At 41.7% G+C, this 72,089-nt stretch overlaps 5 protein-coding genes across 6 annotated transcripts in view; 2 read left to right on the plus strand and 3 right to left on the minus strand.

The window, feature by feature from the left end:
• cdk18 (cyclin dependent kinase 18) overlaps positions 1-8,814 on the plus strand; it is a gene marked incomplete at both ends in the record, with an annotated part of 25,065 nt that extends 16,251 nt beyond the window's left edge. Inside the window, 10 exons of the mRNA XM_080728409.1 lie at positions 1-2; positions 111-173; positions 956-1,079; positions 1,789-1,909; positions 3,262-3,359; positions 4,468-4,573; positions 7,071-7,113; positions 7,207-7,297; positions 7,873-7,950; positions 8,780-8,814. The exon at positions 1-2 is cut by the window's left edge and continues 93 nt beyond it. Coding sequence (XP_080584535.1) covers positions 1-2; positions 111-173; positions 956-1,079; positions 1,789-1,909; positions 3,262-3,359; positions 4,468-4,573; positions 7,071-7,113; positions 7,207-7,297; positions 7,873-7,950; positions 8,780-8,814 — 761 coding nt within the window. The remainder of the gene's footprint in view (positions 3-110; positions 174-955; positions 1,080-1,788; positions 1,910-3,261; positions 3,360-4,467; positions 4,574-7,070; positions 7,114-7,206; positions 7,298-7,872; positions 7,951-8,779) is intronic.
• A 7,126-nt stretch (positions 8,815-15,940) lies between these two features.
• mfsd4aa (major facilitator superfamily domain containing 4Aa) lies at positions 15,941-27,405 on the plus strand (the record flags this gene model as incomplete). The annotated part of the gene is made up of 10 exons (XM_080728310.1): positions 15,941-16,176; positions 19,741-19,939; positions 20,352-20,603; positions 22,459-22,597; positions 24,567-24,682; positions 24,802-24,975; positions 25,911-26,058; positions 26,431-26,501; positions 26,691-26,811; positions 27,353-27,405. The coding sequence occupies 10 exons, from the start codon at positions 15,941-15,943 to the stop codon at positions 27,403-27,405; spliced, it is 1,509 nt and encodes a 502-aa protein (XP_080584436.1).
• Positions 27,406-29,161: 1,756 nt separating this feature from the next.
• elk4 (ETS transcription factor ELK4) lies at positions 29,162-48,552 on the minus strand. 2 transcript variants are annotated; one of them, XM_080727865.1, is made up of 6 exons: positions 48,387-48,552; positions 44,731-44,945; positions 41,117-41,878; positions 40,151-40,396; positions 34,987-35,106; positions 29,162-34,686 (listed from the first exon to the last, which is right to left on the minus strand). In XM_080727865.1, the coding sequence occupies exons 2-6, from the start codon at positions 44,935-44,937 to the stop codon at positions 34,582-34,584; spliced, it is 1,440 nt and encodes a 479-aa protein (XP_080583991.1). In that variant the 5' UTR covers positions 44,938-44,945; positions 48,387-48,552; the 3' UTR covers positions 29,162-34,581. The 2 variants fall into 2 exon arrangements, with proteins under 2 accessions (XP_080583991.1, XP_080583990.1); XM_080727864.1 differs by having other exon boundaries at positions 34,987-35,124.
• A 3,145-nt stretch (positions 48,553-51,697) lies between these two features.
• Positions 51,698-57,029, minus strand: LOC308286692 (uncharacterized protein). The gene is made up of 3 exons (XM_080727789.1): positions 56,899-57,029; positions 55,159-56,345; positions 51,698-55,054 (listed from the first exon to the last, which is right to left on the minus strand). The coding sequence occupies exons 2-3, from the start codon at positions 56,280-56,282 to the stop codon at positions 54,886-54,888; spliced, it is 1,293 nt and encodes a 430-aa protein (XP_080583915.1). The 5' UTR covers positions 56,283-56,345; positions 56,899-57,029; the 3' UTR covers positions 51,698-54,885.
• Positions 57,030-67,243: 10,214 nt separating this feature from the next.
• The window catches only part of nucks1a (nuclear casein kinase and cyclin-dependent kinase substrate 1a), a 13,752-nt gene continuing 8,906 nt past the window's right edge, over positions 67,244-72,089 (minus strand). Inside the window, exon 8 of the mRNA XM_080728542.1 lies at positions 67,244-69,096. Within this exon, the coding sequence (XP_080584668.1) occupies positions 68,795-69,096 (302 nt within the window). The 3' untranslated portion in view covers positions 67,244-68,794. The remainder of the gene's footprint in view (positions 69,097-72,089) is intronic.

A 72,089-nucleotide genomic window follows, 5' to 3' on the forward strand; every position in this document is an offset into this window, starting at 1 on the left:
TGGTGAGTAAGTCAAGTCCATATACACTGACAGGTAGAACATTGTTTTACTTCAGTGCATATGCAGTAGTAAATACCTGACAGCTAATCCTATTGCTATGTCTTTCCTAGGACAGTGACCTCAAACAGTACTTGGACAACTGTGGAAATCTCATGAGCATGAACAACGTCAAGGTGAGCATAACAAATAAAAAATGAATCTTCTTCTTAAAACACAGTGTACATTTTATTCATAAAATGAGCAACGCAAGTCCAGACAGGGGTAAAAGTTCCTTCTTGCCCATCACATATCTATCTATCTATATATCTATATTAGATATATAATCTCTCACTGTCCTTGCTTAAAGTCCCTATACTCCTCACAGACAGGTGAAAAGAAGCAGCTGGCGGTTACATTTGTTTTGTAGTATATACTTTAGTTGTCTACACCCAACAAGTATGGGTCACTTTAGTAGGCTACTTGAATAAATGTACTTGGATACTTTACACCAGTGGTTTTCAACTCTTTTCATATCAAGGTCCGTTATTTATTCGGCATTTGAGCCGCAGACCACTATTTGATGAGATTTAACGTCTCAGACCCAAGACTTAGAATAAGATTTTGGATAAGATTTTGTCAAAAATTCCATTCTGTATTGATGTTGGTGCCATAGGAGAGATAACAGGGCGACATTGATCAAGTAGCAATTATTCTACATTCTCTAATTGTGTAGACTTCTTATAAATTAAGTAATGCAGATGTTTAACAATAATTTAACTCTTGGGTAAAATGAAACCAAATGGACCCGTTCATTTTACTCTCTCAGGAGCTAAAGATATATAAGGGACCATCATTCCAGAGGGTCCAGCTCTCCAGAATTTAGCTGGGGACCCCCTGGAACCCCCTCAAGGACCACTGGTGGTCCCCGGACCAGTGGTTGAGAACCACTGCTTTACGCCACTGCTTCTCTCTGTAGATCTTTATGTTCCAGCTGCTGCGAGGTCTGTCCTACTGTCATAAGAGAAAGATTCTGCACAGAGACCTCAAGCCACAAAATCTCCTCATCAACGAGAAGGGAGAGCTCAAGCTGGCTGACTTTGGTAGGGAAGTATGCTCGCACGCACAACCGCATACATGCATGCACGCACGCAAGCACGCACACACACAAACGCACACAGGTAGGCAGGCTCACACTCTAAAGTTGGCTCTCCACCAAACAGACTACTTCAGAGTTCAGACTAGTGCAGACTGGCAGTCAGGTCCTATGTCGGAAGATGTTGAATTTTGTTGAAATTATAGGAATTAGCCAATCAAGATGGAATATGAAAAATCGGATGGATAAACTGTGCAAAATCGATTTTAATGCTCTAACCCAAGGGTCTTCAACAGGGGGGTCCTCCAAAACCTTTTTTATATTAACCACGTGAACCCTAGTGTCCTTATTCTGAGAACCTTAGCCAAAAATAGCAGATCTACAAGCTCACAACGCCTCGCGCTGCGAGGTGTTGTGAGCTTTTAGATCTGCTATTTTCGGCAAAGAGGTTTGGAAAAGAGCAGACTAAGTACAGAGTGAAAGGTCAAGTTTATTAAGTAGTGACGGTTCAAGTGTTTAAATATCTGAAAACACAAATTTACATGAATCCAAGATGATTGTGACGTCAAACGATAAAACTACAGTATATGGTATCTATGGGTTGTGGGGGTCCCTGCTTCATCTCTCTCTCGACTAAGGGCTGAAAAACGTTGAAGCATCACAGAGACAGATATCAGCCTATGTTCTTATAATAGTGACGTTGTTGTGTTGTCCAGGTCTGGCACGGGCCAAGTCAGTCCCCACTAAGACCTACTCCAACGAGGTGGTGACTCTGTGGTACCGCCCCCCCGATGTGCTGCTGGGCTCCACAGAATACTCCACACCCATCGACATGTGGTGAGTGTGCTGTAGTCCAGGGGTTCTCAACCTTTTCGGGCCGCGACCCCCAAAATAATCATAATTTGGACTGGGGACCCCCCACCCTACAATCATTTCATACAACACGGTTCTATTGTGAAAATAGCAGATCTACATGCTCACAACGCCTCACGTTGCGAGGCGTTGTGAGCATGTAGATCTGCTATTTTCACAATTTCTCTCTAATATTTGACAATGTTTAATTTGTCATTTTAGAAGTATTAAAAAATCCTTAAATTGTCACCTTAGAAATGTGATATACACTTAACTTAATGTTGCACATTAAGTTAATTATCTGGGGACCCACCAAAATATTTTTTAAGATTTGTTTTGGGGATTTTATGCCTTAATTGATAGGACAGTAGACTGACAGGAAATGGGGGGAGAGATGGGGAGTGACGCTTCAAAGATCGTCCGGATCGGGAATCAAACCAGCGACGCCGCCAGGCATCCCTGCCTATGTGGCAATGCCTAAGTGGTATGCGCCCAGACCAGTAGGCCAGCGGGCACCCCACAATTCCAAGTTTTTAAAAAGTATTTGGAAAAAAGAAAAGAAAAAAGAAAACTTGCGCAGTGTTGTGAGCTTGTAGATCTGTTTTCTCTTCTAAGGTTTGGGAACCACTGCTGTAGTCTATGACCTACGTATGGACTGTTCAAGAGTTGTAGGCCAAGGTGTACGGTTATAGCCTCACCTTCCCCTTCATCATAGTCGAACCGGAAACTTTCGATCTTAAATGCGCCCCTTTAACGACTTTAAGGCAGGATGAGCTGTAGTTTGGTTGCCTACAATGGACACCCAAGTTTGAACCTTGGGTGTTACAATTGCAAATACCTCACTCTGTCGGGGAATGATGAGGGTGACGAAGGTTTTCTATGAAAAACATGCACAGATACACAGGAACAGATCCATGTATAATGCATGAGTTTATTAACAGTGAGCGAGCTCGTTAATCATACAGCAGAAGGCTGTATGCACATAAGCATTTTGCTCATTAGCAATTGTGCCTTGGTGAGAAAACGTGTGACTCTCCAATTAGCACCATTAAATGTGCTAACTTTCTTTTAATCTGCTTAGTGACATGTCCTCACTTCATATGTACAGTAGGAGTTTATTGCGACCGTAGGTCGCAAGTTTACCATGAAAACCGGCACATCTTGTCCGCGTATCTCTGTCTGTCTGTCTTACTAGTAATATAGCACTGTGTGTGCAGTTTAATATAGTTATGCTTTTGATGAGCACTTTGAAGGTCGTGCGTGTGTGGTTGCGTTCGTGCAAATAGGATTTATGTAGGGAATTATGGTAGCATGAACCTTTCTCTTTCCTCTTCTAGGGGTGTGGGTTGTATACTGTTTGAAATGGCAACAGGACGTCCCATGTTTCCTGGCGCCACTGTGAAGGAGGAGCTCCACCTGGTCTTTAGACTGATGGGTAAGTGTCCACCATCCAGGACATACACTCTGTCTGTCACAATTATTTCATGATCGCCTAATCGCAATTATTTTTGCATAATCGTTGTTGAATAATGTTTCAAATATTTTTCAAAAATTGCAGTTATAGTAGATCTACACGCTCACAGCTTGTAACTTGTCGATCGTCTATTTCCAAATTTTTTAAAGATATTTTGAAAGTCTAAAATTATTAAATATGTCAGTCAATTTGTTTAATATTGTTAAATAAAGTTATTTGTCATAGCTGCCCTTTTTTGTTTACAAAGCATGAAAGGCAAACAGATGTTCGAAGTAACATTCCATAACCATGACACCCTAGGTAGGACAAGGTGGTACAGGGTAGTACTTGCACTGAAGTAGAGTACCGTGGTCCGTGGAGACAATTGTTTGATTCATCTGTGGTGGCTTTCTCCGCTACTGGTCGCTATTTTCGCCAATGGCTGAATGCACAAATCTCACCTGATCACTTGCAAATAACAGCGTGGACACCGTCAGTCCTACAGCCTGCGGTCTGAACAAAGCCCATGTGTATCAGAGGAGGCATTGTGGTTGTCTACATCACTGTTTCTCAAACTTACACATTTCAAGGTCTCTAACGAACCAAAATGAATCCTAACTAACAGGTTAATTTGGTTCCATTTGTACACTGTCAGAGTTAGAGTCTTGTATGGGTCAATTTAGATCCCCTCCTCAGTCTCACTTTAAGAACCACTGGTCTATCACTGTTTCTCAAACAGTGGGTTGGGAGTTGGGACCCATTTGCCGTTCGCGACACTACATTTTTGTGGGTTGCAAATATATATATATATATATATATACCGGTATATATATTTGAAAAGATTTTTTTTATCCCCAACAAAAACAATCACAACTTTTCATAGATTAAAAACAATTCCAAGATATGAATAAAATAGAAAAAAGCGGCATGTTGTGAGCTTGTAGATCTGTTATTTTCACTAGTTTCACTACTTTCAAATGAACTTCACTGCACAAGAACAACATTAATTGTATTGGCTCGGTGTCATAACAGAGTTAGTCATATTAGAACAGGCTACGTTACATTTCATTCTTCCTTCTCTGTGTTTCAGGGACTCCGACAGAGGACACTTGGTCAGGCATCAGCAGTAATGAAGAGTTCAGGTCTTATCTGTTCCCACTGTACAGATCTCAAGCACTCATCAATCATGTGCCAAGGTAACTATAACCCCTGATTTATACTTGGTTTGCGTGTAGTATCACACACAGAAAATAGCAGATCTACAAGCTCACAATGCGGTACAAGTGTTTTGCTGTGTGTACGCATGCTTTTTCGTTATCGGATTACACAGAGGAGAGCAGGGACGTGTAGAGAATGTTAGAGAGGCAGGGGCTGAACTTTCTAAAAAGGCATTTTGGTGAAAACATAGAAAATAGCAGACCTCCAAGCTCACAACGCGCTGCGACGCGTTGTGAGCTTGGAGGTCTGCTATTTTCGATACTTGATTTCTACACATTTCATGATTTCAACCAAGATGCTGCATTCAAGTTCAGGAGAGTTTGGACAAGGCAAGGCAATACCTTCAGGTATGGCATGGAAAGCGGGCATTTGCATTTCTTTCACTATAGTGAAAACTGCATTCATGGTCTGGAAAGGGCACTTTTTACAGACTGATAAAAGGGCAGGGGCTCAAGCCCCCTTTGAAGTCTATGTGTGCACTTGCCTGGAGGAGAGAGACAGGAATAAGAGGGCACACCAGACATTATTGGCCTTGCCCCCCTCCAGGGCATTCACCTGGTCACCTTGCAACCATAGCCACGGAAAAAGCGCTCTTATGAATCATAGCTTTGGCTTTTTAATAAGACAGGCCACAACAATACGTCATTCTCTCTCCTTCTCTCTGGTAGACCGCGACAAGCATGACACATTTAATTAAAATCGTAGCCTTTGATTAACTGACAGCAGGAATTAATAGGCTTCCAGCTATTTCAAATTATGTGCGGGATGGGCGTCTTATAGGGATGGAGGCATCATTTGTTGTCCTGTACACATGTACAGTATAATCACAAACATAACATAACCAATAACCATCAGAAATACTAATACGTGTATTAGTCACTGATGATGGACAGTGCTTTCACGATAATAACAAAAAAGCTGTAGTTTAGCTATATTTAGCCTATTTTCTTTCATTTCCATACCCCAGTCCCATTATTATGTATATGAAGGATAGGGAATATTTACTGGTGGTTATTTACAGTAAGAAGTCACTCGCCCTGGAGTGTCTGTCAGATCACAATATAATACCTCTATTGAATTATACCTCTATGGATCGCAACAAAGAAAGCGAGGTGTTGTTTCCAACCATTTACTGGCCAGCTCAATAACAGACAGCATATACGGGGTGTGTGCAGTTGGTTGTTCAAAGACACCCACAGGAATATGGAGAACAACGTACTCATAACAGTAAGAAAGGTATGCCCAGACCATTTGAAATGATTCAGCTATAATCACCTGCATCAAAATATAACATTCTATGTGTAAGTGGAAAAAAACCCCCAGAGATTATCCAGTCACTTAAGTTCGTAATGTACCTGCCTGTCTGTCTACCGTTTTTGTCTCTAACAACATTTCTTAAACTACTGGCTGGATTACCATATAATTCACTGTGTTCCCCAGATTATGGCTCCTACTGATTTTGGCCTTTCCCCTAGCCCTCCCTTAAAGGCCAGATTTACACTGCAGCCAAATCCAGCCCGAATCAGATCTGTGTCACATCCAGACTGGAATCTGATTTGTATAACTGGTCACATGGTCATATGAAACCAATCAGATTCCACTCTGGATGTGTCACAGATCTGATTCAGGCTGGATTTGGCTGCAGTGTAAATCAAGTAGTAACGGCTGCAGCCTGCGGGAAGGCGTCTGCGAGACCTGGGTCTGCAAACAGGTCTGCAGGAAGGCGTCTGCGAGACCTGGGTCTGCAAACAGGTCTGCAGACCCAGGTCAACCTCTCTACTGCTCCCAGTGGCAGCCTTAGCTCCAGGCGGAGCCGCTCGATTGTCCACGACATTGCAAGCGGCGCGAAGGCCAGCGGACGGCGCGAGTGCCCGCGCAGAGCGGGCCAGGGCCGCGCAGCCGGCGGAGCGCCGCGCGAGTTACGAAGCCGTGGTGAATGCAATCGTTATATTTATGCCCAGGCCGTAATGCCTGGGCAAGCCCACGATAAACGCCCTGTCCAAGTGACTACAATGTCTGCACAGTCACCGAATCACTAGGGGGCAGTAAAGTCAAGTAGTATGGGGTCTGCCGACCCGGTTCTTCAGACCCGCATCTGCAGACTTCCCGCAGGCTGCAGCCGTTAGCTTCTCGTGTAAATCAGGCCTTTTGACACATTTTTCACATTTCATTTGTGCACCCTGGATACTTTTAAATGGTATTTTCTTCTAGCACCAGACCAAACTGTAACTATAAAGTGCCAAAAGGTACCTTTTTATTGTTTTATTTCACTTTAAATCGTTTACTGTTGGTCATGAGATGCTAGCTCTATCAATGATTTTGATTAATTGTAGACCTTACACAGGGCACTAGAATGGCAGTGTCAAATTACTAACACATCTATGCTAGATTAAGCTACATTATTCAGCTGGTGAATGCCTCATGCAACCTCATAATACAATACAACCATAATTGACCCATTTTGTCTCCCAACAGGTTGGACACAGAGGGAATAGAACTACTGTCAGCTCTACTTCAGGTAATAGACCAGGAATCAGCACAGCAGCAGCTTGTGAATCACTGCTGTTTTGTCGAATGCTGTAATCAGAGAGCTGTTGTGTTGTGATTGCAGTATGACAGCAGGAGGAGAATCTCTTCTGAAACAGCTCTCCGACACTCCTACTTCCTGAGCCTGGGAGAGAGCATTCATAGTCTGGCAGACAGTGAGTGACCTTGATTATTTTTTACTTAAGCTATTGAAAAATAGCAGATATACAAGCTCACAGTGCTTGTAGACAGTAGATCTGTTATTTTTGAAAAGTCGTGAAAATGTGTGCAAATCTTTGAATATAGCCTATGTATTTTTTACGCGAACATTTGTTACTCAAACTTTGATTCTGGGGGTGTCCCTGGAACTAAATATTTTGAGATGGGGGCCCGTGGCCAAATACATTCATTTTGGGGGTCCTTCACATGAAAAGGTTTGAGCACCATTGACATAGAACATAGGTTTTTCAAAAAACCTTAAAAGGATTTGAAATATTCAAAGACTTGCACAGATTTCACGATTTTTCAAAAATAGCAGATCTACAAGCTCGCAGCGTGGCACTGTGAGCTTGTATATCTGCTATTTTTCAATAGTTAAAGCACAAGATAGTGAGTGAATCCTTGTACCCAGGGCCCAGAATTTGGTGCGACACCCTTGCACATACACACACACACACACAGCACATCTTGCCTCCTCCTCAGACAATACTGACTAAGCATATGAGTCATGATGATTTTTCTCCTTCTACAGCTGCCTCGGTGTTCTCTCTTCGAGAGATTCAACTCCAGAAAGACCCGGGACACCGCAGCTCTTTGTTCCATCCACCAGGTACAAACCTCATTCTCCAAACATAATGGAAAGAACGTCGATTTGAAGACAACATATAATTCAAGATTTACAGAACTGCCAAAAAATACGCTTTTTCCTATCGATTACTCACTCACCCCATGGAGACTTGAATTCATGGATACTTTTTCGTTTTCGTCACACACACACACACACACACACACACACACACACACACACACACACACACACACACACACACACACACACACACACACACACACACACACACACACACACACATACATAAGAGTAAGACACATACTGCCAAGCTAGTCACAGTCACAATAATTATCTTCCTGCCTCGGTTAAGTAATCGATAGAAAAAAGTAATTTTGGGGTGAACTTTTAAAGAGGGTAGCGAATAATAATTTCCTTAAGGCTCTTGCTCTGGGAGCATGACGAATAAACTATCTAAAATTATCTGGCATTTTTAGAGATTGAACTAATTTTACACTTGAAGAGGTTTTTCAATTATATAAAAATGCCTAATTAGATTAGGCATAATAGATAAGGCCTTGCGAGATAGGGCCCTAGATATATTGGACATTAGGGGCATTAAGGGCATTTATGCATTATAATAACTATATCTTAACTATAGTATAATTAATTCTAAATGTCTTCAATGTATTATATCGGTACATAGACATCTTTCATAATATAGAAAACATGTGTAATATAATAGATGACAGACATATAGTATTTATATAAATATACTGTATGACTTTATATACTGTATATATATATATTTATTTTTTTGTTATGATTTTAATTTTTTTAATGAAAGCATTCACCCTTCTCTCTGCCTCAGGTCGAGGAAAAAACAGAAGACAGAGCATCTTCTAGAGGAGCGGAGAAAGAGAGAGAGAGAGAGAGAGAAAGAGAGAGAGAGAGGTTGATGAAGAGAACTCCCTGTGAAGACCCTAGCGCCGTGGCCAATGAGACTCGCTCAACGGACAATATCCTCCTTGCACTCGCGCACTTGTGTGTCTGTGCACGCACAAACGTGCATGCACGCACCCACGTACTTGTACGCGCACGGTCGGCCGTTTCCATGGCAACAGCGCATGGTGACACGTAGGGTGCTTCTGAGGAAGAACTTGCACTGCACTTCAGACATTTCTCAGAGATCTCCAACTACACACACACACACACACACACACACACACACACACACACACACACACACACACACACACACACACACACACGAGTAAGCTACGGTACAATAAAAAGACATACTGCCAAGCTATAGTCACAGTCACAATAATTATCTTCCTGCCTCGGTTTAGAAAGTAAATTGGTACAACTAGGCTATAGTACTGTACCTCATTATGACAGGCCTAAAGGGATTACAGTGTATTGCTTTCCCACAACTACTGATGTTAGGAACTGTTCTGCTACTTTCACACTGTATACACAACGCTGTCTGCAATACACCTCTAATTATACCGAAATCACATCCTACCCATCTGAGCATTGAGTGAAACTTTCCTTGTCTGTAGCTGCGCTATACTGTTACACAAGTAATTCTACAATAAATAGTTGCAGCACTAGGCCTGGGCTATAGGCAATTTCGACCACATACAATATTGTATTGTGATGATAATATTGTATTGTGACAATATCAAAATACCAATTTTTCTTTTTAATAATACAAAAAACATCATTATAATATAGAAGTTTTACAAGCTTGAGCTTGTAGATCTGCTATTGTTTATATAATATTGATATATTGCCCAACCCTAAGGAGCAGACTCCCATACCTCTGCCACACCACCCCAATGAGAAACAATGACCTTACCAAAAAAATAAGAGAAAAGCAAATTCCAAATTGAATCAAAGTGTGTGCATCCATAAGATGAACCTACCTTGTTAGAGTGACCCAGTGTTTCAACTTGGCTTGGGGGTCTTCGTTCAACAACAGTGATCACTGAGTTTTTGAAGTTGCCTTAGTGAAATGCGTGCATGCTATGTCGGCTTGCTAAGAATCTTTGATATCTAGAGATCTATAGTGGTAGCCTGCGTGTTAGGGGTTCGTTCGCATAAGTGTTTTTTTTGCACAAACCAGAAGTGTCCTCTGAAGCCTGCTTCCTTTTCCTTCGCCTCCCTCCTTACCTTGGCCTGATTCTGAAACGTTCCTTAGTATCTTACCAAAGACCTTCTCCGCTCTAGTATTGCATGTTATCCTTGCTGTCGGTGCCAAAACTGTTTGTGTCCAAAACCATTACTTAAAAAAAAATAAAAATAAAATTAAAGTCATCATATCAGTATTGGCAATATTGGTATTGAACCGATATCAAAATAATATATATTCTTTTTAGCTGTTTGAATGTGAAGCTGAAAAAGCCTTTTGTGATGATGAAGGCTGTAGATTCAGTGTTTACTAGGAAGGTTTCAAAATGGTCTAAAACAGTGGTTCACAAAGTGGGGTCCTTGAGGGAGTACAATAAGAATTGGGGTCCCTCCCAGAGATAGACATGCCATTAAAGAGGGTCTGTAGCCTAATGGTTGAAAATCACTGCTAGAGCTGTAAAAATCTTCTCTTATGTGGGGGTCGCTGGCATATATTTTCAAATGGGGTTCCACAGGCTAATAAGTGTCAATTTGGGGGTCCTTGACCTTGACATGAAAAAGTTTGAGAACCACTGGTCTAAAAACACTAGAAGTTGTGTGAATGATCAGTAAGCCTAATGTAATCAGGTAATAAGAGTGCTGTTTTGAAGTCTGTATCTGATTCTGCTCTCAGAATCACAGTTACTGTAACCGGTCTTTAAGGTGTCTCCAAGTAAACCCGACTCGAAATGTTAATTGTGATATCGTTAGTGGTATTGGTATCAGCCGATTTGACCCAGCAATTAACCAGTAATCAGATATTAGTCAAAATTGCAATATTGTGCATCCCTAGTTAATTTGATAGAAAAGGAGAACCTGTGCGATCAGTTATTAACTTATTTAATCACCAGCTCTTACTTTCTTTTTTTCCCCTTTTTTCTACAGTTTTTATCCCACGATTTTTAAAACCCCCTTTTTTTTCACCCGGTGTTTATTGTCTATAATCCTGGGCTCTACACTCCCTCTGCCAGCCTGGGGACAAGCTCTTTTCAAAACCTTAATTTCATTAGTTATTAATTGTTTCTACTTTTGCACAACACTAAGTATACAATTCACCAATGAAGAAACATATAACGTTTAAATATGGAAATACAAGATTTCTGCACCACAGTGACGATAATAACATATGATAAAGATATGGAAATAATGTCAGATAATTACCTTCTTGTGCCAAATTCTATATTTAGTCATTTCACATAATATTCCCCAACACCTTCATCTTGCACTGCTAAACGTTCTTGCCAAACCAGTTCTTGGCAGGGAGTTGGGAGTGTGTTGAATTCTTATAAAATGTGTTTCAAGTACACACATTGGCCACTGTACATAAAGCTCTAAAAATGTCTATTCTTCCCATTGTAATTCACTCCTTTCAGATTTGAGCCCATTTTGAGCCCTCTAGACCTAGATGAAGAATCTAAGTTAAGGTTCATTCCCACTGGGCCAGATAAACAGATACAAAAATATCTTTCTCCATTCAAGAGGATGGTAAGATACAGATACAAAATATCTGTGACTATTTTTTTTCTATCTTTATCTTACCATCCACTTGAATGGAGAAAGATATTTTTTTTATCTGTTTATCTGGCCCAGTGGGAATGGGCCAGATACATTTTCGCAGACACATGATGGGTAGGGATGTGGTCAGAAGTACATACCCTGCTGAGACCAACAGAAGGAAATGTAAGATGTGAGGCTAAACAGTAAAAATCCAGAGTGTTGATTTTACACTGAAAGACAAAACATTTATTTTTACACTTTCAGAGTTAAATCAACATACCAGATGTTATCACTGTTTGGGGCTGCCGCTGTACAATGACTTGTGGCATAATGTAGGCTGACAGGTCCAATACAATTGCACAATGACAGAGACACTGCTTGTGTGTGTGTATGTGTGTGTGTGCGCGCACGCGTGCGTGCGTGTAATTCATGTTGGCTTCCTTATCTGATCCTACTTCCAAATGCTGATATTACATTAGTGATGTTGTCAGACCAACGGCGATGCAGACTAGAAACTGATTTGTGGGTTCAATAAGTTCTGAGTAATGTTGGATAGAACGCTGTTGCACCTGAGCCACTGATAAGCAGGTTGGCGCTGGCCTGGTAGATTGGTAGAATAGTAGAGTAATGGTGTCTGGTCATGTGTCATAAAGAGAGCCAAGACTGTTTCCATTAAACTAAATTCAACCTGTGTGGGAGCACCATTTGGTGAAGTAGCTAGTATTATTTGGTTGGAATGAAAATCTTCTTACTCTTGGCTTTGAGACACTTTGATAGATAAATCACCACCGATAACTCAAATGTTGGCGGCTCGCTCCTCGATGCTGGCTGGCTGTATTTCAGTGATTCCCTCAAGTGCCCACAATATCGACCTGCCTAACCTACAGCAACACAACACACGTCACGACGCCAAGTCTTAAGTAGAGTCGACCAGGGGTGTCACAAGGGGGAGGGGGGAGAAGTGGGACTGAATTACTAGGGCCCAAGGTGGAGGGGCCTGGAATTATTTTATACTTTAGCTATTGAAAAATAGCAGATATACAAGCTCACAGCGTGGCACCAAGTGCCGCGCTGCGAGCTTGTAGATCTTGTAGAGTCGTGAAATATGTATTTTTTAAGCGAACATTTGTAACTCAAATTTTGCTTCTGGGGGGGTCCCTGGAACTAAATATTTTGAGATGGGGGTCTGTAGCCAAATACATATCATGTTGGGGGTCCTTCACGTGAAGAAGTTTGATCACCACTGACATAGAGTGCCCCGCTGTGAGCTTGTATATCTGCTATTTTTCAATAGTTAAAGTACCCATAGCCCAGAATTTGGTGCGACAACCCTGGAGTCGACTATGAGTCTGCACACATTATGTACTGTTGTCAAAAGATGAATTCTTGGCCTTTCTTCTTATTTCAATTCACTTTCTCAATTGACTTAAATGGACCACCGAAGAAACCCTTTTCTTCCACTAAAAGCTGGATGAAATCTTTGACGTGAGCGTTGCCATGTGACCCTTTCTCTTGGATATAAAGACGAGGAGTGAGAGGGTGATCTGTTGGGACTTAGGAAAGATGTAGCGGTGTATTTTACACTTTCATCTCCACCCTACACCACCCCAACCCACCCCACCTCAGTGGTGTTACTGTTTGTGTATTTGTTGTGGTAAATGAAGCTATTTTAAATAATGTCACGAAAAATAAATAATATATATATATTGTATTTTAACAGATGTTTTCATCTTCCTCAGTGAATTTTATGCCGCGAGAAACAAGCCCATGTTAAGAGGAGGAATTTAATTAGATGATATCTAAATGTTTTATAAAAGATTAATGTTTAGATTTTGTATAAGATGTGATATTCAATATTTTGTGTGGTATACTGTATGAAAACTGAGAAACTGAATGTATTGTGACTGCCACAAAGCCAAAATTGATTCAATAATGAACTAATGAATAAAAGTAGAGATGTTCTGGAACCCATGTACCTCTTCAATGTGGTTTTTGTCCACATAGAATTCTGTCCCTAAAGGCATGGGGAAGAACCATGCTCTGCAAGACAAAGCCAAGGCAAGTACTGTAATGGGTGTGAGCTATTGCTAAATGGCAGCCAAATACCCAGTAGGTAATCATTTTGACATAACAGGCACACCATCCAATGGTCTCCCTGAGATGCTTCCTTGAGCAAGAATTCTAAATTCTAAAGTGATGTATTTATTGTAAGATATAGCCTTGAATGAAATGGTAGAGAACAGGAGTGATTAAAGAGTACCAATAAAAATGTACAGAAGATGGCGTCATTGGACAAAGCATAAAAGTAGGCTACAGCCATTCACCTATTGTGTATAGGCCTGGGAAAGCTAGGATTATGCATTTTTATGTATTGTCTGGTCAGTAACAACTCTATAAAAGATTGACTATTGATAACATAGTTGAAGGTCTCTCTGTGTTAAAATAAAAGCTCTCTTGAGCTGTTGGGGGCAGAGCTACTGAGTCAGCAAGTCTAAATACGAGTAAAAATGTCCACTGATACCACTACTTAGCCTATATTGTAAAATAAGTAACTCATTTGAAAGATAAATGTTTAAAACATTCATACAAACAATTGTATAAACTGTTCCTTCACATAGAACAAGATAAAGACTAAACTGATTAAATCATTTTCTAATCAAAATAAAATCATATTTACACTATAAGCATGATTAGGCCTAGAGATGTACATTTCTGATGCCTATAGGACTGTAAATTAAAAACAAGACAATTTTGTACAGTTGGGTTGTTGTTCAAAACTGCAGGCTGAGTAGAACAACTTCACATGAATAACAGGTCATACATCATCTACCACCTTAGCATTGATTGATTGATTGAAGACTTTATTAGAAGTTTGCATAGGAAAAGGTACAGTTTCATGACGGTACAGTTCACTGATACAAGGTCTACTAAAAAAGAGATCCATGAAAAGACTTATGGTTCCACAAGAAACCATTTAAGTATCTCATATAACATTGAATGACAGACAAATAGAACACAATACTATGCAGTAGATATGTAAAGAAAAGAAATAATAAGAGAACAAAAAAAGAGTCTAAAACAGTAAGTAAGTATATACAAAGAAGGGGCAGGGGAGGGTAGGGTTGGGCTAGGTTAGTTTTTTTACCAGTTGCGAACGGCTGCTGCCTGTAAGTGGTTTTTCAGGGCAATTTTAAAGGATGCTAGTGATCCACACTCCTTTATGACCTTCGGTAAGGCTTTCCACATTTTGGTGGTATAGCAGAAAAAAGAGTTTAGTGCATTAGTGCAACAGCAGCCTTTTATGGGGAGACCTCGAGGGGTTAGCCCAAAATGTGCTCTAATACTTGACAGTGAGTCCCCGGTGCAATTCCCGGATGGACAAACCATTTGCTGCATGTCACTCCCCTGCTCTTTCTCCGTGTCACCTTTCTCTCCACTGTAGGCCTACCTATCCAATAAAAGCTCAGTCCTTGAGGACCAACTCAGCGACCTGAGTGACCAGAAGTCGGAGCCCTTCTCACTCAGGAGGAGAGATGCTCACACTAACACCTGTGTGTTCTGTGTTTATAGGCTATTCAGTGGCTGAATAGCACAGAGAGCAGGTGGTTTTGTTATTGTTTTGATAGAGGTAGGCTAGCACTCCCAACCAGTGGTGTAAATTAAGTAACTAAATACATACTTGAGTAGGCTATTTCCTACTTCTAGGCCTACTCCCATGTCGGATCCAAATATTGTATAGGCCTACTTTACTCCACTACATTTATTTGAAAACTTTTAGTTACAAGTTACTTTGTAGATTTTGATTAGTATTACAAAACATACATTAACACCTTCAGCCCTACAGTATGCATTGGGGCCATTTGAAAATAGCCGATCTACAAGCTCACAATGCCTATTACAAAACATGCATTAACAACTTCAGCCCTGTATACATTTCAGCCATTTGAAAATAGCCGATCTACAAGATCACAATGCGTTGCGATGCGATATGTGAGCTTATAGATCTGCTCTGTTTAATTTGGAGGTTTCCGACTGAGGTAGCCTACTATCGTGCTTCCTCGAAAGGAGGCGTGGCAGCCTGTCTGCAACCTATCAGCGTGACGTCCGTCTAAAAGTTCAATTCAATTAGCTCACAAACTAAACTGCCAAGAGGAAGCAAGCCAAAGCCAACTTGGCAATGCGAGCCTCTCTCGAGTCTCGAGAGCCACTTGTACATGTTTGTTTAGTTTTATGCGTGCCAGATAGCACTCAGTGCCACTCACACACAGGCACTCAATGAAAACCAGTGGCTTCGGAAACAGCGACCCATCATCATCATCATCATCTATGTGGGTCTGTCCTGAGCGACCTGTCCGGGATGATGAAGCCTTGGTTTGACGAGCGCATATGGACGCTGTTCCAGCGCCACTGGCAGCACACGCTGACCTACTGGAGCGTGTTCTTCAGCTTCGGCCTGTGCATCGCGCTGCTCGGGCCCACCATCCTGGACCTGAGGTGTCAGACCCACTCCACGCTGCAGCAGATCACCTGGGTGTTCTTCGCCCAGCAGTCTCTTCTCCTGGTGGGCAGCACCTTTGGAGGACTTTTTAAGAAAACGTGAGTTCTGGCCAAAGCCTTAGAAAAGTAGCCTATGTACATGTACATGTCCATGTCTGTCATGTTGCAGAATTATAGGATATTATTATTATTATCATTATGATATTGTTGTTGTTATTAGCCTATTATTCCTACATCATTATTCAACACTAGTATTCAATACAACATGAAACTGGAAAACAAACCAGGAATAACCAAGAATTACAATACATTAACCAAGAAATCAATAAAATAAAATTAACTATAACTGGGGAAAAGGGGAGGGAGAAAAGAAGGGCCAGTGACAAAATTAGGAGAGAGATTAGGGGATAAAATAATACACATAGCATTGGCTATGAGCAACATGTGTGCCTGTATGTGCTATTTTATGAAATAAATAGCTCGTCAAAATGAGTCTGTGCAAACAAGAAAATCATTCTATGATATCCTTCACCCCAAAACACTGATAGACTATCCCTCCCTTGTCACAGGTCATCATTGACACCATTCACTGTTCTGTGAAATGCTTATTGATCAGCTAAACAGGCATCAGCATCTACACAGGAGAGAATAGGCATCAGCAAATAATAGGATTTTACGCTCCAGAAATGCTTATCATATCAACATGACAGAATACAGTCAAGATAGGGCCACGCACGCATCACTTAACCAAGGGATGGATGCATATTGACCCCTTTAAAGCTCATCTAAGAGAAAATATTATGTTAACACCCCCCCAAACACACACACACACACACGTCACACACACATGCAAAAACATAACATTTCCATTCAGTGGATTCAGTTTTAAAATGATGAACCATCATTGTGGATTGATGCTGCATCATGCTTAATTTGCTCTGTCATGCTCTGTTATACAATGTTGTATAAATCAGGCTTCATGCTTTTTGTCCGTTCTGCTTGCTTGCACTTATAGCCTCGTAAACCACTAACTTCCGGAAATCCAGAAGGATCCCAGATGAAACAAATTTCAATGCGTTTTCCGGAAGTTGGTGGTTTACAAGGCTAGCTTCACTCATATCATGTTCCATTTCCCTTTTTCTTTTACATGTATTACACACAATATATGACGGATAAACAGTGAGCATACCTTGCATTACAGTTGTGCACAATAATGAATATGTATGCTTAATGTTTACATCTTCTGTTGTGCAGTGCTTTAGCAGTCAAGAACAACCCTCTGTCCGTGTTCTTTAATCTCAAAGTAAACTTAATATGTTCCATAACTTCCTATATAATGTTTGATAGCAGTGATAGCTGAGTGGTTAGTGTCCATACCTAGGACTCCGGAGGTCACAGGTACGATTCCCCGCTCCAACTATCACTGCTCCCTTTCCCTCGTGCTCCTTGTGGGCAGCACTGGGTTCAGCTGGGTTAAGCTGAAAACTGAATTTCCCTCGTGGGATGATGTAGGTAAATTCTTTCTTTCTTTGTTTTTTACCCCTTACATTTTCAACTTATTATAAAGACGATGAGCATTATATGAAATGCCCCTTTCACCTTAGAGAGAATGGAGGTAGAGGAAATGGATATTCAACAGTGGGACATTATGGAAAGTTGGCAGGAAAGATGGAAAGCCCATGGTGAAGATAAGGAGTAGGTTATTTTGTGCTCGAGGGCCCTGATAAGCTAACTGGGTAAATAGCGGAATAGTGGACCTGAACCCCATCAAGGTGACTTTAATGTTATGGACAGAACCAACAAAACCCATTCATCATCATTAATGACATATACAGTAGTGGGCCTTGCCACTTATTAATAGGAACATGTAAGACTCTGGGGAATGTTGGTCCACCAGCATGCACACTCAAATGCCAACTGCTGATCCTAAATTCCGCTGCTTGCCTGGTCTTCAAATGTCCTATATTTGCACGTCTCCCCCTTCTTCCAGTTGCTGCCTGCATCCAATTCAAAACACTGATGACCTACAAGGCAATCAAAGGCAGTGGTTTCCCAAACCTTTCAGGTCGAGACTAGATGATTAGATTAGATTAGATTAGATTAGATTAGATTAGATTAGATGTTTAGCCGGGACCCAAACTAGTGAAAACAGCAGATTTTCACTACTTAGCTATATATAATTTTTCTTTACTCATGGAATTTCTTAGATTTGTTTGTTTTTAAAATGTATACAAGAGTTCGAATCCCGGTCGTTACACTAGTATGGAGAGAAGTTGGTTACTTATTTACATTTTGCTATTTACTGTATGCCACAGTGAACAGGGATGTTTACTGTAACCTTTGCTTAAATATCCGGGACGGCGCTCCACATGTCCCAGACTCTTCTCCCTTCTGGTTCCCAAACTGTGGAATTAACTCCCCATTGCAATTAGAACTGCTGATTCACTCCCAAACTTCCTCCGTAATCTAAAGACTCACCTCTTCAGACTCCACCTTAGCCATACCGTAGCACTTGCCCTAGGGGAAATCTTGCTCTTTCGATGTGTAATTTTTTCGACAACCAGCGTCGGCAGGTTAGCTACTCACCTGTGTCGACCAGCAAGATTAATAGTTTAACTCCTGCTTCTTAACTGTGCCATATTAAGAACCTCTGATTTTTCAGCGTGATCTTGCCCTTTAGGTCGAGGTCGTTTCTCTCCCTTAGGACATCTGACTGGTTGTAAATGGCTCTGGATTAAGAGTGTTTATAAATGCCTAAACTGTAAATTGTAAGGCATGATGTTTGCATGACCAATAACATAGATAGCATGTTCCTCCATCCTCATTACTTTGTAGCACTTAATAGTTTTTCTTTGCACTCTGTTTACTTGACCATTTACTGATAGTCATTTTATGACTATGTTTAATGCCATCTACTCTGAACAAGAGCATCTGCTAAATTGGAAATTGAATCAATAGCAAAGGTTTTACCACTGATACAATAGGTAATAAATATCCCTGTGCAAAAAAATGTATCCCAACTGCAGGCTTGTATAATTGAAGAATGTCATTAAGGCTTTTGCATGGCATTACACATCGCATTTTATCTTTATGTGTTGTGACATGTTTAATGCCATTTAATGCAATTGTGTAAGCTCCTCTGGATAAGAGCTTTTGCTAAATGTCTAAATTGGAAATGAAATCAATAGCAAAGGTTTTACTATTGGATGGTTTTCTAAAGGTAATACATATCCCTATGATTCCAAATGCAGACTTGTGTAATTGAGGAATTTCATTAAGGCTTTTGCATGGGTTACACCCCGCCTTTCCGAAACACCGCTATTCCGAACGTTGACTTCTAACCCTAACCCTACCCCTAACCCTAACCCTAACCCTAACCCTTACCCTAACCCTAACCCTAACCCTAACTAACCCTAACCCTACCCCTAACCCTAACCCTAACCCTAAACCTAACCCTAACCCTGCTTCGGAATAGCGGTGTTTCGGAATGGCGGACCGTTGCCCTTTTGAATATGTGATATGCACTATAACAGGGGGTCCCGTCATCTCGGGACCCCCCCAAAATAATCTGGGGACCCCCCTGGTTGAGACCCACAGGTTGAGAAGCACTGCACTATAATAAAAACATTTTCACTTTTTTTGATTCCTCCCCCTCCTTTCCAGACTGCAGTCCTCCCTGTGGACACTGTGCTCTGCCACGCTCCTCATCTCCCTGGTGTTTGCCATCATCCCACTGTGTCACCATGTCATTCTGTTGTCTGTTGCCATGGCAATTGCTGGCCTTGCAATGGGGGTGATTGACACCCTCGCAAACCTGCGGCTGGTGCAGCTGTACCAGAAAGACTCTGCTGTTTTCCTGCAGGTCAGATGAGTTGGAATTGTTCTCTAATTCAGTTTGAATTCAAGAACAACCTTGACCTTTGTATTTTTATAAAAAAAAGAAAAAAAAAACAAAAAACAACAACACTCTTAGTATAAATATGTGAGCCTGAATAATGTAATAAAAATAGATTATAGGCTTAGGCGATATGGTCTAAATCGAATATTATATTTTGGGACTAAATACCTTAATCGCTATTGTGACTATATCATATTGTGAAGATAATATACATTTTCTTTTTTAAATGTCTAAAATGTCTAAATAGCTAAAATAGGCGATCTACACGGCCATAAGATGCAACAAGATGATATTGCCCATGCAGATTATACTACTGATGACGATTGTAATGAGTAATCTGGGAAAGTAATCTCCAGAACCCTGTCCTCTGCCCCAGGCCCTGCATTTCTTCATAGGCCTGGGAGCTCTGGTCAGCCCCCTGGTAGCTGACCCTTTTCTGTCTGAGGACAACTGCATCCTGAGCTCCAACTGGACCAGCAACTCGTCCTCTTCAGACCTCCACCATCTGCGCAGCACCCTGGTAGGGCCGGGACTGGTGTTGCACAACGTCTCCCACTACCCTCTCCACACGGAGGGAGTCGTGACCACCGAGGTGGCCTACGCCTTCTGGATCATGGCTCTCATCAATGTGAGTGTGTGTGTGCGTGTGTGCGTGTGGGGGGAGTGGGTAAAGATGAAGGAAAGAAGCGATGGCAAGCAGGCAGTGCAGCGGAAAACCTGCGAAAGGGAAAGACAATCAGAGGAGGGTTAGTATACTGTAGGCTACGTTGGCTGCCTGGCAGTAGAATTGTCACGATTATTAGATTTTTGTTGACAATTAATTTTCATACAAATAACTGCAATTAACAATTCTGTTTGCTTTTCAGGCTTCGTAAACAAAATTGCTCAGGACAGATATGACAAATAACTTAAATATACAATGAAATGACTTACAATGACCAGCAGTAGGCCTAATCAAAATAAACTATCATTCAGCCAATTAGCCAATTTTCTGTAAGTTTCATTTGCGGTTTATACAAGGTAACCGTAGTTGATTAACTCATCTGGTGCCGATCCCGAACTAGTTCGGCTTTATTTCAATCCAATACAATCTTTTTTTTATTAATTCACTTACCCCGAGCTGCTTGTAGAGTCGTGGGTGGTCCTGGCTCGCTAGCCGCTAGCCAGTTAGCCATTCTACTCTGTCCGACGATATATTCCATTAAAAATGGTTTAAAATACATTTTTGAGCTCCCCAATGTTCACCCGATGTTCGGCGCCGCTTCCGATGAGTACACGAGTGTGCCGATCCCGAAGTAGTTCGGCTTTATTTAATTAAATGAATAAAATGATAAGAGGCCTTCTGAAGCCTGGCTTGATTTTTGTAGCTACTAGCCGAAAGCTAACAACGTCCCGGCCGGCCGTAATTTGCGAACGCAATCGCCAATCTCCGCCTAATCCAATGAAGGACCGCATCTTTAAAGGCTTATATCTCTTTTTTGTGTTTTTGGAAAGCGGCGCGAGGTTTATTTACGGCGAAATCGCCCAAAAATGATCTTTTAGATGACAAAATGGGAATAGCCATTCTGTTAGCATCTTCATCCGGGACATTTCCATGCAGTGCATCAACGTGAGCACGTCAGGTCCTGGAAGCTGAAGTCCTGGAAGCTAAAGCGCTCGCCTATGAGAGATGCGCTGGCATTCTTTGGCCCCTAGAGGGCGCTGGCACGCAAAGAGTTAAAAAACAAACACTGTAGGAAATAATTCAAACAGCAGTGGAACACATTCCAAGAAGAGTGTTTGACTTTACTGGGAGTCTGTGTGGTCCGCCCCCAAGTCTTGTGACTGGTGGTTTTGCTAGAAGGCTAGAAAACGTCAAGCTAGGTATTGATGTGTAGGGCTATTTGAATAGGAGTTAAGATAACCAACTGTACTTTATATCCCGACACACCTAACTGCTTTACATACAGTACTGTAAGTACTGTAGGACCAGTGCCACGACTACATGCTCAACATGTGTGGTTATTTGACTGCAGTGTGTGTGTGTGTGTGTGTGTGTGTGTGTGTGTGTGTGTGTGTGTGTGTGTGTGTGTGTGTGTGTGTGTGTGCGTGCCTGCGTGCGTGCGTGCGTGTATGTGTGTGTGTGCGTGCGTGTGTGAGAAAGAGAGGTCTACACACACACACACACACACACACACACACACACACACACACACACACACACACACACACACACACACACACACACACACACACACACACACACACACACACATATAGAGAGAGAGACAGACAGACACAGACATCCATTCTTACATAATATCTTTCTTCCTGGATCATTCTGTTCCAATCTTTTGATAACAAGGGGCTGGTAAACATACGACCACTTGTATATCAATATGATTCCTACCATTATCTCAATATGTGTGTGTGTGTGTGTGTGTGTGTGTGTGTGTGCGTGCGTGCGTGCGTGCGTGCGTGCATGCGTGTGTGTGTGCCGCCAGCTGCCTGTTCCAGTTGTAGTGTTTGTGTTGATGTACCATGAGAGACTGCTGCCCTGTTCCAATAACGCCAGTCCTCGTCTGCTAGACAGAGACTCTCTGTCCTCCAGAAGCTCTGCAGGGTCACCCAGCACGGACCAGGGTAAGAGGAGCTGAATGTGTGTATGAAGGGTCATGAGAACCATCAAGGATACATTACATGATCCATCAAACTGTACACAGTGTGTGTGTGTGTGTGTGTGTGTGTGTGTGTGTGTGTGTGTGTGTGTATGTGTGTGTGTGTGTGTGTGTGTGTGTGTGTGTGTGTGTGTGTGTGTGTGTGTGTGTGTGTGTGTGTGTGTACGTGTGCGTGTGTGTGCGCGTGCGTTCATGCTTGACTTATATAATCAGTTCATTAAAATGGAATTGAATAAATCCAAAACCCCTGTCGGTAGCACTTTATAATAATTTATAATAATATGTTTATAAAATGTGTATTAACACACTCTCTAAACATATCTAAATCGCTATGACGCACTTATTCATACTCAACCTCGTGATTTATTAAAGTAGTTACTAGCATAGTCCTGCAACAGGCCGGGTATCTGTTTGACGGGTGAATACGGGCGGAACATTATACCATTATAAAATCGTGGGTGCAGGGACAGCCGGTGGCCGACTAAACACGGGCGGGTGACATTTTATTGTGAAAATCAGACAAATGTTTCTGCCTAAACAACATCACAGGAGCACGCACAGTGAGCAGCAGGACAGAACCACGGCATGCATGCAAACAGCATTGCTTGCGCCTAAATGTCAAGTCACTCTCACACAGGAGCGTCTGGAGCGCACTCAGTCACAGTGAGCTGGCAGGATACACACAACACACAGATAGAACCACAGCACGCACTAGCACGTTAGACTAAAATAATTAAGAGTGGCAGCCGACCTGGCGTTTATTGCAAACGAAGGTCGCAGTTTAGTATGTGAAACGGTACATGCTGACTCCGTCCGTCTGGACGTGTACAATTTTTTGCGGTCTATGGGTTTGATGCTCTGACGTCACTGTGATGTCACTCAGGGGAACCACTCTAACAGAATAGGTTTGCTGCTCTGACATCACGCTCTGGCTTCACTGTGAGTGTCACACAACAGAAAACCTTTTATGCCCAAAAATGGAGTTCCCTGATGTCATCAATATTAAGCCCATATCTACAGTAACAGGACTTCATATGGGAATGCCCAATTGCCCATATATGGAGGCCACATCGGCCACATACCACACTAACAGAATCCATATATGGCCAAGACAGCCCATATCTGTGTGGCTGGTTCTACATACAGGGATCTCCATATATATGGGTATGATGTCAAATGTCATAGACATCATAGGACTTTCACATAACGAATAACTGTGAGTAAGTATGTTTGGGCTCTCACAGCATATCTCCATATACCGTACAGTACATGGATCTCCATTTATGGGTACCAGGGGTCTCCATATATGGGTAACTGGTCCGATATACATCACTGGCCAGATGGCCAAGACATGGTACGACCTCACCGAGGTCGCTTGTCGCCCTGAGGCGTCTTACTAGTGTAAATACTGTACATTGCGTCGCAAACACTGAGGACGACGTGCGGGGACGATCGAGTGTGATGCCAGGAAGCACGCATGCACGGCTGTAGGCTATTTACTTTAATGCATGTAATCACGGATAGACGGGCGGGCGTTTTTATATAATCACGGGTAGCGGGTCGGTCCACGGATCTGATTAATGACGGGCAGAGTAGGCGCAGGTTGTCAAAATCAGACCCGTGCAAGACTCTGGTTACTAGTCGTTAGTTAAGTATTTTGTGTGAGCCCATCTAAAGTCACGACTATCTATGCTTTATATATGGTGAGATATGAGATAGAAGCAGTGATTTAGAAACAATCATTGAGCACATTAAAGATAAGTTTGTTAATCGTGAATAAAATGTTTATAACAGTGTTTATTATTGCTTAATAATATATGAATAATGCTATACAAATGATGAATTAATGATTAATTAAGTATTTAATAATGCTTAACTAATGCATGCTTAATAGTGCAAAGGTGTTACTAAGTGCTACCCTACTCTCTTCTCAGGTTACAGCAGTGTGTTTAGATGCTGTCGCCTTCGCAACCTGAAGGGTCGTCCGCCCTCTTTCTTCCTCCTCCACATTTTGGGTGGAGCCATTCTCTTCATCACTGACGGCATTATAGTGAGACTTTCTATTACCACCCAGGCTCAGAAAACACACAACATGCAATATTATTAGGAAACTGTACTTTACAATAGAGTAGACTGTCCAAGCTAACATGCTACTGCCTTTCAACCCAGGGTTCCTATGCTGGCTTCGTCTACACCTACGCCATGTCCCCTCCACTGTTCATGGGCCACAAGACAGCCGGTTACCTGGACAGTGTGTTCTGGGCCTCCATCACAGCTGGCAGGCTGGCATTCATCTTCCTGTCCTGCAGATACACTGCTGCCAGGCTGCTCACCTTCAGTCTGGTATGTATGAACACACAGTCGCACCAACAATCCAAGTTTCACCCACGTTTTCATTCACCATTGACTTTTTAATTGCATGGGAGGTGAGTATGAACAAAATGCACATTCAAGGAAAGTTGACAATACTTAATTGGGGGAAACTTACCTGCTGGTTGAAGTCTAATTAATGCTGTGCAGGGATTAATAATAATATGTAACAGTATCTGAACACCAAGATCATATATAATTTTCACACATGCAATTCCATGAATGCTACTAAGTGCTACTGTTCACACCGATCACACAAAGCAGGCATAGCAACCTGTAGAGGGAGTGTTGCACGCAACAACTGTTTTGCATTTGTTTTGTTCTCAAATGTTAATAAAACACTCTCTCAAATGTAATTTGTGGGCAAGAAGAGCTCATGACCTGAATATCTTCATCTTAGTCATATAGAGTTATGATTCAATCATGAACATTACATTTTTCTTCATGACTTTGTGTTTCTCTTAGTACTTTTGGGGTGTCGAATAGAATGGGAGTTCAATAAGGAACTATGCTCAAATAGACACGGGCTATCGCTCTAGTGGAATCATCACAAGCAATAAGCATAATCAAATTTGAACTGGCTGTGAATTCAAATTAGATAATTAGAATGAGAGCGGCGTACTGTTCTTTTAGCCAACCTAATTAGATGCTACTTTGAATTTAACTTGTGCATAACTTTGACACAACAGAATCTGAATAGAAATTGGGTTTACTTTATACGGTTTGTACAATATTAAAACTGAAATAACGTTTTGCAAAAAACTAATTCAAAACTTAAGATCTTGGCCCTAACCCTAACCCCAACTAAACAAAACAAAAAAACAATGCCACCTTTTTCCTTATAACCCCCAAAAGAAAAATACATTAAATCATGCCCCTTTCGATCTCTCTTTTTGTTTCTTCCTCAGGTGGGGGTGATAATAGTGCAGTGTATGATGGTGTTTCTCTACTACAGCAGTATTTTTCTCTTCATTGGAACATGTGTGTTGGGACTCTGCATCAGTAGCGTATTTCCTTGTATGCTGGCCTTTACAGAAGACATACTAAACTATAAAGGTAACACACACTGTTGGGCAATCTTCGTTCCTACTCTCACCTCTTGTCATGAAGTGTGGATCATGACAGAAAGAATACGATCACAAATACAAGCAGCCGAAATGAGTTTTCTCAGACTGTGAGAAACACACACACACACACACACACACACACACACACACACACACACACACACACACACACACACACACACACACACACACACACACACACACACACACACACACACACACACACACATCCCTGTGTACATGTGTATTCATAGATATACGTACATGCCTTTATAGATGCATTAACATGTATGCATGCACATACTGTAGATGTGCAACTAATGTTGAGAAAACCCCATAAATGTTTTCTTTGTGTCTGAAGGTTGTGCCACAACTGTCCTAGTGACCAGCGCCAGCTTAGGAGAGATGGTGATGCAGATGATCATTGGATCGGTAAGATACTACTGTCCAAGGTGCGTGAACAAATATAAACGTATTCATGTTTGACTAAAGATGCATATGAAATGGGATTGTTTGCGTGTGCATGTGTGCTGTACGTATATGTGTGTGTGTGTGTGTGTGTGTGTGTGTGTGTGTGTGTGTGTGTATCTGTGCATGTGTGTGTTTTCTGTCTCCGTCCAGGTGATCCACAGTCGGGGTAGTTATGCCTTCTTGCTGAGTGGCATGATTGCATCCGTCATCTGTTTCAGCCTGTTCCTGCTCCTGCTCTATGTGCAGCGCATACACACACCCTGCCAGTCAGGTACACACAGTGAACACTTGAAGAGTTGACCTTCAAACATGGTTATTATAAAAAAAAAAGTAACTCATTCACGAAAATCAATTTGCAGGGAATTGAAACTTCCCTGATATCATGTATCAGTCTAGTCATAGGTGAGGAGGAGTAACAATGACAACATATGGATAGATGTAACAGTGTTTTATTGAAGGCACACCCTCGAGTGTAATATTGCGATTATACAACCGTTGCCCTTAAAAAAACATGTCAACTTCATTTCATTATAATTAAGTTACATTTAATTTGTACATTTTTATTGCCACATTTAGCTACTATGTCCCTGAACTTCACATGAAAACTGCTAGCCTAGCATAGTGTGAGGAGAGGGAGCACTTCAGCTTTTTCGCGACCAGCTGCTGATATCTTTGTTTGATGAGACCATGCAGTAGTGCTCATTATTTGCACGGGTAGAGATCTATTTCAACCAATCAGATTGCTTCATCGCAACTACCTGTTATATAATTCTGCATACACAATATGACTAGTATTTTTATTTCCCTCACAGATTCCTCTAAAGGCATTGCAATGACAGAGACTCCAAAGCCAGGACAGCCATGACACACAGACTGTAAAAGACTAAAAGGCAGGCCAGAGGAGAGAGAGGATTTCTGTGTATTTCCACAGAGGACAGTGCAAAGGGAAGATGGAAGGAGAACTCTCAGGACACCCTGCTATTGCTCTGTTGTCTCACCACGGTCACTAATCGACATCAGCGTGAGTTACTGTACTAATGGATCACAGCGGGGAATCATCCCAGCCTTCCACTGCGCAATGGAAATGAGGAATGTTCATCCTTTGATTAGTCTTCGTTAACCACTACACCAATCAAAGGCCAATTCAAAGGACATGCACCACTTTGATTTAACCATTAGCGCTGTCACGATTATGGCATTTTACTTGGTGATTGTCACTCAAATAATTGCTATTAACAATTTAATGATGTTTCCGTCATTGAACATTGGAATAGAAATTACATTTCTGTTTGGCTTTTAGGCTTCGTAAACCAAAGTTGCACAGGGCAGATAATGACTAATACATTACATTACATTATGCTTTATATGAATAGTGTAAATAGCCGATCTATTGGCGCGGTTTGAGCTTGTAGATCTGCTATTTCCACATTTTTTTTTAAATGTTAGAGAAAAAATCTATATGGAAATGATTATGACTATTATGCAAAATATAATTGTGATTATCTCAAATAATTGCGATTAGGTGATTAGGTAATAAGTGTGAAAGGCCTATTAAACATAACTCCATACTCACCTTGTGATGTTATATTTCCTATACCAGTTTAGAATCCTGAATATTGTATTGCCGTCATGGTAACAATGTTGAAAATCTGTGGTCCACACAACCTTGACATTCATAAAGAAATTGATGCTGGAACGTGGATGTCTACTCTGCTTCTGTTATACCTCTTTATCACAATTGTCATCCTTATTGGTTTGATTGATTGAAGACTATATTAGAAGGTTGCATAGGAAAAGGTACAGTTTCAATACGGTACAGTTTGCTCGGCACGGCTTATTTACAAAATGTTTGATCAGATTAGTAGCCTGATGTTAGACTGTGCACACAAAAGTGATGGAAAGTACCTGCGTACATTTACTTTATGCAAGTAGAATTTTGAGGTATGTTTTCTTTTCTTGAGCATTTCCAATTATCAATGCTTCCACTACATCTCAGAGGCACATTTTACTCCAGTACAGTTATTTGGAAACTTTAGCTACTAGTTACTTTGTAGATCTTGATCATTATTACAAAACACTACTGCACAAGTTAACATATGCGTTGTGAGCTTGTAGATCTGCCATTTTCAAACTTGGAAAATGGGACATTTGGCATAACAAATGAGTCATTTTACTTTTAGTAGCCTACTTAAAAGTATATTTTGATGCCAATACTTTTGTACTTTCACTCAACTTGAAACTTTGGACTAAGGGTGCCCTCACACCAAAATACCTATGAGAGTCGAATCCGCGTTCTGCCAATGCATTTCAATGAGAGTGAAGCGGTTTCATGCCAGCAGAGGATTTCTGCAAAAAACGCTCCCTTATCATTGAAATGCATTGGCGGAACGCGGATTCCACTCTCATAGGTATTTTGGTGGTTGGGAGTACTTTTCCCACCACTGACAGCATTAATGTAATGAGTCCATAGACAGTGGGTTAGAGAGATCAGGGTATTTTTCTTTATTTGGCCTTATCCAGCTCTTGAGATACAAATACGTTTTCTGTCTCTCTCACTCACACATCAATGCCACTCAGACAAGTAGCTTGTAAACAAAACAAAGATATATACAACTGGACAGAAAGCAAGGACATTGAAGCAAACAGTCAGTTTGTGTCATTTTAAAAAGCACAAAAACAGATTTTAAATTTCAAGCAAACTTCAAGGAAACACATTATAATGTATAAGGGATTAAGAAATGATGCACTTGAGTCCTTAATGGAGAGGAAACCTTTAGAGAAATATAACAATCATCTGGCTGCTTTTGAGTTTTATCAAAACTAGTACAACTGCAAAAATACAATATAGTTGACCAATCATATTGGGCTTTTATAAATTCTAATATTTAGATAAAATACACATCTGTTCTAGGGCCTGAATTAACAATATTGATTCTTAATCAATATATAAAAGTTTAGTTAGATCTCTTGCAGTATAAAGTAATTAGTGCATGAATGCATTCTCCCCTTGGAAAATATATAATATCCCTTAAAATGCTGTTGGCATCTTCAAAGAAGGACACAAGAAATCTGTCTTACAAAAGTGATAGAATCCAATACTACAGGAACCCCCAACATGTTTAAGTGCAAACATTCCACCACAACATCTGCATTTACAAAACGACACTATCAAAACACTATACATCATTTATAAACATGGATTTAGATTTCTTCCCGTAAGGCTAGAGTTCCACAAATAGCCAACACCGACATGGGACAACCACCTCCCAAACAGAGGAGAGGAGAATGACATAAGGAAATACAGGTGTTTACATCAAAACTCAATTTATGCTGGATACAGTACATACTGTAAAACAAAAAATACCGGCAGACATGTCCGTTTGCCCTTTTACAAAAATAGAAATAATTCTTAGACTTCTATTGAAAGTTACAGGAAAATAAATGTGGATTAAAGAAACCAACTAGATAAACAATATACATGTACAGTATGCTTTTTTTCAAACAGATTTGTTATCACACCAACATTTACATTTAAGCAGGTTCAAAGAGAATAGGATATAGAGGTGGTGGTCCATATCTCTGCTATGTACATGTACTGTTGATATATTTTGTGAGTCAATATGACCTGAAACTTACTATGTGCATAAGTATTTAAGTACTTTTGGTGTCTTTTGATTGGTACAGTAGGGCTGGCCCCAAATATGGCTTAATATTTTGTAACGCATTGATCAATTTAGTTGTACGATAAATGGCAAAAATTGTATAAGCTCGCAACATTGCTACTTGTTGCGAGCTTGTACATTTTAGAAAGTATTAAAATAAAAAATATAAACGTTTGAAAATGTTTCCCATAAAAGGGACGTCAAGAACAAGATTAAGGTGATTAATCTGCTGCCGGTTGCTTTATTTCAGCTCCTTGGTTTTACGCAGACAAGGTGCCAGTGCAGCTTCACGTTTAGAGATGGGTGACTGGCTGTTGAGATGTGACTCACCATAAAGTGCTAGCTCCTGCAGTGAAACCAATCATGCCACAAAGAGCCTTTTTTGATTTATCGGCCAATTCATATTGAACAAATATTCGGATGCTTGCTAGGTAAATGCATAGAATATCCAAAACTTGAAAAGGGTATTGGGGACAGCCCTACTAGATTCCCTCAATAAAACTAACGTGAAGGGAAAACCCTAACCCAGATAACCAGTAATATACATCTGATATGAACAGTACTGTACAAAAACAAGTGCGCACACAAAAAACTATCTTAACCCAGAATAGAACTCTGGTTTGGTCAAAGCAAAGATATGTCATAGAAAACACTCACTGAATTCACACCAACAGTGGCAGTGATTTCCCTTGCGCCGTTCTATCGCTTAACACATTTAAACCGGGTATGCATTATTGCGTATTATTATTTTATGCTTTAACTATTGAAAAATAGCTCACAGCGCGAGCTGCAAGCTTGAAGATCTGCTATTTTTGAAAAATCGTGAACATTTAGGGATGCCCCGATCGCGTTTCGGCAATGCATTAAGGAAAAAGAAAAGAAAAATGCTTTTATGTTGTCCTTTAAGGTTGTTTTTTAAATTTAAATAACAGTATCCATTCTATCCAAGCTTCTTTTTTCACTTAGTGCAGCATTGTATCAAAACAAATAAAAAATAAAGCTCATCAGCTTATATATTTTTTAATATATAAAGACAAGGTGTTTCCCGATATTTTTCTCCCGATTCCGATCTTTTGAAATCGGCCCCGATCTCCCGATATCCCAATCTCCCGATCCCAATCTGGGCATCCCTTTTGACCTGTGTCTTTTGAATCCTAAGGTTTTTTGAAAAACCTGTTTCTATGTCAGTGGTTCTCACGGACCACCATCTCAAAATATTTAGTTCCCGGGGCCACCCAGAAGCAAAATTTGAGTTACAAACGTTCGCTTTAAAAATACATATATTCAAAGATTTGCACACATTTTCACTACTTTTAAAAAAATAGCAGATCTACAAGCTTGCAGCGCGGCACTCAATGCCGAGCTGTGAGCTTGTATATCTGCAGTTTTTCAATAGTTAAAGCATTCAATAATTATAGGCCTAAATGGCTTGTGAGTTGTGGTCCAGCGAGAACTCTACATATATTATATATATAAAATGATACATTTTAGGTGAGAAAAAGACCATGCAGTTACTGTATCTTGATTAATTTCTACAACTGCTAGTTTAAACTTTTGTTATCAACATTAGGTACTTCCATACAGTAGTAGCCTATATTCTTGTCCATCTCAAGTGCTGTCGAGTGTGTACATTTAGTCCACACCCACTTCAGAGCACAGCACACTAGCTGTGTTCTATCTTGCCAGACAGGGGCAGCGGAAAGGTTTAGTTTAGCTTTTACCAAACTCTTCCGCTCCTCATCATAGACATTGCATTGCACCTCACCGGTTTGTCAGAATGCAGCAGAGAAATACTGCTGCTGGTGTGAATTCAGCATTAGGCGTTCACATAAACAGGAGCCCTAGACCAGCGGTTCCCAAACTTTTCAGGTCGAGACCCAAAAAGACGCTTCCCGCCGCGTTGTGCACTTGTAGATTGTCTAGTTTCACTCATTCTTAATTATTTCTATTATTTTTTATAGAATTTTAGATTTGTTTGTTGTTTTTTTAAATGTATATATATCGTAATTGCCGGAATAAGCCGTGGCTTTTTTTCCCCATGTTTTAAACCCTGCGGCTTATAAAAGGGTGCAGCTTATATATAGATTTTTACAGCTAACGGACAGTTAGTTTGTTTTACAATGGTCTTTAAGGTTAACAAGGATTTATGTATAGATTTTTACAGCTAACGGCCACAAGGGGCGCTCTAGCGGGAAGCAGGAAGGACACCTGCGGCTTATAGTCAGGTGCGGCTTATATATGTAAACATTTGTTTTTGTTCTAAATTTAGCTGGTGCGGCTTATATTCAGGTGCGGCTTATAGTCCAGCAATTACGGTATATAAAATGGGTCCCGACTCACTGTTTGGGAAACAGCGTCCTAGACTATACATTGTGGTTATTAAACTGTAATCATTTCAATTACTGAACTGGCAACTATCAACAACAGTCAGACTTGAACTTGGGCTAGGCTGAGGTAAGGCACCGCTTCAGCGTGACTTGATTGTAGGATTAACAAGACAGATTCATACTTGGTTGTGCACCGGTGTCGTGCACTGAAAATAGCTTATCTACATGCTCACAACGCATTGTGAGCATGCAGATTGTGAACTGGCGCAATGGAGTATAAATTAAGCATAGATTGTAGGGGGTTGGATCTATTAGTCAGTACAAATTAGTCCCTCCCCGCGCAAGATTCACTGGTTGTCCATCCCTGGGTTAGAGAGCAACGCTTGGGTAAATGAACACTGTGACACTGTAATCATTCAATTCCCCAAGTGTCACGTGTAAACATTATAAAAACAGTATTAAATCCTATGTCGAAGCTCTCAAGAGCAACAGAGAGCGTCTACCTATGGCTTCAAGTTCATTATAAGTGTGGGTGGGTGTCAACTCTTTCATATTCTATACCTTCACAAGGTTTGTATGGCGAAGGAAGGTGCTAAACTGCTCCATGACAGTTCAACACAGTCCTCAATTAGGGTTCAAGGTCCAAGGTTTCAACAAATGGCTGAGGCCAGGCTAGGTATAATTGGGTTTAAGGTAGGAGTTATGGCTTTGCCGACTGTGGTTTGTGCCCTGAGCGGCTCAGGTGGCCCACCTTGGCTTTCAGGGCAAATGTACTGTACATACATAATTGAGCTGGGGTACATTTACAAAGAGGCAGCCTAAAGAAGGAGGTAATTGTGGATAGGTTCAGTTGCTATATGGCCAATGCTGCAGTAGGACAGTTAAGGTTCTGGTGGTTATGGCTATAGTCAACTCGTTAGCTTAAAGAAAACAATAGTGCAATGCACTCAGGTAGGCGAGATTGGACATCTATCTTTAGGTAGGGAGCAGCATTAGGGTAATAAAGCATCATGTGGACATCAAATTTGCAATATAATAATAGTATTATATGACTATTTCCAGGGTTGTCTGGGTGTTGTTGAAGTAATACACTCACCGCAGAAGCCCGGGTTTGTTTTGTGGTAGAGGTGCCTTCAGCTTGACAAATAATTGTCAGTGTTCGTGGTTGGGAAGCTGCACTTGCGACTCCAACTGGCTCAAACTCCTCACTGTCAGTGAAAATACACAGCTAGTGACTCCATGTGTAATGGAGGAGGCATGTGCTTGTCTACTCTCTCCCCAGGCCAACAGTGGGGGTTGGCAGCAACAGGGACCACATGAAACATGGGGTGACTTGGCAATGACTGAGTACCAGGTTAATGCACTGCCCTTCAAAGGGAGCAAAAGTTAAGGATGGGTGGCTGTTTAAAATATTTAAAAGCACACAAAGCGAACGCAAACAACATAAATTAACAACAAATTGGTCATAACCAATGGGGGGAAAATATACAGATTCAGACATCTGCAATATTGTTGGTCTACCCTACCCTTAATTTATGCATACTTCTGGCTACTCTGTGTCCAATCGTTCTGCATGCAGCCAGCTAGTTGCCATGGAAATCCCTTTTTTCCTAATAGACATGGGCAAGGATCCCATAAGTCCAGAGAAAAAGTATACAACGATATGTAAGGAATTATGTGTGCATTCATTTGTAAATGTTCAGAATGTGCGTCCTCAATGCACAAACGTTTGTCCCTCAGAATGGCATGAATGCTGATCACTGAGAATATAACCCCAGTCCATCAGCCTGGGTTGCTTACATCTTTGCTCCAGACCTCTGCATACCACGTGTGACTGTAGTGTGAATTCTATGGCAGTAAATCATTTGGAACATACAATGACAAGCTCCAGGGTGAGGGCCTGTCGTGGGGGGTGGGGTTGGCGTGGCAGTGACACCCCAGGCCCAATGACAGGTCGGTGCCCTGATATCTGGGAGATGAGGAGCTGATGATGGAGGTCTGGCTGACTGGTTCCTGGGGCCATGTCAGATGCGAAGCACAGGGCTGTTAGTCCTATGTCTTCTGGCAGTGGGGATCTGGTGAGATGGGGCCAGGCGTATTGATCCCTTCTAGACTGTGCACTGGGATATGGAAATGAGGCGTGAGCACCGACGGGAACTGGAATGTAGCAGAACAAAGTGTGTTATGACAGGTTAAGAAAGGTTCAAGCCTAGGCTGAATGAAAAGAGTACAGTTAAATAAATAGGGATGGACCATATGAACATTTCATATTACGGTTATTGTGACAAAAGAAATCGCAATTTACGATATTATCGCGTTAATCAAAATCCATTATCCTGGGGCGGAACATTTGCTTGTTTTTTATCATGATAAACGATAATATCGCGTATCGTCCCATCCCTACAAAGAAAAGAAGACCCATGAGTCTCATGGAGATACGCTACCATGTTTGCTCACCTGGAAAAGGTGCGCTCCCTGGCGACGTGTCGCCGGGCTGAGTGGAGCCACCGGACTGAGCGTGCTCCAGAAGTGGATGTTGGACAGCAGAGGACTGGGAGTCAGCAACAGGGTGGGAGTCTGAGGAAAAGACATGAACTGAGAGAAGAACAGACAGATCTGAACAGGCAGAAAGCTAGGCTGTCCTAGCGGTTCAGACCAATGAGGCTGTAGATGTATGAGACCCACAATGATATGTACTCAGTGTGGGGTTTTGAAACCGCCCCATGATGCGAACCATGTTGCACATGACCCTTTTGCTCTCTGATCGTTTCTGCAATCATCTACTGTATTGTAATTAAACTGAGGATGCCCCAGGTGTATTAAGGGTCACTGTGCTGTCTGGGTATAATATAAAAATCACACCCGTGTGAAGTGGAGCTGTGTGTGTGTGTGTGTGTGTGTGTGTGTGTGTGTGTGTGTGTGTGTGTGTGTGTAGATCATGTGTACCGATTTTTGTGACATTTGAAGAAAATATGTAGGAAAAGGAGCAAAAAGTGTGTTTTGGAGTAAATTCAAGATGGCGGAAAATCTATCCTGGCGCAAATGGGCGTGGCCTATATGGGGAGATGCGTCTTGACCCAAGGAATCCAGGGAAAAAAGAATTTTAATTTTCCGATCCACGGTTCAAGAGTTACGGGGCAAAACGTAAAGTGGGCCGTTATAGCGCCACCATGAGGCCGAGTGATGTAATTATTTTTCGATTCATTCTTAAAATCATTATGAATCTCCTCTCCGAGGTTTGAAACTGTAGCTCCTATGGTTTACGAGAGAAAAATACTTGAAAGTGATTTCTTGCATTGTCCCATTATAAGTCAATGGGGACAATTAAGCGTCGTTTTTTGCCGATTACGTCGGCATGGTAAGGCGGATCGGAACGAAAGGTAATAGAACACCATTCCCGGCCGAGCCGCACATTTTGATGTATATATTGCACGAGTGGCGTAAATGGTGCGGCACTAGTTACGCGCCGAAGTCAGGCTACATACAGAGTACAGACACACAGACAGACACACACACAGACCCACACAGCCACGTATAGGGAGCCTGTGTTTCACACAGCTCCAAAAAGACTGGAGAATGGATGAGCGTGGACACGACGCGTCCCCTCAGTGCCGTTGCTAGGTATAAGCGGTAGGCCTATAAGCGACCCACAATCTCATGGGGGGCGCCGACGACAGTTAAATAAGCCACCCAAACCGACCCAAAACCGACTAAAAACACCCCAAAACCGGGAGTGGAGAGAGGCGCATTCGAGAGAGCTGGAAGAGAGCGCTGATTAGGCTGGCAACGCGGGTCTGCATCCTGGCCTGTTTACTGTTCAGCTTGTTGGTTACTTACTTTGTGATTTCTTTTTTTTACTTCCTCCTACGAAATGGATACCAGAGAAAAAGTCGAAACATTTCTCCCTCTACTGCCCCCACGGTTGACAAAAGTTCGCCACGGGTAGTTCATGTGTACGTAAGTTTTTATCAATTTAACAATTACGTACGGACCTACTTAGCAACCGGATTAAATCACTCTCCCCCTCCGTTTCTTGTGTATTCCTGCGGTCCTTATGTACTACTATGCATGGTACTCAACATAATGGCCTATTTAGACACAAGGTGGCAATGGTCTTGAATGCAGAGCAAAAATGTATTGAGGGGGAGGGGGGTTAAAATCTGAACATGGGTGCTGAGTTGAATTTGGGATATATTTGCAGGCACTTTGGCTTTTCGCACTCCACCTAATAAAGCAATGCGCCAAACCACACCTAATTTTAAGACCAACACATCCATGGGGGCACAGATGAGCAAACGCATAAATCAAAAACAAGGAGCTTGTTTTGGCTATAGCCAAAACAAGCAATGACATTGCTTGGAAACAAGCAATGACATTGTACTGCATTCTGTGCTGGGTGCAAGATAGGGTCACTCTACATAGTCTACATAGTTTAGTAACTGCAATTAGCTTTACAACTGACTGTTGGAGTTGGGATGTTTGCCAGTCAGGCCTGGAGTGACTTTACATTTTTAATTTACAGTAATGTATTGCATGCCAAACTGTTTTGCTGTTAATGTTTGCTGTTAACAGTTTTGTATTTGAGAAAATGCTGAACAGATGGAAGAATTGCTGAATCCATATTTTACGCTTAATTTTATGCATATAAAAAAACATTTAAAATAATTATTTTATGCATTGTCATGCTCTATCCAGACAGCTACAGTGAGAGAAACAAGGAGAGAGAGATGGGGAAGGACCAGCCTCGGGTTGGATCTGGGCAGCTGCGCAAGGAACATTAAGTCTTAATGGTATGCACTTTAACAGGTGATCCACTGGGACATTGAGCTTTAAGCTCTAGCCTGGACTGGTTTTACCGATTGACTGATTAGATTGACTGGCAAATATTCAAGATGAAATTACTTAAATAATTGATCAGATCAGGAATCCAGCCACAGGATAGAGAACGTGTTCCTTGGTTAAAACAAGCCAAGACCAGCAGCAGTCTGAGGCTTGGTCTCATGACCACGGAGACAGCAAGACACAGAGCTGACCTCCTGGTGATGCATAATAAAGGCATTGTCTGCACCAGCTGATCTAATATAGCCTTTCCAGCCATAACGGAGTGCACAGTCATGTGGTCTACAAACAACAATTAAAACAACCCAGAGAGGCCCAGAGGCCAGAGATTACTGCTTCATCACTGCCCCCTGGTGTATGGACTGAAAATGTGTGCTGCCCTTTTACATCAAAATGTTTACCTTTTCCAATAGCATTAGCCAAGCAACATTTTAAAAATCACACCCAATGTGAAGTGAGCGGTGGTCGTGCTTGCATAACGTCTTCAACTGGTAATTGGTGATGTAATACAGGCTACACACACACATTGCTATGGCAAAATGCTGAAGAAAAAGACTAGGATATAGGTCTAGGATGTAATTGGTGATGTAATATGGCTACACACACACATATTGCTATGGCAAAACGCTGAGGAAAACACAATGCTATGGCAAAACACTGAGGAAAAGTGGCTACAGACACACGCATAGCCACTCTATGGAGCGGTTTACCGCCGCTAAAAAAATACTAGAGGTATAAGCCGCTACGTGGCTCTCACATCTTGAGTTTGCAGTCCTCACAACCACGTCACACATTTTAACTTTCATTTATTGCCTGCAAATTGTGCATGTCAAATAATACGTCACAATATGTAAATCATGCATCAAAAAACATTGAGAATCACATTATTATTGTATGGTTTTTGCTATATAACATAACAAACACTGTTCTTCACACAAACACTGAATATATCTCACCCTCACTCCAAACACCTCCTCTTCCATCCTACACTGTACCACACTTAACTTTCATAAACCCTGACTTAGACAGTGTTCAAGTTGCTTGATTTAATAGTTTTGTAAAATGTAGGGCATGCTGATATGCCCATATATGGAGATCTTGAGAGAGTAAACAAAAAGGACCTGTTTATCTGTTAGTCCTTGTCTCTTTTACAGTATGTCCCATTATATTGAGATCCTGGATGTCATCAGTATACCGTTTGCCCATTTATGGGCATGCCCCCTTTTGTGCCTATGGGTGCGTTCAGAAATGCACACCGGGTGTGTGGTCAGTGTAGTGAGTGCAGTGGGCGGTGACGTTGTAGAGTGCACTCAGTGTGGCTTATTTATGAAGGACCCGTTAAGGGGCAGCTGTGCACTCTTTCTGAAAAGCAGCAGTTGCCAACGTTGCTATTGAAAGGTAATTTATTTCATAACATTGGGCTACCTGCTGTTAGTTAACACGTTGATGCGTGTGTAACAATAAAGCCCAAAGGACCAATCAAACTGCAAATGGTGCACTTTTCTATAATTTCCTCATTGTTCACCGCAGGGAAGCGCTCGAGACACCACCATGAACATAAACCAATCAAAACTCAGCATTGACGCACCACACTGTCAAACACCAACTTCTGAGTAGGCTCGGTCAGTGCACTCAATTATCACACCGGGGGCGCACTGGATTTTCGAACGACAACGCACAAAGTGCACCAAATAAACAACCGACAAGAGGGCACACCAGTGCGCTGAGTGTGCATTTTCGAACGCACCCTTTATATGGAGCAGAGTGATTTCTTTACGCCGGATGCCATGATAACAAATTATCTCATATATGAGATTGGAGATATGGAGATCGCTGTGATGCAACGGGAACCATTTGGTGCCACTTTTATGCCCATATATGGAGATCCCTGATGTCAATGTCAATCAATATAAAGCCCATATTTGTGAATGCCAATATATCATCACTGTGATGTCAGGGGAACCAAATCCCTTTTATTGCCATATATAGTAGGGTCTCAAACCAAGGTTCTGTGACCATCCTCTGGCAAGGATGTTTTGATGATTGATTTGACCTCTATGGACCCTTTATAAAAGATTTAGCTCCCAGGTCCCTCGCAAAAATCCCAGGCTTTTTTGCTAGAAGCCGCTAGAGCTGGTGTCCCATTAACTTTACATTACAGGGAAAAAAAGCAAAAAATGTATCTGCTTTAAGTAACATATGAGAGGTCAAACTAGGGGTTTCTCATGATTCTGAAACCATTAGAAGCATCTGTTTTGCACAAAAAACATTCCTTGGGCTAAAAAACGTCCCACAAGACTATGATTTAGTGATGAAAAGTGATGAGTCATCACTTTTCACACTTCTGTGGGGGCCGTTTTAGCCCAATGAATGTTTTTTATGCAAAACAAATGTTTGCAATGGATTTAGAATCATGAAAACCCCCTAGTTTTACCCCTCATATGTTACTTAAAGCAGATACATTTTTTGCTTTTTTTCCCTGTAATGTAAAGTTAATGGGACACCAACTCTAGCGGCTTCTAGCAAAAAAGCCTGGGATTTTTGCGAGGGACCTGGGAGCTAAATCTTTTATAAAGGGTCCATAGAGGTCAAATCAATCATCAAAACATCCTTGCCAGAGGATGGTCACAGAACCTTGGTTTGAGACCCTACTAATATGGAGATCCCTGTGATGCCAGGGGAACCAAATCCCTTTGGCCAGATGGCCAAGACATGGCACGACCGAGGCCCGATTGTCGCCCTGAGGCGGCTTACTGGTAATATAGGATATAACAACTCTAACCTGTAGCATTGCTGGTGTGAGGGAGGCCGTTGGCAACGAGGGACTGCAGATGTTCATGGGTGAGAAGTCAGAGGTGACCAGCAGGGTTGGAGTGCTCAGCTCCAACACTTTGGGTGGCCTACGGGTCTTGCTTGAGCTTTGAGTGCTGATTGTGGTGATGGTGCTGACTGGAGACATACTGGTCTCAGATTCCATAACCCCAGCTGCATTACCTCTTGCAGACATAGAGCTGATAGATTCTTCCACCTAAGACAGACACAACAGGTGAAATATAGAGGTGCACTTCTATTGACCATTACATCGAACATACTAAACGCATCAAGCTTTCTAGCATGGCTGGGAAAGTAAATGAGTAAACGTGTTAATTAAGCATAACTTCGTAAACACAGGTTCAACTCGACTGCACTCTGTCGAGCCGTCTGTGCGTATGTATGTGGGTATCAGGTCACACTTGTTGGTTGGTGATGACGTCACCCAGAACGCACCTAGAATCGTGTGGTTGCCTACTGTATAGCAACCACAAGATATGGCCACATACATACCCACCCACAGACAGCTATCGAGTCAGCCGTTGGAATGGGCAACTAGCGTCTGTTTTCAAAGTCACACAATGAATCCACAAGGAGGTTGGTAAACAAACATAAGTGATATTATGACAGATCCACCATCAGTAAACTTCTGAGATCTCGACTTCTCAGTGGAGTGATAGTAAAGTATAGTATAATGGCCTAGGCTTTTTTGTTTTCCATTAGGCAGGAAATAAAGACATGATAGTGTTTTGGTGATCTTTTCATAGAAATATTTAAATTTTCAATTTAATTTAATACACCAGGGTACAGATTCAAGGGACTAATGAGAGAAATAGCTCAAGAGGTGAAAAAGGTGTCTTTGAGTTGGTTTGACTACATTAAACAAACAGTGAGCTGTAATAATTTGGCCATGCTTTAAAGAGTTGCATTGACTAGCCTTTGTTTCCAGTGACTGGGAGTCCGCGGGCTGAGACGTGATGGACTCAATGTCGCTGTCAATCACCAGCTCCTGGGACGAGTCAGGCACTCTGCTCGGGGAGGGGCTGGGTGAGGTTAGCTCTGATAGGCTGAATCGTGGCTCTGAAGGACGGACGTTCTCGAAAGGGTAGAAGGGATGCGGCGAGAGTGAGTGTCCAGTCATGTCGTCAGCCCGCGAGGGCAGAGCGAGAGAATACAGATGCGGATTAGACGTCAGGGTCATGTTGTCTATGGTGACCTGAGGAGGGACGTGTGGCGTTGCCTTGGGCGGAGTCGTGCCGAACCTAATGACGGACGGCGACGTGGTGGGCTGCTGCGGTTGCAGAGGCGGTGGCTGTGGTTGTGGCTCCTGGGAGATGCTTCTCCCCACCCTCCGGTCTGCCATCTTCTCCGCCGGGTTCTCCATCTTGATGGACTTGAAGAGCTGCCGTCCATTTTGCAGTGAAGTGAGGGTAAAGGAGGTGTACAGCCCAGAGTGGATGTAGTCGTTCCTGTTGGACGGTTTGAAGCCCTGCCCCAAAGTGCTGCCCCCTGCTTGATTGCCCCTGTCCCCAGACTCCACTTCTGCTGTGGCACTGTCTGCCCTCTCCGAGAGCAGCGGGGTGCCTCCCCCGACCACATCTCCTCCCTCTGTCCGAGTAGCAGCGTCCCCTTTAATGATATCCGGGTAGGAAACAAAGCGATACACGAACTTCTGACCGTTCACTTTCTTGATGATATTCTAATGGAAGAAAGGAGAAGGATTACAATTAAAATACTGGCATGTGAAGATGTACTTCCAATTGGGCCAAAGATATCCATCATCATAACTATCTTTATGTAATTCGGTCACTCACACACTTGTTACTATTTGCGATGAATTGAATGTCAAGGACTTCCAACGTAAACAAAGCCGTAAAAGGTCTTATTTGAGATGTTCCTTTTTGGGCAGGATGTTTAACCGGCCTGTGCTGCACTGCATGTTCGTGTTGTCTGTAATTGTCATGCTACTCATGTTTGTCTAAGTAAATGATTCAATCAATCACATAAAACACAAGAGTTAACATACATTACATCCTTATTAAACTGCGACTCACTTGTTGGGCCTCTAGCAAAAAGTTAGCAGAGGCAAAAGCCTATGTATGTCTATGTGTGCGTGTGAGTATATGTGTGAGAGACAGGGAGAGAGAGAGAGAGAGAGTAAAAATAGAAGACCACAGAAAATCATTCTTGCATGGAACAGCTCCATCCTTCCTGCCTGTACCAAACTAACAGCCAATCATGTTGCAAAGCTGCCCAGCCCAGAACACCCACAGGGTCAGGCTGTATTTAAGCCAAACCACAAGCAACAGGGGAGACAAACACAGACAGGGCACAAAGGACCTCAGAGGCACAGCCCTGTCATGTCTCTGCTTGCCTCACTACAGTCCAGACAGCAACAGACACTCAACAGGTCCCACTTATGTTTTAGATGGTGTAAGATTTCGTATATCACAATAAAGGGCAGTTTTCAAAAATGATTATCCCAGAATTTTGAGATATCTGAAGGTTTTATTTGATCTAGAACAGGGGTGGGCAACTTTGATGATGGAGAGGGCCACTATATTTCCACATTCACTCCAGAGGGCCACAATGCATATACAGTAAAAATTGCAAAAATAGCTTATCTACAAGCTCAAAACGCATCACAGTGCGACACGTTTTGAGCTTGTAGATCGGCTATTAAAAATGCTGAATTATTTTTAGCTACTGTATTTATTTAATTTAATTTCAAATGCATGTGTACGTTTTATGTTAACTTTCTGGATTTAAATAGAAATACATTGGACCAAAAAATATAGTGCTGCCAGGTCATTAAGCTACGAATACAGACAAGAGTCATGTTTACATGTTTGGAATTATAACAGCTGAAATCAATACTATATTAGTATTCCGATATTAACCTGTGGGCTGCATTAAGTGAAGGTGGGGGCTGCCTGTTGACCATGTATGATCTATTCTAGAACAACCCTATGTAGTGTAAAAAGCCCTATTTGAGATCGGTGCTGAGGCCAATCACAGCATCTGTTCAGGAACATGGAGTGTGCAGGGTAACAAATAAGTGCGGATTTTGTGCTCCAAATCTTTTCAAATAATAATTGTCTTTTTCCTTTATATGGAATTGAAAAGGTGGTCATATGATTCATTAATGTATTTGTTGACATTATGCAAAGTATGCCTATGTTTATTATGTGAGGCAGTTGTTCTATTTATTTATTTATTAGACAGGGACAGTGTACATCAAACCGTAATGAAAGATGTAAAACATGCCAGAGTTAGCTTTTTATCTCCAGTCCCTGGTCAAAAGAATGTTAAAATAAACTATCTAATCTACCAGCTACATTTATGCTTGGGAGTGATGACAAGTTTTGTGGTCAGCCAAAATAGAATGGTGCTTTGGGAATCAAAGCTAGGGATCGAGCGATTATCGAAACGGGCGATAATCGAAGTCGATATTCATAACATTTATTAATATCGCAAAATATCGATATCGGAAAGAAAAGTAGATTTTTTTTCCAATATATATTCTTTTTATTATTTCTTTATTTTTTGCATCTTGGTTACTGATTTTTGCAGCGGAATACGTTTTTAACGCCATTCTAGTATGTGGCGACTAGATGTGAGCCTCTAGACATTTAGGATGGGAAAAATATATAAATTAATTAACCACTATTTCAAATTGGGGGATACATTTTTTTCTTTATTTATTTTTTTTACTTAAAATGCATATCGGTTCATAATATCGGTTGTCGGCCTCTTTGATCACGACTTATCGAAATCGAACATGAAAATCCCACATCGGTCGACCCCTAAATCAAACACCATTAGCTTGAATTTGTTTGAATTTAATGAAAGATGTTCTCCGACATGAAACTTGCAACAATTTGTGGTGGGAGATTCTGCAAAGCGCTAGTAATTCCTGCAGTTCACTCCAATGTACAACATGGTGATTTGCAAGGTGGGATATTTAAGATATAGGTTATTCAAATGTATCATGCAGCCCTAGTAAACAGCAGAAGTAGGCCTAGTTGGGGGATTTAACAGCACCAGGTTATTCCTCCAAACCTTGGTCCTTGTGACATTCTGACAGCTGTTACTGTTCCAGATATGGTGAAGGTACAGAACCTTTCAACCGTTTTTTTTTTTAATGATTAGCCTACTGCCGCACAACAAGCAGGAGAATTGAGTGTTAGTGGTCATATATGTTATGTTTACATATTAGGTACTGTAGACAGCCACCGAAAGACAGAATATATCAAATAAATTTTTCTAGGCAGGGACTGGTGAAGATGATTCTAAAATGTTGTCCTAAATTTGTGAACAACTGTGCGTTGTTCTCAGCGATTTTTCACCTCAGTGAGGAGAAAATGCCAATGGTCAATGCACTGACCACTGGCATATGCAGGGATTAACAAAGCAGATGCCCCCCACATACAATGTGTCGGCCACCTGGAGCACCTTGCCCCCTTAGAAAAGAAAATAGGATTTGTAAAAATGGCAGTAGTCATTATTTCAATTTGGTAATGTAATGTCCCAGTGCTGAGTGATAATGACCTTGTCATAGTAGTATCTGAGAGCCCTGCTGAGCTTGTCATAGTTCATGTTGGGCTTGTTCTTCCTGGCACCCCACAGCCTGGCCACCTCCTCTGCCTGGAGCAGCTTGAACTCCCCTTCCTCATTGGTCCAACAGATCAGTTGCTCATTAGTGGAATCCAATAGGAGCTGGAGAAGGAACTGCCACAAGGTGACAGAGCTGTCCATGTCTTTCACTGTGGAAAGGAGACAGAGATTGGACTTCATCAAGCTAAAGGGAGTATACAGTTGAGGTATTATTAATCTACAGCTGCAATTCAATAATGACAAAATGCCAATATATTTGCTTTGACTATGGATCAGGATATTAATTGCAATGCCAGACTAGCCTATGCTCATTTGCGTATTTTGAAACACAAGACAACACCAGAAAGCCATATTCACACAAACATCGATAACACTTTTAACTGCTTATTGTGACCAACTTCTCATTCATAACACTAGAAAATGACATAGGAGATTAGAAATGACGTGATTGGGTGCTGCAGACAACAAGTAGGGCTGAACTACTCAATGAGCAAACAGCAAGGTCAGGCATTCACAGAACATGCTCCTCGAGTACCAACAGGGCTGTGACTGTGACAGCAGACAAAGAACAACAATATAACATTAGTTATATGACGTTCTTTGAGGGTAAAGAACGTTCCACGTTCACGTGGATTTTACAGCATCAGATTATGTTTTATCCTACTGAGTGTGGTCCAGGGACCCTCATGGTTCCAATTGACCACTTAGGCTTAGAAGGTGTGTAACTCTGAGAGTGTACAAATGGAACGTTCCATTTGTACACTAAAGGGTTATGGGGTCCTTGAAACAAAAGGTTTGAAAACCACTGTGCTACATGAAATGGAACAGAGCATTCTTCATTAGTATCATTGGTAACATCTTTGAAGGAAGTAAGGAACTAACTAAGGAAGTGAGAAGAGACCCAACTTCTCTCCAATATGGCTGCTGTGCATATATTAGTAGCTGCTTCCCTTCCCGTCTTACTTGGCTGTTTTATGTTTCAGAGGTTGTATTTATATGTTATCCTGTGTTATCCAGGTTTGGCTTTGAAAAAAAGGAAAGGCTTGCTGTGGACAGCTTCATCTAGCCGTACACAGAGAACACAATAGAAGGGACTCAAGGGAGGGATCCTGCATTACAATAACGAAGGTCATGTAAGTAAGGGGATGTACTGTATACTCAGAATTCATCCAAAGCACTTTACACAGTCAGCGAAACTAGCTAACATTTTAGACTTTGGTCTTCTCCAAGCTAGAAGAGCTGTGGCATTATGCTGGAAAAGTGTTGAAGCCCCAACATTGAGGATGTGGCATCGGGAACTCCATGTTCCTCGGGCTGGAGAGGTTGACATAAGGTTTGGGGTAGACAGGGTGATTTTGAACAGCTGTGGGAGATGTATGTATATGAATGCCATGGAAATAACTACCTAATGTAATAACAATATATGGTTAAAGAAAATCTTTGTAAACAATGTATGGGAACTATGTATTATTATCAATATTACTACTTTAAATATGCATGTGCAGGTGGTATGTGTGTGAATGTGAGTGAATGTCTTTATGTCTCTATGTATTGTATGTTAAAAAAATGTAAGTAAGGGGGAGGAGGTGGGTCAAATGTATAACCACAAACTGAGCACAGATTCACATTAAATAGGACAACAGCATAACTTTGTTACAAGTGCAGAATCTAAAATATTAAGTCAGCTTACTGGAACATTTTAAAGCAACAGAATACCTAGGGGAAAAACTTCCAGTGAAATTCTCCCAGCGGAAGTAGCACCGTTCTATGCCGTATCAGCCTATGGTCGTAAGTTCGTAACCAGGCTTTTCTCTATCGCAGATGAGTAAGCCTGGATATGCGAGGCTACACACACGGTGGTCTGCAGTTGCCAGGTATATAATGAATTAATTCGGTAGCTTGTGCCATTTTAATTTTTCAGTGTTTTTACCAGATTTGTTAGGCTGGACTCACACATATGCGTGAAACATCTTCTCCGTATCGTCTGAGAATGGCCACTGGGGGCGCCGTACTAATGCATTGTCAATGGAAGGTTGTTTGGTTTTTTGTCGTTGCCGTGTCTCTAGCTCAACCACAGCCTGTCTTTTGGCCAAGAGACACGGCAACGACAAAACACCAAACAACCTTCCATTGACAATGCATTAGTACGGCGTTCCCAGTGGCCATTCTCAGACGATACGGAGAAGATGTTTCACGCAAATGTCTGTACGGCGCCTTAGACTCTCCTCCGCGTCATCAGTGCCCACACCGGCACACCCTAGGAGGGGTTGGCGAAAGGGCCTTTCTGTGTGGAGTTTGCATGTTCTCCCTGTGTCCCCTAGGGTAGGTAACCTCACAAAAAACATGCAGCAATCCTGCCTACCAGCCAGGGTGTGTGTGTGCGCGCTATGGTAGAGTGAGTGAGGCTGTAAGCTGCTTATGGGGAGAGTAAATCTGTCCTGACTCATCCAGTCCAGCTGGGTTGTTGACACACCCCCCACACAGACAATCTGCCTGTTCTGACAGTTCAAAATGGGGTGATATTTGGGTAAAAATGGAACAGTCCTGCTGTAAATGCATGCGATGAAGGTTGAGAATGAGATATCCGATTATGAAACGTCAACCATTAACTCATTACAGTTTGGCAATGTGATGGACAGCGTTTGCCCAATAATAAGCAGCATCACATTTAAAAGACATTTCAACAAGCATTTTGCTAGTTCAGATTTAAGGCCCATTCCCACTGGGCCAGATAAACAGATAAAAAAAATATCTTTCTCCATTCAAGTGGATGGTAATATACAGATACAAAATATCGGTCACAGATATATATTTTTTATCAGTATCTTACCATCCACTTGAATGTAAAAATATCTGTCACATATACATATATATATATATATATATATATATATATATATATATATATATATATCAGTATCTTACCATCCACTTGAATGGAATAAGATAGATATTTTTGTATCTGTTTATCTGGCCCAGTGGGAATGGGCCTTTAGTCTGGCTTGAAGCTTCCACTTATAAACCATACATTACAATGTTACGCTCAGTGCCGCCCATTATCGTTATCGCGGTATGACCATGAGCAATATCAGTACCACAACAGGCAAAGATATATGCTGCCATTTATTGTTTAATAATGCTTTAATAGTTTTCATTTTGCTATACTTGTAAATAATATCAAATAACAAGTGACTGATATTGACTTGTTTTTATGCTGTTTTTTAACAATGCTTAGTTCTCACTGTTGCAATATATAAAATGAAATGTAAATGTGTGCGGGCGGCAATATCGAATATCGTGTCGAATGTCGATACGAAATATTTGGCATAAATGCCGAGCTATGAGAATGTTGTCCATATAGTGCAGTCCTAACGCCGACAGCAACCACTTGTTGGATAAGCAAAAGCCATGCACAGTTTTAGACAGTACACACACACTGACACTTACACACTGCAGGTTTCGTTACTTTCACTTCACTTTCGCTACTGACATCAATCACAACGTGCGCAATAAATAAGTCAAGCTGCTGACGAGTGAAAGTGACAAGAGGTAGAAGTTAGCAATATGTTAGCTTTGCCTGCTAACGTTACCTTGCTGCTAGTAGAGCCCGCTGGCGTTCGAAGTCGTCCTGCCGCGTCGGAACAAAACCCAAACATGGTTTAATGCCGTCCACTGGAAGCCCCGCAGCTCGGTACACAACGAGCAGACAAGCGGGCCGCCAACGCCGTGCACATTCCTCTATGGAAGAGACATTAAAGTGGCTTGCAGCTCTCTGACGGTAGCTCTGACAGGAAATTTAGTCGGCACTGAGACTGAGATCACTTCCTCTCTTGTTTACTGTTCTGCCTCTGTGCCGTGGTGGTGATGGTTGTTGTTATTGTTGGCATGTTGCTGTGTGAATTGTATTCACAATCACATTCACCATAAACCTCCGATGATGTTATCCTATATGCATACTATCGTGTTCTATCCGTCTGTCTTTCAATGTTATATGAGATACTTTAAGTGATTCCTGTGTAAAATAAGCCGAAACGCTTACTAGGATCTCCTTTTAGTTGACCTTATACCAGTGATTTTTATGTCATGAAACTGTAGCGGTGCAAACTTCTAATCAATCAATCAATCAATCAATCAATCAGTGTTATTATTATTATTATTGTAATGCTGTTATTGTAATGTTGTTATTATTATCATTACCGGTATGCATAAATTGTAGATTTGTTGTTGTAGTGTTAAAACAATGCTTAATTGACCATTCACAAACTTTAAGTAAATAGGCCTACAATCATAATAATCATTCATAACTAGTCAAACAGTTTTGGTCTACTGTAGTGTAAACTCAGCATCATAAAGCCGATGACATGAAAAAATGGAAAACAGGCCTATATTACTGTTATGCAAATTGGATACGTTTTGCCTTCATGTTTTTTTTCCTCATTCGTGAAATACCCACAGTGACCACCAAGTGGCAGTCAAATACCTTACAGGTGAATAAACAAAACGAAAATAAAAAACAATAATGCAGAAATAAATGTTTTGTCAATAATATTGTTTTGCAAGAAAATGGGTTAATGGTGTGCCTCATAGAGAGCAATATTGCCATTAATATAGCCTTGTGTAAATTATTACACAAGTACAAGTACAAAGACATGTCCATGTCTGACCATGTGCTTCTCCTGAAATGATAATTTGCTTATATGCACTCTACAAAGACTACACACTCTTTTATTATTAGAGTAGGTTTACTGTTATTTTTAGATTCGCTGTGGCTGGCCATGTATCCACTAAGATTTATCCAAATAGAATTGGGAATATTTAGCACTTAATATACTGTAGTTACAGAAGATAGGGCATCTATTTATAGATAGTTGTTGGCTATCTGACTCACTGCAGTGGAAGGTGCCTCCAATATGGATTTTCAGTCTCAATATCAGTTTCAGCTTTACTGTTTAATAGCAATACAATACTCATCCATGTACAGGAAAGACTGCAATCTTATATGGAGATATACTTAGGCCTATTTAAAGCTTGTCTACACATTGCATGTCTCCTGATAACTTGAAGAAAACGTGTTGTTTGTATTGTTTCTTCTTTTGTCTACTCAGCAAGTTAAAACACATTTCAAACTGTATGGACAGTTTTAACTATTAAAAGTAATCCATAATTGTATTAAACATATAGGCTCACCTTTATATGTGGTTCCTTACTTCAAGTATGAAACTAGTCGTAAGGGTACAGTAGAGTCACACCTAACTTTAATTAAATGTGCATGGCCGTCTTTTGGCATTGGTATTCACTTTTTGTTTTGGCTTTGCATGACCTTCCACAACCAAAAGCTCTGTTCCCATTGAAAACCATTGCCAAAAGACGGCCACATGCAGAGGCAGATTCTAAGTTAGGTGTGACCATACAACAGTTGAATCCCCAAAGATGCAATGGGCCTTCATTTGGACCTCTTTGCCCTTAGATTTTATCTGACTATTGACTAGATGGTAGACCTAGACCTGACCTTGGTTTGGACTATACACATTACCGCTTGTTAACTGTTTTCATCTTGGGAGCTGGATTTTTCATTGACAATATCAATAGGTTTGTTTGAATATAATATTCAACAAATAAATAAAAAGGTCTTGGGTTGCGACCCAGTTTTAGATCTTGACCCAATGTTGAGAAAGAAAATGGACTACTACACTAAAAACCACTTAAAGATCTTTGGATTACACATACAACATTATTCATTATTGGTCTCTTGTGTAAAAAGTGATTGCTCTCCACCTTCTAATGTGCAATATTATACAAATATTATATAAAACTATATCGCAACACTATTGTAATACAAAGAGCATTCACATGTCTAACACTCAATGGATCCTTAAAATCCATCTCATTCATTATCTAGTGGCCCAAACATTCAACTGACACTCACATCAGGAAATTAATCACTTTATATGTTACAGCATAACATGACTGATAGGCCTATTCGTTTTTAAAGCCACCATAACTCTTTGACCTATAGTAACCTCTTGGGTCACAATTGTTGTGAGCTACTCTTATTACGTTACAGTGTATGGCCAATTGGCCATAGTTTGTTCCAAAGAGGATACCACTTGCTTTCTTCCCTCACATGTGGACCTCCCTGTCCCAGAAAGTTTTCACCAGTATGGAACAAGAAACGTCACAATACAAGCCGTCCAGGCTGCTTGAACCAAGCGTGTCATCTCAGACTGCTGAAAACGAGCGAGCACAAAAGGAGCATGAAAGGCAGGAACTCAACTTTCAGTTTGAAACATGCCCCAGCTTCCTCTCTAGACACACCCACCCTGCCAAACAGGACTGCAAAGCACCAGCAGCCAGACATTCCAGACTAAAGAGTGGGAAGCTTCTACATAGAAGACTGTATTTCCCTCTGTTTCCTCTCTCGCTTTCTCTTTCCCTTTCCAAGAATTGCCCACTGACATCACTGAAATCAGTGTTAAAAACATGCTGGCACTTGATGCCTGATGCTCAAGGAAAACCTATAGGAAATGTTCTTAGTTATCCAGCCAGCCACACACACTACTCTGTAATCCCTGCCATTGTTTCGGTGCTGCAGAAAATATGTTTTTTATTATCTCAATGGTGAAACAATGTTCCGGTTAGTGATTTACTACCAGTTACATTAAAATACATTTTCTTTATTAGTTTCCACTACGGCTATAGTAGACAATACATGTGTATTTTGGTTCTTCTGCACACAAAATGACTTTGAAATTATTATCATTAGAGGCTTAATTTGTACTCTGTCACACACAAGTGACCGTACACTCCTAAAAGACTGAATTCAAGAGATACAACAAAATATCAAAAATCCTTTTGAATTCTTGCATTTTATTTTGTAAATAAGAAAATAGCATTTCTGGTATTCAAAAAATACAACCTGTATTCCAGCAGATATACAGATAGAGATGGAAAGGTAGAGAGAGAGAGACAGAGGGAGACAGACAGAGAGAAATGGATGATTAGGGAATACAGGTCAGGATGTAGGTCAGTAGAAGCAGCCTGGGGAGACTCAGACAGAAACACCACTGGTTCAGACAGATAAACAAGTCTGACTGCCTAAATGTGTTTCTGCATTACTAGGCATGTTTAAAACAAATGAAACCTCATGTATTATCTATAAATGGTATGCGATGAGGATATGAGAATGATTACTATGTATATGAATGTGCATTGTTACATGCAGAAGTGCTGTACTTCGTATTCGTCTGAAACCACTGATTTTGCTCACCCGAGGGTGAGTTCGCCAGTGGAATATCGTCTCTAGCAGTGAGTACATGCACCTGCTGGTTCAAGGGATAGAATCCTGTCATTTAAGCTTTTTGTTTGTTACATAGTCTTAGTCTATTTGAATACAAGAACGCTCGCCCCCTACTCGCCCCGGGTCAAATCCTGCAACCTCGGAAACAGTCACGTATTTCTGGCCACCAGAATCTAACCGGGGTGAGTGTTTCGTGCCATGCGGGGCGTGTGTTCTGCTGCTGGGGGCGAGTAGGTTTTGGGGCGAGCGTTCTGGTTACAGTCTATTTAACCACACGAACCCTAACATCTATTCTGGCCATGTAGGCAAACATTCAGCGAAAATAGCTGATCTACAATGTGTCGCAACACATTGTGAGTTTGAAGATTTTTGCTATTCGACGTATAACAAATATATAGGGTCAACTCTAAGTGGTTAAACCATGCCCACAAAGCACCAGTTTACGAGCACCACGTTTTAAGATAAAATGTTTCAGATCAAACATGAATAAAGTGGTAACTAGCATGATTTAACGTTATTTGTAGAATGCAATCTGCCTTTCAAGGATCCAAGACATTTAGCAGAAATGTCATACAGTACATCATCATACATCTTCCACTTTCCCTCTGCATGCTTAACACAAGTGCACTTGAGACCAGCAGCCTCAGCTTAATGGTGGGTGAACGTTTGAGTGGGGGACACGGTCTGGCATCAAACCAGATTGTAATCACTCAGCGACATTCCATGGATTGATCACGCTACAATCAAACTCACGATGAACCAAAAACCTCACTGATAAAATCACTAAATAGCTTAATGCACTGATTGAGAAGGGAAAAAAACATATTTAAAGGCTACAAGCTCTGTAAATGTAATATTGTCCATTAGGTTCCGTACATACAGTATATTGAGTAGGCTAATACATGTGTTTGAGTAGAGTTTAGCTGCCCTTTCAGGTTTAAATTATTACTTGCTGCCCTAACCCGCAGAAAAAAAGGGGTTACAGTAATTCCATTACTGTAAATCAGAATAAGCAACATTTCACATCACTTTGCACTGTAAAGCTAAAGTATAAAATCATATACAGAGTAGTCGCTAGGCCACATAAGTCGGCTGCACATGGTTTCAAAGACAGAACAAAGAGCTTATAATTTGTAGGTCGCGATACAAGAGTGTCATTTTCGCACTCTCAGAGGACCAGAACAAGGATTTCTGGTTTGGCAAACCCAGACGAAATCACAGTTCAATAAGAGCAGTCACATGATAACAATACTAAAGTAGGACCAAGTGAGGTTTTGTAGCTTATGCAAAGGCATCAATCAAGATCACAGGGGTGCTGGAATAGAGAGAAGGCATACAGGGTAGATTAAGATTGGACAACACATATGGCAAGGGTTAGACTAAGGCTTGGGTTTTATGCATAAAGCATCTGGAAGTTTGAAATATATTCTCAACTGACCAAATTATAAACTATCTATTAAAGTATACGTTTAGTCTCATCGAGAGAAATCGTAGCATTGTACTTCCAATTTCAGTTTTCCCCAAGCCCCTGCATTCCATCCAAGGGCACAAATAGTAATAGTAACAATGATAAGTTCTAGTGCTTTAAAACTATCCTCATTCTATGGATAGCCATCAAACTCAGCCATGTCGAACTCAATCCACAGCAGTCCTTGTGTGATTAGGATACATTGGATGAATATGACTTACTGAAGTTTTAACAAACACAAATTTACTTTGTGCAACAATCATGCAAAAAAAGATATTGCTGTATTATATTTGCTACTTTATCAATATACTACAAGGTGTATCTAAGTTGGTTTCAAATCAAATGTGTTGATTCAAATCAATGTAGGAAATGGTTGTTCTGTATCAACAACCTTCAATGTAAATTGTTGTATTTATCAATACCGTTATCTGCTGCATTAATTAATTGTGCTATTAAACTAGCTTAAGCACCTGCCTGGCATGGCTGTTAGAGTAAAATGGAGTGGGAGAGAGCCAGCCACAAGGCTATCTCAAGAGAGACCAACTAGGTAGGCTATCGCTACCTGTTACATCTGCTACTTGATACTTCTGCACTTAGTTGGTCAGAGCACCATGATTATTATATATCTTTAAATGAAATGTCCAGAAAATTCTTAATTAGCAGCAATTATTTCTTTTTCTGAGACATTTTATGCACCCAGTGCCTTAAGTTTGGCTTTGAGAAAGATGGGAAAGGGAATAGGCAAGCTTGTATAGTTCTCGCCACTGGTTTCACTTCCTGTTTACAACAGCACTTTTGTTATTTTGTTAGGAAAACTGGAATACAAATACAACGTTTTGAGCAACTCAATCACAAGTGGAAGCATAGTGTAAAAAAAAAAAAAAAAAAGACTGGTCTCTCTGCTTATAAGACTGGTGCCTCTCAATGTGTTTGTCATTTGCTCAGGTTAGCCACTGTGTGTGCATGTGTGGGCTGGGGCAGATATACCTTCCTGCCTGTTAAAAAGCCAGGAACCTGATTTCACTTAAGCAACCTTTTTTTCTTATTTTTTTCCTGAGGTGGCTGTTAGCTAGACTGTAGCACTAAGACAAGTACACATCTGCTCTGAAAGAACAGTGAGAAGAGAGGAGGTCGGAGAGGAGAGAAATAGGGCTGAATGAAGGGAGAATACAGACAGGAAAAACTGCACGAAGGGGAACAGCCACTTGTTCAGCCAACAGTTGGCCTCATGGAGGCCCAGAGTCCTGGGGGAGACACAGACTCCCCTGGCTCGGCTGACACGGGTCCTGGACGCTGAGCCGGGGCTTAGGGCAGCTCCGGGGGGTCAGACAGTGGCTCGGATGATCCTGTTAGGCCTGGAGCTACGGTGCACTTTGGTGTGCTTGGACAAATGGTCGCTGCGGGCAAACTTCTTCTCGCACAGCGAGCATTCGTACGGCTTGATGCCAGAGTGTGAGCGCCGATGACGAGACAGCTCGTCGGATCGGGAGAACCTGTCGACAGAAGAACATACATCTTGACATTTCAATCCAGCTCAAAAATGTAATACAACTTTTTTATAGCTATGTATTTTTTGCTATCGATTAGCAGCACATACCTCCAACCGCAGTCAGGCCAGCTGCATGTGTAGGGCTTTTCTCCTGTATGTCGGCGGAAGTGGGCCTTCAAGTGGCTGCTCTTGGTGTACATCTTCTCGCAGCCCGGATGGGAACATTTATGCACCCTGAGAGTCTCTGTCGGGGCCGCTCTGGACACACGGGGGGCCACTGCTTTCAGCAGACTGTCACCTGGGGCCCCAACCCCCGCAATCCTTGTGATCTCCAAAGTCCTCATGGTGATGGGGAGCGGGGCGATCTTCACATACTTCTGATCACCTCCCCCGGGTTCCCCGCAGTTCAGTGGCACGAGAGTGGTAGCGGCAGTGGGCAGCTGTGAGGCCAACAGAGTGAAGTTTTGCCCCGTCGTACCCTGGAGCCCAACAACCAGATGGGCCAGCCGTAGGCCATTGGGGGCCCCTGGAGGAGAGCTTGTTGGGGCGTGAGGCCGAGCCAGAGGTAGGGGCTGGAGCTGGAGGACCAGTGGAGTGCTCAGGAGCACCGATGGCCCTGTGGTGGTTGAGGACACAGGTGTGGCAGTCACCTGGGAAGAGGGGGGTGGTTCGGCCTGGCCGGGACTGTGTTCCTGGTTCTTAGGGCTGTGTGGAGTGGAGGAACACTGCGAGGCACTAGTCCCTGGTTCACTTTGTGTCACCGAGGATGAGGATAGGGGCTCAGAGGAGGGCGATTCAACAGCACTGCCCGGGGAGGGAGGGCTCTCTTCTTCTTTGATGGCTCGTGGTCCCTCTCTGACCACCTCCATCTTTTCCCTCAGGAACTCCTCGATGTCCTCCAGCGTTGGGGAGAACGGGGACGGCAGGCGGAGGGGGAATTCTGGTAGCCGGGGGTCCTGGCTCATAGCTTTGCATTCCTCTTCTTCGACTAATCCCAGGAATATTTGCAGAGGAGCCCCTTCGTAGTCAGCCTCATCTTCCTCCTCCTCATCTTCTTCCCCGGGGCTGGAGCTCAGCATAGCCCCCAGCTCCCCTGCCTCGGGGCTGTAACAGGAGCCTGAACTGCCACCCTCGCTGCTCGCTCCCTCCCCAGGGCCCGGGGAGAATAGACTGCTGCTTTCCCTAAACAAGTCATTTTCCGAGATCAGCGTTCGGCTGCTGATAGACACCATTGATCCGCACCAGATGCAGAGGAGAGGAAGCCAGGGGAAGCAGTTACACAGGAATCAATGAATCTGCAAAAAGCAACAATGTGCTATTATCACCATTAGTCAAGTAAAGAGCTTTAATAGTTTACCCCCACAAAACAAACCCCCATCCCACCCTCACGTGGTACTGAAGGAGGATCGCGTACTGCTATAAGGCACACAGAACAAAACAGAAGGGATGTGATGCATGATAACGATTAAGATTCTTTCTTCCTTGCGTCATTCACTGTCTGGACATCAAGCACATGTTGCAGCAGCAGCAGCAGCAGCCAGCCGCCGCGCAGGCCAGATACTTTACTGTCTGCATGAACAACACGTTTGGTAAACACGGGCCTCGTGACGCGCCCATGCCCATATGGTGAGCAAAGCTAAAGCACGGGGGGGAAGTTGAGTAGCCTGCTGCTGCCAAAGCAAACTACACAAGTGATTACAACCAAGACCAATGGCAAGGCACCTGAACACTACTGCTAACACGGGAATTCGCGAGTCTCAAGTTCGACTGGGTCACAATTCTAAAAATAATCGAATTTCCACACATCAATACAAAAGGAGCGAATTACATCGCATCTTGATCACCTACCGTCTGTAACTATGAAATACGCCAAAAGCGAGTGAAATGATCCGTCGATTAAGTTTTTCTCCGTCGTATTATTGTTGCAGAAAAAGATCCCGTCCTTGCCACGGATCCATGTTGGCATTCTTTTTTCCGAGACCATCATCACATGACTGCATTGCTGTACACTCCAGCGTCGTGTCAGCAGGGCGAGAATGAACACCACAGATCCGTTAGCGGACTTCAAAGTAACACCCGCGTTATTACAAAGTAATTGAGTAGTAACAAACTTGATGCAAAACCAATGTAGATCCAATCAGGAAACGTTTCCCCCAGTATAAACTAAAAGGATATAGACCATAAGAAAGCTCGCTGGCTTCTTGTTTAAAGGGTTCCGTTGTACTCAATCCATACAACATTAAATGACAGACAAATAAAATACAGTAGGCCTACTATTGCACTTGTTTTAAAACAAAGACATTGAGTTAGAGAGAATTAGAGGATAAGGTAGGTCTATAGCCTATGTGTAGAAACCTATCTATTGAAAAATGTATGTGTTGCACACGCCAAGAAACAAACATTTTCTTATATATTTGTTTATTTTTGTATTGAAATAAGGCTTTTAGTTTGAAAGCGAAATCAATGCATTCCCTGCACTGTGGCGAGCTGTGGCTCTCTTGACACAGCTGCTGTACACTCGGAGGCACGGATCCAATTCTGCGTCTCTGATTGGTTGAACACATGGAGGCTCGCCCTAAAATGAGGACTCTCATTGGTTTCCGCTCGATAAATTCTGTTTTCCATGTGTTTATGGAAAGGAAGCACAGACCATTGAACCAGATGCCATGTAGGTATTGTTATTCTACAGAGAAGTCATATCACATTGCTAGATTGATATTTTCATGGAAACGCATACAGTGTGAGACTCGAGACTTACTGAGCCCATGCTTTTGTTTTGGGTGGATAGGCCTATGCCGTTTTTATATAGCCTAGAACTACATTTGGCCACTTTAATGATGATGACGTTTTGATTCTAAAAATATTCATTCGTAAATGTATTACATGAACATAATATGAACCATTCAATGGCATAAATTAAGATACACAGATAACATCATGCAATCCACAGAGTCATACATTTAAACACTGAGGCCTTCAATGGCATAAATTAAGATAGATACACAGATATGACATCATACAATCCATAGAATCATAGGTCTATAACTTGGATGGAATTGGCCCAGGAGGAGGCTGGGGAGTGGGGAGGTGGGGAAACACACTAATGATTCGCCATGCAACCAAACGGTCGCATGCAACTACTCTTATCCCCAATAGCAGTTAAGGAGTTGCATTGGTGTGGAGTGCACCATAAAGCTGTTTTGTTGCAAGGAGTTGCGACTAGTTGCATTGGTGTGGTTTGGGCTTTAAGACCGGCTGATTGCCGTGCCTGCCTGAACTATCGCAATGCTCATTATTTTCCTGACTCATCCAAATAAACTTGCAAATCCCCAACCATTTAGGGTGGAAAGATTTTTGTTTTTACGGAGTGGCTCTGCAGGAGTCTAGCAATGATGAGTCTGTCTGTGCGTCTGGAGCTAATCTCGCAAACCTCTAGTCTGGTTTGCAAGATTAGCTCCAGTCACACGGATTGGTCTAGTGACTAGACACAATCAGTAGGCTTACCACATTTTTTTTGTCCGTATGTACCATGGTCACAGGGTTAATGAAATTAAATCATAAATAGCACCGCTCACTTCACACTAGGGTGATTTTTTACGGTCCCCTGAAAAAGTCCCCCATTCTCAAAGTCCCTGACCCGGAAACTTGTGGCTCTTGCCTCATGTGCATCACTTGCACATGAACACGAATCAGTCTTATAAGCAGGGCAGGAATTTCAGGGAGGCCATGAAGGCCATGGCTGTCGTTGCCCCTCAGTTTGGCCTTTTGCCCCTCCAAAAAATGGCATGCCCTGAGGCCACAGTGGCCCCAGCTGACTGTACCACTTTCTCCTCTGTCTCTTTCTTGTCAATATGTAGACACCAGTGTCTCTTTCTTGTAGACAATGGTGTCTTTTGTTGAGATTCTCACCTATTCATGTCTTACTAGTGTGGTACGATGTCGATGTGTACTTCCGTAGGATTTTTGTGCTAAACATTTTTTTTTTTGTGCTGATCCTGGTTCTATAGAGTCCAAACTATGAGAAAATGATGGGTGTCAACTTTTCCGGACCCCCACCCCCTTTCTGGGGGTCATTTAGTTTGGGACCTCCCAGAACAGTACGCCAGCCAATTTTCTTAATATTAGGGTTGTTTTGTAGGTTTTAAAACATTCTGAGTTCATTTATTACACTTTTGAAGCAGCCAGAATAAGCTTTCTGACTTTTGGTTGGGGTCTTCCCTCACCTGGGACCCCCCAGATGGACCCCTGAGCCTATCTCAGTACTCGCTCTGCTCCTGCTCCCGAACAATGTCATATTAGATCATAATTGAAGCATAAAAGTTTTTTTCTGAAAAAAAAAGAAAAAGAAAAGGAGTAACAAATACCAGGGGTCTTCCACAGGGGCTTCGGAGTTATTACCTAGTGTGATAAGAATTGTACTTCTAAGGATTTCTTTGCTAAAATGTATTTTTTTTTTTACTGCTTTGGCTTTTATAGGGACCAAACTGTCAGAAAATGATGGGTGTCAGATTTTCCTGACCCCAGCCCCCTTTCTGGGGGGTCATCTATTTTAGGACCTCGCAGAACAGTATGTCAGCCAGTTAAAAACATTCTAAGTTCATATATTGCACTTTTGAAGCAGCCAGAATAACCTTTATGACTTTTGGTGGGGGTCTCTCCTCACCTTGACTTTTAAAGCAATTTTTGAAAATAGGTTATAAATTGCTCCATCTACGCCTTCCCTCTCAGCTTTCTTACATACTATCTTAAAAATAAATTAAAGGGATGAGGACTAACCACTCTCCCTCTTTAAAACACAGCACATGTTCTCCATCATGTCTACTGGACTAGTATACATTTAGTATTTTATTCATGGTAATATTATTGACCACTCCTTTTGTATGTCTGTGGCAAATATATATTTTGAGGAAAATGTCCATCACAAGCCCAGGGGTTGATGAACCATGCATTACTGTAAGTTTGATTTGTGCAGGGCTGAGATATTTTTCACTGCAGATAGTCTACATTTGCCCCTAAAACGACAACATTCTAGGCCTGCTTATAAGTCTTTCTATATTTAAGATGATAATTAATTGCAATTGACTCAATTAGGTAATTAAAATGTTCTTAATCCATTAATCCATCCATAATTACACCAGTCTTATTGGCAAAGACAGGTGTCAAGGTGAGCAAGTTGCACTCTTTCCTTTGGCAAGACAAACCTCACTTTTGTCACACAGACAGTGCAGTGAGTGCACATGCATGTTTATTCAGGCACAAGTAAGTCAAACTAAAGTCATTGATTCATGAAACACTTTATGATTAACCTTTTTCTTTAAAAAAAGTAGGCCTACTTTATAAATGTCTCTTGACTGTAGCGCTCCTATGGTGATAACTTGATGTGGTGCAAAGGAGACCTCTGGTGGTTCAACCAGAAAATAAAAAGAAAATCTAGTTTACACTGTTACCAACAGTGAAAAAGAACATGGCATTGGCAATTTGGCTGGTATTTCAAAAGAACATGACAATGAAAATGATAATAATTATTATTATTATTATTAGATACCAGCTAACAACACATATTTAGCCTCCACTGAAGGAATAACATCAGTGTGATATATAAGTTCCCTTGATGATAGTATACAGTATACACCCATTGGATAATTATAGATAATAAAATCTCACTGACAATGCAGAGGTTTGACAAGTCAATATGTTGACAGGAACCTACGGAATGGAGCACTATAGTTGGACAGGGCGTGGGATGTGGGTAGGGTTTAGATTTAGAAGTTACATGTTAGCTGACAGCTAACAGTCAGTGGATTTGGGGCAGATGGGCTAAAGAGGTATTTGTTAAAAAAGAACAAAAGAAAATGTCATTATTTTGTGTGGTCTCATAGAATTATTTGGTTGATGTTGTATGTCACTATGGAGCAGACGGCCTCGAAAGCCAAGCAGAGCATAGGGATGTGAAGATTGCAGCACAATGCACCACAGGAGGAGAGTGAAAACCTCAGTGTGGTTTCTTAGCAACTGTACACAGCATGGTATTGCTCACACACACACACACACACACACCGCATAGACCCCCTCCACACACACACACACACACACACACACACACACACACACACACACACACACACACACACACACACACACACACACACACACACACACACACACACACACACACACACACACACACACACACACACACAGGGGAACTAAATAAACATATTCATACTGAGCATAGAATCTGTGGGTACTCCTGGATACATAAACATCTCATTACTGGCCATGACAATGTACTGTCAAGCAGCAACAACACAGCTAGTACATTACATTATTACTAGCGGTGTACAATGACAGCATTACACAGATTGTACTGACATTCTACTAATGTGCTTTGAGTAATTCTACATCCCCTGCCCCTATAGGTTATTTGTCATGAGCAGGGTTAATAAGTCATCTATCCAACCACTTTAGGCATACGTCCTCCATGGCAGATACAGATACTTTATCACAGGGTTTCTCTACCTTTCAGAAGATTGTGGAGGTCAGACAACACCAGTGGTGGAAAGTAACTAAGTATATTTACTAAGTACTGTACTTAAGTACAATTTTGAGGCATTTGTACTTTACTTGAGTATTTCCAAGCAATTTCCAATACTTTTACTTCTACTCCACAACATCTCAGAGGCAAATATTGTACTTTCACTCCACTACAATTATTTGATAAGTTTAGTTACTTGTTACTTTGTAGATTTTGATTATTATTACAATACACACATTAACTACTTCAGCCATACAGTATATACATTTCGGCCATTCGGAAATAGCCGATCTACAAGCGATGCATTATGAACTTGTAGATCTTCCATTTTCAAGGTTTTTATACATTTGAGAACTTGAAAAGGCACATTCTGCATAATGACTACTTTGATTTAAACCAATACGTTTGTACTCTTACTCAAGTCAAGGTTCAAATTCCTGACTTTTACTTGTAATGGAGTATTTCTACATTGTGGTATTGATACCTTTACTTACAGTAAGTAAAGAGTACCACTGTAGATGAAGCCGGTGGTGCAGAGTAGAGCAGAGCAGAGCCAGGAGGCTGAGCATGCCGGGCTGTGGCCATGTACTGCCTGTCTGCTGCACTATGGAGCCCAGAGATACAGCAGGAAACACCTGCAGTTGAAAGAAAAAAAAAAGAAAAGAAAAAAAAACACAATACATGTTTATTTAGTCAAACTATTTGAATGAATCTGTCTGTCTGTTTGTGTATAAGTACATTTTAGTTTACTGGGAAATATTCAGTGTGCTTATAGTCCAGTCCACCTTCAATTGTGTCAAAACAGCTGCTGTGCAAATGGTCTCTCCATCCATCCATCCATCTTCAACCGCGGAACCGGGTCACGGGGGGTAGCAGTTCCAACAGAGATTTCCAGTCTTCCCTCTCCTGAGCAACGTTGTTCACTTCCTCCAGGGGTATCCCGAGGCGTTCCCAGGCCAGTGAGGAGATGTAATCCTCCTCTGTCTACAACTGTGTCCACCAGATGCATACCTTTGTGATTCAGTTACTAAGTACGATATGGTTGCCAAATTAGCATTTTCACTCTGATTACCTCACCTGGGAGAGCAGGTAGGCACTGTCAATTATAGCCATGTCAAAGCACATCCCTCTGTGGGAGTCCAGGAGGAGGTATGTGTTGCTTCCATCACTCCAGCAACAGGCACACCCGAGGCTCGCTGGAAGCAGTGGGAGAGGCTACCTCAGTCAGAGTCACTCCCCCTGGGTGCTCATTATCATGGTGACTGACTAAATACTATTTTCCATAGCTTTTGTTAAGATCATTTGCTAATAATCTATGGCATCTACATCATTTATATCAAATAAACAGTTATTTTTCACATGCGATTGACGGATATGAATATCGACAATAACTGTGGTGTCCCATCATTTGAGTTTAAGCGATTAAGGATTAATTATACTGTATTGTGTACCGTGTGTGTAACAAAGTCAGACAGTTCACTCTCAGAGTTATATTAAGAGTGTTAATTGTTATTTTTACGTACAGCCTTGTCATAAAAATCCATTCAACACAGAGAGAGAGAACTCCCAGGACCCATAAGAGGCAATATTTCACATCTCAGTCAGATCCCTCAGGCTTTTACTAAATCTGGGAGGTGTGAATTCTATAATACAACCCAAAACACCACAGAGGCAATAGACTGAGAAAGCTCTCCGGCTCTGCTCTTCTCCAGGGAAAAGGTCTTACAATAGGGCCACCAGAAGTGTCAAACAGCCCTAAGAGAGCCAATACAGGGCTTAGCTGACACTTAACATTAATCAACAATCAATACATTCTGCCAGTCTGCTTTATCATTTCTGATGAATAGTGTATGAGTTATAGCCACACTGCTTCACCTGTCCACAGAAGTCCAGCAGACAACCATTCCCTGCCTCCAGCCAGCTGTGGCATCGCAGGGACAGCAGGGCAGTCTAGCTAGGCATGACCTGCAGGGCCAGAAAGACCCCCGCACAGGACCCAGATAAATGACTGGCGCGCCACGTGGGATAAATCGTCCATGCCATGAATCATTGTTGCGCTGGCTCATCGGCATGAAGATCAACCCCAGAACTGGAGCTAGAGCTGGTAGGGAGACAGATGAGAGAATTGTACTTAATACTCCTGCCTAATACCAAAGTTTATGTTCACAGTCACACAGACCCTAGAATATATATACCCCCCCTAATATCCCTAAGAGAGCCAAAACAGGGCTTAGCTGGCATTTAACATTGACCAACAATCAATACATTTTGTCAGTCTGCTTTCTCATTCCTGCTTAGCAGAAACTGTTTATCCCGTAATAGAGTTATGCCTTACCAAGAACCATTGTCATATAGGCCTAGCGTTTCTCCTAGCCTGCAGCAACAGAGCCTCTGCCCCACTTCTGTTGCAGAAGTGGATGGTCCCGACTCCCTACAGCAGACATACGTCCAGATCAGATGCAAAGACAAAAGGACGCACATCCTCATTTGTCATTTTCTTGGTGCTGAGCCAACTGCAAAAATAGAATCATGAAAAGCAAATAGTCTTTTTCAAGTATATCTGCCACACCGTGCCATGCATGGCCCACAGAGACAGACTGTCTACTACAGTTTACAACTGGCTGTAGGTTTCGGTAGGGGTGCTTGCCGTGGAGCATCATTAACCCTTGGGGGTCGCCTGATACAGCAGGCTTGTGTACTGTAGAAAGTGTCTCACCTGTTTGTAAATTGCATTAGTTGCAGTATCTCAAAGCTTCAGACCGGAGATCTTCCAAACAGGAGGAGCTCTGGTGGGAGTGGTGGTGCCGTGGTAACCATGGAAGGAATCTGGTCCAACCAAACTGGCAAGAAATTGAATAGGTAACCTGAAGCTCGTACAGGAGAAGATGTCATTATCTTTGTGGCATTGGCTGTCTGAAATTCAAAGAAAGCAGATGGTGATGAATACATGAGGAGTATTTCCAGGAAGCTGTATGTTCCGTGTGTGGAGTATGTCCCACAATAGCCTATAAGCCTGGGGTGTCCAAAGTTTTTCAAAGGGGGCCACATTGGAAAATGTTAAAACACCCAAGGGCCAAGACTATCTCCTGACATAATGTACTTTTGGTCGGACCATAACAAAGTCACATATATAATGCATCGCATTTAAACAATTTTATCATCATCAATATTTAATATCGATGGTCATTTTGCTCTGAACCAAACATAAATAACTCTGGCTTATTTCACATTAAATACAATAATATAGCCTTTATTCGACCCCTTCAGAATGAGACAACAGGGAACAAGGACTCCTGACAAATTATAGTCTACTTTGGGAAAATATTCTTGTTTGACTGTGCTGGCGTGCCATTTACAATACAATTTAGGGATGAAGCCGCAAGCCGCATTAAATTTGTCATCGGCATCGGGCCGCACTTTGGACATCCCTGCTATAAGCAATGGTTCTCAACCCCCAAAATAATCATATTTGAACTGGGGACCCCCCACCCTGAGTTGAGGCATTACATTTAGTTTGACTCACAGATAGACATTGCGAAAATAGCAGATCTACAAGCTCACAAAACTGTTGCGACGCGTTATGAGCTTACTATTTTCACTATTTCTGCCCCTTATATTATTTTACAGTTTGGCCCATGTTTCACCAGATTTATAGTAGGATATAGTTTGTTGATTACTTTTGATGATTGATTAGTTTTACAATTAAAACTCCAGAACGGCTAACTGTGTCAAAAATAGTCTGCAATTCAAGTGAATGTCTGCAATTATTTCCATGAACATTTGACTTGCTACAAACAGCTCCACGGTGTGGTTGAGAAGGAGCGCTACCTTGGATGAGTATCAATAGAGGGCCATGGCAATCTTTCATCTTTTCTCGCTCTCACACAGTCACGCAAACACACACACAGCTCAACATCAGAAAACAAGGAGTTAAATCTCTATAAAAAGTAGGTTGCCTTTATTAGAAGCTGGGAAACCAAAACATCATTATCGTCGTAAATGTTTTCAAAGACCACAATATTGCCATCATCATCACCGCTTCTCACTTTTTTCCACAACATGCAAAATATTTCAAAAGAGTTCAGCCTTCTTTTTCCACACTACTTGACAAAAGCTTCTCCACGTCGTCACCTGTATGAATCACAAGTTTGCGTACATTTACATTGCCAGTACAATTCAAAGTACTTAGAAAAAAATCAAAATAAAGTAGAACTGTTGAATGAATGAGAGATAAGAGTATTCATGAACTGTTACCTATGGGACAATGAATAGGAACCCATTCTCTGCAGATACATCTACAATTAGGCCCTTAGAAGGGTGAGGTTCCAAATTACACAACACTCCTCTAATTGCCAAAAGAGTTAATCGAGCGTTGCATTTGTATAATAACCCCTTTTTTATTCTGATCCAATTTTCTTAAAAACACATTTATGGATTCAGTGTTGATTTGGGGTGTTGTGCGTAGTAAGAAAAGCACACTGATCCACTGAAGGAAGTCAACGATCAAACCAATGTGCTTTGGACCAAAAACTAGCTTTGAGCGCATCCGGAAAAGTTCGAGGACACTACTCAATTTGCACTTGGAAAATGAATATTTACTCCTGACAAATACATAGGATGAATGCAAGTTTCCAAGATCACAATGGCAGGTTTTATCTTTTTTCTCGTTTTGACATTAATCCCCATTCCTTACAAAACGAATCTCACAAGAGCTGTTGCTTGACCTCTGAGTCACTAGTATTGAGATCATTTATGGCTTTGGATGGTCTCCTGATCCTCATCACGCCACTTGTTCCACCACTAGTCTAATTTATGCTCCGTCATACGGTAGCGTTGTGTGCAGAGAATAGCTTATTTACAAGGTTGTAGGCAAACTATTTTTGGCACACGATGGTCGTACGACTAAAGAATAAACGAGGCTTCAAGTGAAATTCGCCAAGACCTAAAACGATAGGACAAGACATTTTCAAGCCTCTCCCCTCTAGTGATTACCACAGGTGATACGGCCCCCTGCTCCCTTCCCCATTTGAAATGCAACCCAATGAAAATTAAGGCATTAATAAATAGACAAATGAACACCTAGAGGTGACCTCTGGAGAGATTGAGCTGCCCGCCGAGTTACAATGTTGGGTCATTTCTCAAAGCATATAGTTCTGAATTTCAAAACGTGTGGCTGTGAAATAGCTCACCTCTACAGGATATCTGTCTGTTCTAACATCTAAGGAGTTCTGGGAAATAAAAGAAAACGGGAGAAAAGGCCAAATATGGATGCCAACAGTGGCCAGTGCCCTGGAAGGGACCAAAGCCCAAATGGAGAAACTGCTCTAGCCATCTCCAGATGGTAAGGGTTGTGTGAGAACTGTTTGCTCTGTCTTGGGCAACACAAAAGAAGGGTGAATAAAGAAAGAAACTAAAGAATGGATGGAGGAGTACATGAAGAGGGTTGGCTAGTCTGGTCTCCACCGTCAAACCAGCAGCAAGCAGAACACATAAGATAGGGTCGACTTTTCTCTTTTAAAATCAAGATACATTTTATTTCTTTTCTTAAAAAACAAACATTACAAAAAAAATCTGAATAGAGAATTAGAACAACAGGAGGGGAAAAGAACATTCATTTTTGGACTCTTCAAAAAAAATCCATCTCTTCTTGATTTTCAAAAAACAAAATCAAAAAAAAAAAAAAAAAGAAAAAAAAAAAAGAAAGAAAAGAAACAAGCATTAGGGATGCCTGGCACAAAGGGTTGAAAGGTTAAGAAGATGCTTTGGCCATGCAGGGAACGATGCGTTTTTGGGGCGCTTCACATTGCATTGTGCGAATTATTTTAAAAGCCCAACATACGATATAACCTAAGTCACAGAAGCAGCTGACGGGAGCACTTTCAGGCAGTGAAAATGCCAGAGACTAAGCGCGCGCGCACACACACACAAGCATACACATTGAAACAAGAACACAAACACACCCCCGATATCGGTCGTTGCACCTGTCTGGCACGTAACAAACACTCAGTGTAACCCCCCCCCCCCCCCCCGCCCCCTCCCAGAGCTTCTACAGGCTTATCAGGAACAATCTATATTACACACTTTTAAACCGATACAAATGCACAAGCAGCAGTCTGAATCACTGTCCAAAAAAAATAAAATAAAAATACCCACTTTAGTCTCCTTTCTCTAAGTACACCACAGAACCATTAGAGAGCTATACGAAAGATAGAGCATAAATTCTGATAGATGCAGGAGATAGGGGGAAAAAAAAGAAACGAGGACGGCCTTAATATAACCGTTGAAGTTTAAACAATGACCCTATAACATCCTGCTAACACATGCTCCTTGCAAGTTTAAAAGCACAAAAGTACCTAAGCGAAGGGCAGAGAGACGGAGCAAAATAGATGTCATAGCCTCACTCGTGAATGCCAGTTCAGCTCTCTGGTAGGTTGGTCAGCGGTGGCTGAACCAACGGAGTAATGTTTCTCAGCAAATACAGCGCTGTGATTGGTGAGAACTGGAGCGCCGAGCGAGTCCACCAGCCCAGTAATCGCAGATCTAACATGAGCGAACAGGCAGGAATCACATGTTCTGCTTGCTGGCTTTCCCCTAGCCAAAGTCATGTCAGATCAGCGATTATCCCAGGAAAGAAACATGCACATACACGTCATAAACCTGTGGTAGAGTCAGTGACCTCCTCACACACCAGGCGACAGTTCAGGACGGATGCTCACAAACACCAAGTTCGTAGAAAAAAGCCAAAGCTAATCAGAAAGAAACCGTTTTTTCCCCCCAGAAATGTACACTTCAAAAGAAAAAAATATTAAAAATAAAGATTAAAAGGATATAAGACCACAGCTGAATGGAGAACGGGAGGGGTGGGTAAAGCTCAACGGTGTAGCGGGGGGGCTGGCGATAAAGTATACAGTAAAAGGGAAGATACAGCTCTTTACATAATAGTATGCGTTAATGTTCCTATGTGCATCACAACTGTCTTGCGTTATCATGGTAGAGAAGGTTTTGGGGTAGCCAATAAAAACTAAAACAAAACAAAACGAAAACAGGATAAGAATCCAAACCATTGGGCCAGGCCACCACAAAAAAAAAAGAAAAGGGAAAAACTAAATCAAAATACCAAAACTCTAAACGCAGAGCAACAAAAGAAACCAAAAAACTTGAGAAGACAGATTTGAGAGAATGGAGGGGGCTTCGGTGCGCTGCCTTCGTCTAGTCTTCTCCAGAGGGTGCTTCTTCTTCTGACCCATCCTCCTCCTCCTCCTCCTCATCTTCCTCTTCCTCTCCTTTGTCGGCCCCTGCTGCTGCTGCTGCTGCTGCTGCTGCGGGTGCCTCCTTCTTTTTCTTGGGTGCGGGAGAGGGTGCCTTCTTCTCTGCTGCCACCTCCTCCTCTTCCTCCTCTTCCTCCAGGGGACTCTCAGGCTCCTCTTCTTCCTCCTCTTTGGGTGAGCTCTTCTCTGGGGCCTTGGTGCTGGGGCGCCCCTTGCCCTTGCCTTTCATCGGGCTGGGGGTGACTGGAGGAGAAGAGGCAGGTACACACAGTTAAACCAGTCATACCAACTATTAACGAATGCCATATGGACCATATGAAAATGTCACATCACGATTGTGATCAAAGAAATTGCGATTTACGATAGTAACACAATAATGAAAATCCATTATCCTGGGGCGCAACATTTGCCAAAAAATAGCAGATCTACAAGCTCACAACGCGTCGCAAATTGTAGATTGGCTATTTTTTGGCAAAGACATTTGATAGAATCAAAGTGTATCAAGTACCTTTGACCATTATAGAGGGTTTAAGTGGTACCGGCAAATAAAAGGTGAATTGATCCCAGTGCATAATATATCGCGATAAATTAAATCTCCCAAGATACGATTATCGTGAGTGTTTTTTATCACGATAAACGATAATATCGCTTATCGTCCCATCCCTATTAACAAACTACCGGTATATAAAGAAGACGATCCTCAGAGTTGATTTAATTCTGTAAACAAATTGAGACAAATGGACCATAGGTCCAAAATGCTCTCAGGGGTAAATTTAATACAGAGGACAAAAAAAATGCAGCAATCATAAAATCCCATATAAATCCAAACCCTAACCTCTACTCACATCTTTGGCCCAATATCATACATAAACATACAATTTAGTTCACATTGCTTCCGAGGTACTAAAAATCTCTACAGCACGTGTGTACATTTCATTCACACGCACAGATGGCAGAGAAAACCATGAGTGGCAGAAACCTGCTCATCAGGAAAAGTCAGCGGTTCAGTGTCTTGGTCAATGACAAGCCGCAAATGGCACAGTAAAAATGTGTGTTGGATTACCCATCACAAGCAAGTTTCAAGTCTCTTCAAGTTGATTTTCATAATGTATGATTGCTAACGCCAAATCAAATGGGTTCAGATCTGAGCCAAGTCTCCTGAGGCGGCGCGTCTCAAGGACAGGGGTCTCCGGACGCAAGAACAGAAGATTGAAATGAAAACGAGAACATTGGCTTCCTTCCAAACAAGTGATTCAATGGCATCAACCGATATAAGACTTCTTGAAAATATATGCCAAGAAGTTGTAGCGTGGTAATTTTTATTGTATACGGCAGGGATCTTGAACAGGGGGTCCTCAGAGTTACTACAGGGGGGCCGCCAAAATCTTTGTGTGATAGGATAATTATTTTAAATGAAGAACTTGAACCCTCGCACGCCAATTCTGGGGATAACTTTAGTCAAAAATAGCCGATCTACAAGCTCTCAACATTTTAGATCAGCTATTTTTGGCAAAAAGGTTTGGTGTAGAGGTTAAGTGTTTAAATGTCTGAAAGAAAAAAATCACACTCGTGTGAACTGAGCGGTGGTGTGTGTGTGTGTGTGTGTGTGTGTGTGTGTGCAACAGCGCCCCTCCCTTAACATGTGTGGTCAGAAAAGGTTACTGCAGGAGTGCAGGCTACGGACACGGAGACAGACAGACAGACAGACAGACAAACAGACAGACCCACACACACGGCCACGTATAGGAGCGTTGTGACACATTAACACAAATCCAACATAGACGATGACCGTGCTGTCAAACAAGTCTATGAATACCACCTATGAAATCAGTGAAAATCTGCTGCACAATTTTATACAATATGTATTGGGGATCCCTGCTTTATCTCCTGGTCTACGGCCCACTAAAACGAGTACATATGTTCCTGCTGTGGTTCAGAGGGTAGAATGGCCTCCTGGCTGCTTGTCCAATTGTCCTTGAGCCTGAACACCGAACACCCAACTACTCCTGATGAGCAGTTTGGTGCTTTGCATAGTTTCCTCCACCGCCCGGTGTGTGAATGTAATCTACTTTGTTAATTGCCTTGGAGAAAGGTGCTATACAAATGCTACAATAAAAAATTAATACATTTGTACTGAAACGGATTAATCTTATCAATATGATCCAACCATGCGGTGAAATTCCCCCTTTGTTAGCCTCCTGGTTGGTCCCTGACTGACCAACCAGCAGGCTCTATCTGCCTTGTCCCGCCTTTTTTATGTTGAATGAGCTAAAACATATTTTTTGGAGAAATAAAAACATTTAAAAATATGCTGATTCACTATGCTGCCACTGAGCAGCTCCAATTGACTGAAACAAAGTTTGAAATTAGAATTGAGCACACAGAATAACAATATGAAGCAACTAAATTAACATGGCAGTGGATGGAATGTCCCACTGAATGTCCCTCCAAGACACAGCAACCAATGGGTGTGGAGAGGGGCAGGACAAAGGGCGGGACTTGACAAAGGGTGAATTGGAGATTGCACTCATCACAAACTGTGAGGTCAGAAGTAAAAAAAAAAAAAAGAAAATCTTGGGGTCCCTGACCTGAATTTGTAAACCACATCATATACAATCCTTTTTAATTTGAGTTTATAAATTCACATTTTCTGTTCAGATTTATAAATAGTACATCATGAAGCTGAGGGCTGTAAGCAAACAATCGGAGGTTCGAACCTCCGTTCGTTATGTTGGCAATCGAAGTTCTAAATTAATGGGTTCAGGTGTTTTTTTCTTTTTACACGAAAAATTATCAGAATGTGATGGGCCTATTCAGAATTAGGGATGTGAAAAAAATCGAAAATCGACTCGAAAATCGACAACGTTTTTCCTCCAAAAATGTTTTAATCGCTTGTTCATTATAAGCGTCAATGTTTTCCAAATGTGAGAGGACCGGTGTGTGTCTGTGTCGGGGACGAGTGAATGTCTGTTGCATGCAAGGATCGCAGATTCGCATGCATGCGGCGCTGGTCAGGTCTGCGGACTACTGGTTGAGAAACACTGCTGGTCTGTTCGTGTGCCGCGTCATAGCAGTGCGCGCTGACTGGATGTGTTTGTTTACCTCCTGCCTTTGCATGCATGCTTGACACGAAAGCTTGCTTATTTAATGGCAACGATTTTCCAAAAAAGAATTGAACCCCTCGAATTGAACCCCATTTTTAAAAGAGAAAAAGTAATAGCTTAAACACAACTTGC

This window comes from Nannobrachium achirus (assembly GCF_963921795.1).
Source record: "Nannobrachium achirus genome assembly, chromosome: 6".
Lineage (NCBI taxonomy): Eukaryota > Metazoa > Chordata > Actinopteri > Myctophiformes > Myctophidae > Nannobrachium > Nannobrachium achirus.

Excerpts from the sequence above, each read along its gene's own strand:
- elk4 (XM_080727864.1), bottom strand. The coding sequence starts at position 44,937 with ATGGACAGCTCTGTCACCTTGTGGCAGTTCCTTCTCCAGCTCCTATTG. Across the intron at positions 41,879-44,730 it reads TCAGATACTACTATGACAAG|AATATCATCAAGAAAGTGAA; the intron begins GTCATTATCACT and ends TTCTTCCATTAG. Across the intron at positions 34,687-34,986 it reads AGGGAGCGCACCTTTTCCAG|TTCCCGTCGGTGCTCACGCC; the intron begins GTGAGCAAACAT and ends GCTACATTCCAG.
- LOC308286692 (XM_080727789.1), bottom strand. The coding sequence starts at position 56,282 with ATGGTGTCTATCAGCAGCCGAACGCTGATCTCGGAAAATGACTTGTTT. Across the intron at positions 55,055-55,158 it reads TGGCCTGACTGCGGTTGGAG|GTTCTCCCGATCCGACGAGC; the intron begins GTATGTGCTGCT and ends TTCTGTCGACAG.